Source organism: Tauraco erythrolophus, chromosome 7 (assembly GCF_009769465.1).
Source record: "Tauraco erythrolophus isolate bTauEry1 chromosome 7, bTauEry1.pri, whole genome shotgun sequence".
Classification (NCBI taxonomy): Eukaryota; Metazoa; Chordata; class Aves; order Musophagiformes; family Musophagidae; genus Tauraco; species Tauraco erythrolophus.
Window position 1 is genome coordinate 17,404,834 of NC_141471.1, and position 72,089 is coordinate 17,476,922.

General features: G+C 46.7%; 1 protein-coding gene across 1 annotated transcript; it reads right to left on the reverse strand.

Moving 5' to 3' along the window:
- Positions 1-34,723: 34,723 nt before the first annotated feature.
- Positions 34,724-44,904, reverse strand: JCAD (junctional cadherin 5 associated). The gene is given in 3 exon segments (XM_009993037.2): positions 34,724-34,845; positions 34,848-38,470; positions 44,606-44,904. Coding segments are annotated over 3 exon segments (4,044 nt in total).
- Positions 44,905-72,089: the final 27,185 nt, after the last annotated feature.

The window sequence follows — 72,089 nt, forward strand, 5'->3', positions numbered from 1 at the left end:
GGATCCCTGGGATAAAAATACAGATTTGGGACCAAACTCTGCTTCTTGCAATAGAAGAGATTGTTTTGTTTGACTTGTTTCCTACAGAGGTCAAAGAAGGGCAGCTATTTTTTCACAAATCTAAATGGGTATCAAGTGATGGTTAAAATAGGAAAATACCCCGGGACCTCTGGCCTCTCTGCATAGGTGCAAATCTGTAATTCAGCTGAATTCATTCCAGAGCTATATTAACCTGAGCGCAGGTCAGCAGATGGCAGGCAGGACACAAGGGCAGAGTGGGGCAGGAGAAGAGATTTGTTAAACCCTGAACTTGGAACCAGATCTCTGCCAGTGGCTGTTCAAAGCCTCCGGAGGGTGCAGGCAAGCCGGGGGCAGGCAGGGCTCCACGCCGGCTGAATCGGGGCCTTGTGCATTGATTTATTTTAGCAAGTCCAGGACGCAGTTACTGGACAGCCTAAATATAGCTCTATCAAAATGGAAAAACAAACTAGATTCAGCCGTGTACAATCAACAAACCGCCTCACACCTCAGGCACCCGACTCGCTGTGCAAAGGGTGAAAGTCAGCAATTTGTGGGGCAGAGGGGGAAGGAAAGTGCCAGCGGAGGGAGGACAGGCAGACCCTCTGCAGGAGCTGGGTCTCCCCTGCCAACACAGCCGCAGGTAGGTGCAAGGGGACTTCAGTCTGCAGAGCAAGCCAGCTTCTACCTGGAAGGTAGAGGAAGAAACAGCAACGTCCCAGTGGCAAAAAAAAAAAAAAAAAAAAAAAAAAAAAAAAAAAGAAATCTGCAGAGAAAGCAAATGATAATTACATGTTGATAGAGCTCTGGTTCTCCAAAAACTTACTCTGAAGCAAGATGTGGAGGAAATCTGGTTTTCACTTGTGCAAGGAGTCTTGGCCAAATGTCTCCTCTTCCCTCCCCCTTCACTACTTTGCTAGAAATCCCCTTCATTACTCACACACAAACAAAGCTGTTGCCATAGAAGTCTTCTTGACTTGGTTAAAAAGTGATTCAAGAGGATCACCCGGCGGCTGAACCGGCTTATGCTGAGAGTAAGAGCAGAACCCGTCCCTGATTCTCCCGTTGGAGCTTGCCAACCCCGACCTCTGGTTTTGCTCAGAAACTGAAGCTGAACAGGAAATTATTGTGGTGCGTGACACAGAGAGCGGTATTATGCAGAATTACAAAGATCATGTTTATGAAATGTTATTTTTCCACTTTAACAGTTAAACCTTTGGACTTGTTTTCTTAACATAATTTTCGTTTTCTGCAGTTATTTATGCTTTAGTGTTTTCCTCCTCCAGAGGACAGGGTCCCTCCTCTGGCACTAATGCGTAAACTGTGTCTCCACCGTGGCCCTGGGGCCGAGGGAAGGGAAGGTGAGTTCTGACACATGCCAAGCATGTGGGGGAAATGATCCCCACATGCCTCTTCACTACTGACCGATGCCAGCGCAGCAAGCTTGGCTCCTGGGCACATGTGTGGCTTTGGGGACACAGTGCAAGGTGCAGGGGGAGGCAAAAGGAAGGGGCTGAGTGGGCCCTTCCTCCAGTGAGTAGTGATGTGGTCTCACCTCCTTTATCTTTCAGAAACGGTCTGTAGCAAAGTGCTGGCACTGCAGGGGGCCCCGCGACCCGGAGAGTGCAGTGTAAAATAATTCGTCCATTTCCAAGAGTAAGGTTAAAATAAAATACGCACTGCTCAGCTCACTGTAAACATTAGCAACTTGCCTTGATGCCTTTCTGATGAGCCTCCTCTAGCTACCGCTGTGTGCTGGAGCAGCTCTTTGGCATCGCCGATGCAGACATGTGCCCTCCTGGGAACATTCCCCAAGTTAAGGCTCCCTCTGGCCTCAGGGAACTTGCACTTTTTGTGTTAGAGACAGAAGCTGCCAGGCTCCAGAGATGCCACAGCAGTGATCCTGCCCCTCCGCCCCTTCACCACTGCATGGCCACTGCCTCGGGCTTGTGCCACCACAGTGGCCACGCTGCTGCACTACAGTCCCTCCGTGTCCTGGCACGCGCTCCCTCCTGGGCTTCCAAATGTCCTTTGCCAACAGAGTGGTAAGGGATGGGAGGCAGCACCCTGCCTTCAGTGGGGCGGGAAGGATAGGGGGAGATCAGTGGGGTCTGCCCACAGGAAGGAAGAAGGAATGACACAGAGGCAGGAGCCAGGTCTGCTGGGGCAGGTGGGGGTGCCTGGAGAAGGCAGGAGGGCAGCCACATCCTCACCACCTGCCCTAGGCCATGGCAACTGGCTGCTGAGCTCCAGCTGCAGGGTCTGTGGTCCGACCCTGCCCCAGGCTGAGCAGGCTCCAGTACCCAAGGCACTGGGTTACCCTCTGAGGAACAGGATGAAACCAATCTCTTGATTAGCTGTTGGTTAATTAACAGCAGCCTGCTCTACCCTGTGTGAGACAGAGGTCCTACAAGAGAGGTAGCATGTACCTGTGCGACCAGAGGCTCTGCTGCTCTGTGGGACGCGACACAGGGAGACACAGGAGGGTCGCAAGCGCAAGCATGGATATCGGTCTTTCCCACCTTGGAGGCTTCATTTGGTAGTTTCAATATTTAATAGTCATGTTTTTGTGTTATTTTCTATTTTAAAACATATCCTGAATTTCAACATAAACCACTTCCACAGGCCTCAAGTGGAAACGCAAGACAGGGCTCATGCTGTATCGTGTGTGCATGTGGATCTAATTATCAGGGGAGCAGTAACAAAATAATCTCTGATGAGGCTTACTAGGGCTCCCAAGGCATCGTCTGAGAAAAGTATCTGACATCTTTAGAGTGTTATGGCTTTTTCACATTTTTGTAGAGCTAAACATGTGGCATGCATACAATATATTTTTCCATTTAATTAGCATTTTCATTGGCTAAACTGTGCCTGGCCCCAATAATTCTGATAGACACACTGATTCCACGCACCACGAGGGCTGCTGAGGAAAATAGATACGAAAAGACAGTGTAATTATGCAGTATTTTAAGCAGCTTCCACTTAGCCAGTGAATGGTGTAATATTAGTCTAAAAGCTTCAACCAGCCTCTGATGTAAAATTTAACTATTGAAAGAGAGAGGCTGAGAGAGGAAGAGGGAAAAGAGAAAATAAAAAGCCCCAAACAGACTGGAGCTGTGTAAAATCCATTGATTGAACCCTGTTTGATCAGCTGCGTACCATGGTTTGAATAGAAGAAGAGAAGAGGAGAGCTGAAACCTCCACTTGAAAGTTGTTTCCTTCCTAGATGGAAACTCAAAAGATCACCTATCCACTTGGTATTTAATTTGCAATATTGATGCTCCAAGCTGCTCCTGCACACAGTAAATCAAGGTGTAAAGAGCAGAAGATAACTGCCAGCTCATGTGGACAGTGACTTGCTTCATTTATTGCTCAGGTAAGTGTGTCCATTTTGCAAACAGAAGTGGCATTTTCCTCGCTCGGCGGCACTAAGTGCCTTATTAGGACTGTCAGGGCAAGAGACTTACTGACAGCTTGGCTTGAAAGTGCCAAGTGCCCCGTGACTCTAACTCGGCGAAAGCCAGCCTGATGCAGATGTGGCCACTCGTATCTCTTCAAAGGACACAAACACAACGCAGTGATGCCAGAAGTTCTCGGGAGTTATTTACCTGGGAAACGGTGCATCTGAAAGGGAAAATAAAAGAATTCTGACAAGTTGCCCACGCCAAATGTGAAGTGCTTTGTTGTCTGCTGGAAGCAAGCAGGGTAAGCCAGAGGAGGAACGCCTTCCCAGGCCTGCTGGGATGCAGCCGGGCTGTCAAACCCAGCCTTTGCCCCTGTTAAAACAGGCCAGAAGCTCAAGAGCTCAAGAGAAGAAAAGCAAGAGACACCTGTTCCAGCACGCACAACAGCATGTCTCCGCTAGCAGCTTTCAAACAGCTCATAGAAAAAGCAAACACAGACCGGTAAAGCACTTGAAACGCGCCGTTGCTTTTGCGCTCTCTGTCACCCATCCTCGCGTGCTGCAAAGCCCACGGTCTGCTTTTCGGGTGAGGCACTGGGAAAGCTATTGCCTGCGAAGCCGAGCAGAGCGCCACACACGACACAGCCCTGTCGCACCGCGCTGCCTTTCCCAGGCCAGAAGCTTCGCACTGAGTTTGCAAGGCCTCGGAACTGAGGCTCACGGGCTCTGCTCTGCCTGAACTCTTCTTGACCTGCTTGCCATTTTGTCGGACTTTGTTTTGCTTCATTTAGCTGTGGCAGCAAGATCGCTAAGTGACCATGTGTGCAAAGCTGATTTGTTTAACTTTTGTATGTCTTTGTACGTGACAACCATAGTTTTATAGGGATTGCAGTTACTCTGTGCAGAATGAGATGTTTATGACTAACACAATAACATAGTGTAGGGGAGGACAGGTCTGCTACAATAGCCATCGAGAAGTGGAGCAAAAAGTGCAGAGGAGCACAGGCAAGGGGTGATGAGACATGTGGCACAGGTTGGCACTGGTGATCCCGCAGCTATAAATATCTCTCCCATAGTCGGTTCAACAAAAGTGAAGCTGGACAAAACTGGGTTTAGCGTAAAAAAGAGAACAAAGAAATAGAACCCAACATATGTAAAAGGCACCACATACAGTAAACTCCAATGAAACACGGAGCTGCAGACCAGGGGAGAAAGAGAAAAGTGTAAGAAAACACGGTAGCAAACTTATGAAAATGACTCCAAGGGGATCCTAAATTGAGGAAGGAGACACCATCAACCTAAACATCATATCCCACCCGCAAAGCACTCCACATGCCCCTAACCTGCTGCAACACCCCCAGCCCCACCAGGCTGAGACCATCCACCTCAGGGCGTGGAGGAGCAGCCTGACACCAGGAAAAGGGGTAGAAATTAAGTGTGTGTGAAAGGATTCTAACTGCACAGTTATTCTTTCTTTTTCTGTAACAATTAGATCCAGACTAGCAGTGACTCTTGAGTTACTGTTAAGGTTTCAGTTAGTAAAAGGTGAGCTTCCTCCTCACCTGTAAACAGGATTTTGAACATAAAAATTGCTGGAATTAATGGAATGTAGTGACATTAAAATGATAGAGGGGCCATGGATAGGAAAGAGTCTACTGATCTTCTCTGGGTTTGCTCTGGCTGTCACAAGTCCCATGACTGAGCCGTGGTACTGGGTGACTTCTGGAGGTCAGATAAGGCATGGCCGAGAGCATAGCGCGTTCCTGGGAGAGGGACAGCTATTTTGGCAGAGACCGGCTGCCATGGCAAGCTGTCGCCCACCATGGGGAAATCGCTGCCTTTCCCTGGAAAGGGAACATGAATGGACCCCACCAAGGAAACAAGAATCCTGGCACAGATGAACTGTAACACACACTATTTATGTTGGAATACTAAAGATTGGGTCAGAATATGCTATAGCCAAATTGATTTAGAAGGGTCCAGCTGGATTCATGAGAAGGAAGCTAGCAGAGGACGGTATGTGTATAATTTGTAACTTAACCCAGGCTGCAGTGATATGGAGACACCAGCTGTCATACCCTTCGTGTATGCACAGAAAACATTTAACATGATTTAACGGGACTATTTGGATCAAGTGATGTTGAAGTTTGTTTTTCACAAGACCTTTGCTGATAGTGTTTTCTTTACAGACCTTCCCCTGCCAAACTGTTGCCAAAACTCAGCAAGATTGTCGTGGTTTTAGGCTGATCCAGCAACTAAAACTCACACAGTCTCTCCTTCTCCAATAAAGTGAAGAGGAGAAAAATATAATAAAGAGACTGAGGGATGAGACAAGAACAGAGGGAGCACCCACCAACCATGGTCCTGGGCAAAACAGACTTGACTTTCTTAAAAGCAAAACAATTTATTGATGGTTACTTAGAAGGACAAAGGGAAACAAAACTGGTTACTCGACAGGACAGAAAGAAACAAAACCAGATCTTAAAACCGACACCTCCCCCCCCCCCCCCTTTCCTTTTCCTCCTGGCTCTACCTCCTCCCCCCAGCAGCACAGGGGGCAGGGACTGGGGGAGCGCAGGTCAGTTCATTCCGTGCTGTTACTGCTGCTTCTTTCTTAGAGGAGGAGGAGTCCTTACACCCTTTTCCCCTGCTCCAGTGGATCCTCTACCTACGAGGAAAAATATACAAACTTCTCCAGCGTGAGTCCAGCCCACTGGAAACAATCCTTCCCCACAGATTGCTCCAGTGTGGGCTTTACCACAGTCTCGGATACTTAGGGAGTTGTAGCCACTCGCTCCGGCGTGGGTCGTCACGCAGACTCCAGATGCCTCTCTGCCTTGTCCTGCGTCCCAACACGACCATCCTCAGGCTCAGGCATCTTCTCCCCACGGGCTGTGAGTGGGTCTCTGCTCCACCGAGGCCGTCCTGGTTGCAGGGGGGCCGCCTGCCATCTCACCACCAGCCGCAGGGGAAACTCGGCTCCGGCACACCTCCTCCCGCTCCATCCTCACTGACTTGGTGTCGATGCAGCTGTTTCTCTCAGATCTCAGTCCTCTCCAGGTGAACTCAGCCCAGTGGGCACCCCGGGAGTGGGGTGCCCCCGAGTTCCCCAGCTGGCTCCGCCACCGCCATTCTCCATGGGCAGCGCCGGCCCAACACAGACAGACGCCCGGCCGGGAGCCAGGGAGCGGGGGCAGTGCCCTCCTCCCTTCTCTCCTCGCTCCTGGGCAAAGCACCTTTTCTGGTTCCTTTGTCCTGGCTTAAATAGGGCAATTCGCAGAGGCGCCCTATTGGCTCAACCCCGAGGGGGATGGCAGTCTGATCTGGTGGCCAGAACTAAGCCTAACCCGGTTCCAAAACCAGGAAGGTCGCAGGGAGCAAAACTCCTCTCCTGCCACCAGAACCCCCACCCCCTCCACATCAAACCATGACAAAGATACAATTTCTTTTCCATTTTTCCTGGGAAAAGAAAAGCACTGCAGTTCAGTGGAGCTAATTATACTAGCAGGTATCAAGTCTTTAACAATCTTTAATTAAGTCTTTTTTCTTTTTTTTTTTTTTTTTTTTTTCCTCACAAATCAGGGAAGGGGTATTTGCAGCTGCTTCGTTAAAGCACCTGGGAAACACCAACTGCAAAGAAACAGAGGCTTGGGAGGCCTGGGGGGCCAGTGTCCAATGTGTTACCATGAAAACTGGATCACGTAGAGCACCAACTACCAGTTCTGCAATCACAGCTTTTATGAAATCCAGGAACTGCAATGTGCTTTGAAAACCTTGTTTTCAGATGGACATACCTGGATGTCAGATCCAAGTCAGCCTAACTGGCTCAGTGGAATGAAGCTTGTGGACATTATCAAGGTTTGGACCACAAGACTCTGGCAACTCTCCAGATGGGCCAAACTTTCAAAGGTCATTGGCAATTTTGCAATACCAGATTTTTAGTCTAATGCTCAGACCCATGCCATCTGCTTTATAGATACACAGAAAAGCTGGTCTTCTCTCCAAAGACCTTACTTTCTAAACACGTGGATCCCATATAGACAAGGCTGCTGCTAGAATTAATAGTCTACTAATCATGTTGCTTTTACTTTTCATCATATGCTGATGACATATTTCTGCAGCCAAGTTATCTATAACATGACGGATAGTTTTGCCTGCTTCTAATTTTCAAATAATAGTGGGAAAATTTTAGATTTAATCAGAAGAACCTGACATTATTCTATGGTTTTGTCCTTGGCACTGCTTTCACGATTCGAAAACATTCCCAGTGCCCCACTTTCAAACTCTGAATAGAGATGGAGGTGGGTATACCCAAAATTTCCTGTCTCCATCATTATGAGTGGGACTCACTCAAGAGGTGAGCTGATTTCCTGTCACTTGCTGCAGAGCCTGGACATCCCATGTCACCAGCCCAGCATCAGGGCTACTCAGCATCCAGCCCAGCAGCCACCCTGTGCCTTGCACAGGGGACATGAGGCAGGAGAGAGGCTGCTGCTGGGGAATATCCCTCCTCAGGCCTTTCTGGAAAGAAGTCTAACCATGGGACTGCCATACTGCCTTCCACAGCAGCTGGCAGTGCGGAGGGTGGGCATGGTGGCTCTCCTGTGCTGGCGGATGGAGGGGTCAAGAGGGTGTAGTACCTGTGGCACTGCCATGGTCCTCGCCTGAGTTGGACTGTGTGCTGCCAAAGGAAAGCGCTGGGGAATGTTTTGCTGCAGTATGTTCCCTTTCCCATCCTGGCAAGATAAGCCATAGAGCACGGTGAGTTCATTATGTTCCGTGTTTGTTGATCTAAGTGAGACAGAATGAACTAAGACTGATTTTATTTGGCTGGAAAGGGCTGAACAGCAGCTAATATTAAACACCTCTCATGTGAAGCAGGGACATTGGTACTGAAAGAATTATAATGACTTAATGTGAACATTAATAAAGTGTTCATGAATAATACATTTTAAATTATTATCTAGATATTGGCTGGCTGGAGCTCCAACCTTAGCCCATATTTCTCTGGCACTATTTAACCTCATCACTAATTTAGGGAATTAGAGGCACTAGAAATCCTAGCTGTTGGATAGACTTAATAGTATAATCCTTGTCCCACTCATGCACTGTTTCCCTTTTACTCCTATAAAAGAGGATAACAGATAAAATGAAGTCTATGGATTAAGTTCATAAGATGAAGTCTATGGCCTCTCCACACAATAAGATGGGGCTTCCACCAAACCAGGCCATGCACTGTCCTTAGGAGCTCATCAGAAGTGCAGGAGTAGTTTTCCTGTGAGGCTGCAGGTGCTTCCAGTGGGTGCCTGCTAGTGCCTCATGCTGTTGGCCTGGCCAGAAACTGCATTGTGTCTGATGGAGCAGACAGCAAATTCAGTCCATCTCCTTTTGATTGCAAGAGTCAAGATTAGGATTCATTTGGAAAATTTTCCAAGCAGTGGATGGAGAAGGCAGATAACACTGTAACACATTACCTTGTAAAGTGGCACTTACGCTGGACTTCTGTCCTCTTTCCCTGTGGGCTGCCCAAGTAGCTGTATCCATCTCCACTTTCTCATTATGGTTAGACAACTTTTCACTTACCACAGGCTGTGAATGGGACCTTGCTGTGGAAAACATGATGTGATGTAAACGTACATCCCCACAGTCACTTGTTTGTATAGCTGCACCTTTAGAAATAAGAGTTGCAACCAGACTAGAGCTTGAAAAGAACCCTGCTGCTGGCCAAACAATGCTTTCAAAGGACCTTGAAACACTGCTTCATGTGGCATTTGTAAATTGTTTTGCTGTATGAATCACTGTGGCACCCGAGCCCATTTCAGCCTGAGTCTGAAGCGTGGCTTATACTTCAAAACACCATGCAGCTGTAATACAATAACAAAGCAGTTCCTCTGACTGAAATTGGCCGCAGTCCTAGGGGCTTTTCTCTTCCTTTCTCAGTCACGCCCTTCCCTTAAATCCCCTCCTGGGTCATGCAGCTGACCCCAAGTCCAGGGCCTTTAGTGGCTAGTACAAACCAGTAAAATGATTTTCCAGACCAGAACATTTAGAGTTTGATATATAGATAAAGAGTGAACTTTAGTACTGTCTCATTTTTGACTCATGAGCAATGTCTGACCTTACTGATGTGCCCCCAGCTGCTTTTCAGAAACTCAGCTATTCATCCTCAGACTCCCAAGTACTATAGATGTCACATGGATGTCACCAGAATGCCATGCTGAACACCACCCATGTGCCTCTCCTCTGCCATACCCCAAAGTGCTGTGGCCCTTCAGGAGCTTAAACATCTCCAGTCTTCCTACTGCTCTTGAGTACATACATAGGTGACAACTGTTGACTTTCTTCTAGCAGTGTGAGCACCTGGAGAAGGCAGCCAGGAAGGATCTGCACGCACAGCCAGACACGGCCACCCCTTGCCAGCCAAGCAATGCTGTGCAGGACTGTGCTTTAATTCGAGACTGGGCTAGGGCTAAGCAGAAGGGCCATTTTTTTGTCGAATGTACCTGTTTTCACCAGAATTTTTTGGAAGATTGAATTAAAGTGAGGGAATGCATAGAAATACATCTTTGCAGTAACTGAACCTCAAATTTTGAATTTTTGAACTTTTTTTTTAAAGAAAATCTCAAAATCTGCAGAGAAATATTCCCAAAATGTCTCCAAATTTTCTCCAAATTTAAACTCCTGTCCAAGCCAAGCACTTTCACAGAAGCAAAAGCAGTAACAAAGCTGGATCATTAACATTGTGTAGAAGCCCAGTTTCAGCTGACTGTGTTGGAAATGTTCATACTTTCACTATCTTTTTCTTCTTTACCAGTTCTAATAAATCACATGACTTAGGGGAAGGAGATCCTACAACACACAAAAACCTTAGTAGTTCTCCTCAGTGCTCAGTGATCGCTCTTTAGCAAGCTAGGTGTCTGCTTTTGTCATCAACCCAGACTCACCCCACCTTGCAGTCCACCTTGCAATACACAAGAGTGCCTAAGTGCTGCACTAGCTCTGCTTAGACCAGCATCCACTTTCAGTGTTGAAAGTCCACAGGACCAAGTGTCTCCAGGCCAAGCATTCCAGTAAGTGAAATTTACGGTTTTAATATTCCTTTCTCCCATTTCTCCATCAAGGGATCTTCCATCACTAAATCAACATGACTCAGCCTGCTGCAGGAAAACAGAAAACAGGACAAACGCAGGCGGTCTAAAAATAAAATGGAGCCAAAAAGCTCCTTGCGATATTGAGTTTTACTACAGCACCGAGATGGCTCAAGAGAGCTACTCTTCGAGGCCAACAGAAGAAGCAAGTAGCAAGAAAAGCTTGTAATTTGTGTCAATATTACAAGAATAGGTGAAAATCATCTTGGTCTCCACATGAAAGATGGAAATCCGAGGTCCTGCACAGAGCAGGAGCAAGCAATGGAGTCCCTCCAGCCCAGTGCCTTTATCATGACACTGGTCACAGAGGAAGGCAGCAAAGTTTGAGGGTGAGAATTTTCTTTGTGCTTTGCCCGTTCCTCTGTGCCCCGGACCACAAGGATAAGAGCATCTCCTACCTCAGTGTCCACTAGCAATTTCTCACTGCCAGAGAAGGGAAAATTTGGCTCCACAACACCCTGTCTTATGAATGGCCCAAATGTACCACTCAAGGGAGAAGACAGAAATAGCATCTTCAGCCTTCCTACATCAACTGTCTGTGTGGGAGCCACTAGACCTGCCCCTCCCCATAAGTGGCTCATCCAGCTCCTACAGGATACCTGGAAATGTTCTATCTATTGCTAATAATGCTGAAGGAGAGTAGTCTCTGATGGTGTGTAGTGCACAAAACCAGGGTAATGATATGATCCAGAGGGTTTACAATCTAATTAAAGAGTTTAATTCTTTATACACACTGTAAAACTGAAAATCCAGGGTAGGTCCATTTGAAAACAAAGCAAACCAGATAAATGTGAGCTGTTTCACACTGGGCTATGGGTATATTTATGTGGAAGACTGAACAAATAAATTAGTGGTTTCTTTTCCGATAATGTAAATACTCCCAAGAACATCGGAGATCCCAGTGAAGTCATCTGGCCGGGGATATAATTCAGTGCAGATGTGAAAGTGCTTAAAGGGAAAGAGGGAGCATCCAAGCCTTTCCCAAGACTCTCCTAACACCCTTATGACAGTGAGCTGCCTCAGTGTTGTTGTTGGCATGACTTGCCCAGCAGTCATCACAGACCAGCTTCATAATTGAAGCTACAGGCCCAATTCATTAAAAGAAGATTTACTGGTGTTAAGAGGGTGTTGTTACAGATCTTGTTTTCATAAATGGGGCTCTATAGTGCATTATGCATGTGATTTACAGAGGAAAGAAAAAACTGAGTTATGGGCAGAAGTGCATGTGAGCCAGGTCCTTGGAGTCAGAATAGTTTAGTATGGAAACAAGATACGGATCTGGGGGAGAAGGAATGCAATCTCCTCCTCTCTGCTGGTGTCCCAGGAGACAATCTCCTCCTAGGACACTGGCAGATAGGAGGAGATGTCACAGCAAGACACCATTGCACTGGGCTCATTGCAGTGCTCCCTCTGTTCATCGCTCTGCTCCTGTTACTGTCCTGTGTGCTCCGACAGCTCCAGGGGAGGTGGCAGGTAGCAGGGGGGCCCCGGCTCCCACAGCTCACTGCCTCCTAAGTGTAGCCTCTCCTGTCTTGGAGAACTGCTCAGCTAAGTGCTGAGACCCTGTAGGTGTCTTCTATACTTGGAGTGACTTTGTAGCCAGACTTGCAAGTACAGCCCAGCATGGTTAGCAGGGAGAGCTGCAGCTGTAGTGCAAGTGGCTATGGGAGCTATAGGGTAAGAGACATCTGGGTATGGCATGATAAACGATATTTAGCAAATAGAGACCTAGTTAATATGGGTAGTGGAGTCTTGGGCATGTCATGTCTCATCCTAAAATGCATGCCTAAAAACCCATGGTCCCCAATTGCCGCACTCTTTCCATTGACTACAAAGGGAGCTGGGGTGACTGGTCCTGATAGAGATGAGGTCCCTCCAGGGGTCCTGATTTAAGCCTAATTGCAACGTTCAAATCCTGGCAGAACACAAACAGTGTGGCTACCTACAGTGCTACCTATAAGGCAGGAGCAACACAATGGCTCGATCCATATACGGAAATCTGGAAGACAGACCAAAACCCTTCTAGTCCCCTTCCTCCTCCACTTAAAAGAGCCCCCTGTTAACTTTTATGTCTAGAGGGCAAAAAATTTGACTAAAATATCCTGTTCCTTTATTGAACTCTTTAGGTTTCTGGTCTTAAAAGAGCAGTTAGATGATTTTATCAAAAACTGTGGAAGCTTCCAATATTTATGGGTTTTTATCTCAAAATCCATAAAAGGCTATCTTGTTATTAACAAACCTAATGATTAACACACAGCTTAATATCTGCCTCTTTGGAGCTGCTCAAAATCCACGACAGCCAGGAGTTAATAGACTTATAGTAGTCAACAAGGGAAATTACCGTGCGCTTTGATTTATGATGCTATGTTATACTTATTTTGCTCTCGCAATATCTGATATGCTGTAGTGACCTATAAGTGACACACAGCTCTTCCAGAGGGTGTCCTGTACACAGCTAAGCAATTTCCCTGACCAGATCTTACACATACAAAACATTTTCTGGAAACATTCATTCACATCTTTACAAGTGATTCACTTACTACAGGAATATCATAAAGGCCAAAAAAAAGTTTGCAGGCATTTTAATAAAAAGGAAGTGTGAGGTGAAGCATTTACTGCCTTTAATTTAAACTGTTCGTGTTTCCCCAGCAATCAGGAGCCAGTTTCCAGAGGCCCTGCAGGTGTTCGAGTGCACATTGGATATGACAGGGTCTATTGTTTGTGCCAAGCAGTAGATTTTTATGCAACATTTGGAAATGTTCACAGAAAAGAGCAATTTTGGTCTTGTACAAGGGAAATGATCTTGCACAAAACCTGAAGCTAAGTTTCACTTGCCCCTTAGGAGAACAAGGAGCAAAACCATCCTTATAAGCCATGAATTTAGTCAACTCAATCGGTGCCCAAATAGTGTGTACTAGCTATAGGCTGCTCCCAAATTGCTTTTGACCAGGGAGTTATCCACAGAGTAGTTCTGATTAAGCGAAAATGTTCTAAATGTTCATAAACTGCTTGTGGCCAATTCACAGACACATGTGAAAAATAAACTATCCAATGCAGTCTTTATTCCAAGAAGTTTATTCTGTTCTGATCACATGGCAACAGTCAGATGTATCCAGTCACACCCCCACTGGCAAGCCACCAGCAACAGGACACCAGGAAATCAACCTTGATACTTCAAACCCATGTTTTTAATTTGTAAACCTCTAAGAACGTGGAGTGGAGGGAAAGATCCTGCTTTTCAAATGCAAGTTGGCTGACAATAAGCAATTAACTTGGACAATCTTTGCATGAGTTGTTCCAGGGACCCAGAGATGATGGCTGAAAACCATGGTTTTAGATCAATCACATCTGACAAGCCAATTCCAGGGCTGGGCTTTTTCCACGTTGGAGCTGTAAAGTTAGAAAGAGATAAAGAAGCCTGCCTAATAATTGGCATTCCAGCCTGTCAGAGTCATATTATCGCACATAAGACTTCTATTAGAAGAACAATATGAAGATTGCCAAGAAAAGTATTCAAAAGCTAGGCGCTACCAGAAATAAAGTCATTACACTCTGTTTTAGCACTGTGAACGACACAGCCATGTTATCCTTTTGTGGCAGTCACCACTGTAGTGTCTGCCCTCCATAGAAAACTATTATTATTTTCAAGGCAGTCTGTGAGATTAGCATTTCTGTGAGTGAAGATCCCATCTATACTCACCCATATAAATCATGACAGCCAGAACTTGCCAGAAAATTGATTGCTCTGTTTGAAGTGTGTCTCACCTGATTTTTCAGGATTTTTAAGCATGACACCTCATTTGCCCAAAGCACAGCTCCCACTGGCTTTCAGCGGCACTACCTATCTCTTCAAAGACTATTTGAATGACGTGCCCTGCAACACGCAGGGACAGAGGGACAGGGACAATCCAGCTCTCTGGGCGGGTGCTGTCGTTCCTATCCCCATGCTTCCTTGCTGCAATGTGTGCTCCCCTTCTGTTTGTGCTCAGGGAAGATGGACTCTGGGAGGTACTAAAATCACAGTCTGTAAGCGTACCTTGAAGACTGCTCTGGTGTTTCAAAGGCTGTTCTTCTGCTCCATGCTCTGCACTATAGCCAGTTCTTTTGCCATATTGCAAGCCCTTTCCAGAGAGTGAAAGAACTGTCAGCCATCCCACCCGTCAACTAAAAAAGAGCATTCAAGAATTTCAGGCCACGAGAAAAAAAGCACCTTTCATCCTTAACTTGAATCTTGGAAGTAGCTCAAGCTGGATGTCTGGCATGGAAAATCTCCTGCCAAAACATTTTCAAAAGTTTGGCAAAATCACAAACAAGGAAGACTGGGGCTTATAACAGGGAAAACTGCTCAACCCAAATAATAAGTATTGCTGCTAAATCTCTCCAAAACAGCACTTGATATAAAAGCCATAAGAGTTTCTCCACACAGGGTTCAAAGCTAATAAGCTAAGGACTGGTGCTTTATAAAGACCAAGAAGGACTGCAAAAAAATGCTCTGCATTTTCCTGTAGACATTCACTGAGATTAGACTGACACCAAGAGTTGTACTCAACTAAATCCACAGCCAAAAAGTGATAATGTGTCTTGGTTAATGTAAGTAGCAAATCTCTTCGGATTTGAATCACTAGATTTCTATTCTACACTAACCAGCCATAGGACTAACTAATTCATGGACAATATTTGATCACTTATTAAATCAAGGTGACAACCACTACTCATATAAATTAGCTTCTTTCTTCCTTCAGATGGCTTCTTCAAAAATGTTACTGTTCATTTGCAGAAAGCCCTGTTTGGAAGAGAAAGGAAAAGTGTCAGTTTGACACTATCTCTGTATGAGCATTGCCTCTCTTTACCTGCTTTTCACTTTTTAAGGGCCAAAATGTGAGAACTGAAACAGTGACTCAGAAAAGGTTCTGACTTAGATACCTAACGTGAGACAGATATGCTTGAATATTTATCATCTCAGATGCTGTTTCAGGTTCTCTGCTTTATGCTCATCTCTATTCTTTTGGATTTAGCTTTCACTGATACATGTTTTTGCAAAAGCCTCTTGCACTGCATGAGAGAAGAGCTCTCTGAAGCTGGTTTGTGTAGATCTTTAAAATAATACCGGCTTACACATTAAAAGACAGACACAGCTGAGTGAAGGGCACTAGGATTTTGATCTCAAAAAAAAAGAAAAACCAGAGTTTAAAGAACATTCATTTTATGAAAATAAATCTGTGCAGAAAAATAGAGTAAGAGAAACATGTGCCCTTTAGCGACCAGGGAAAGCAGCTGGCCTGGCTTGCGTGGGAGGCAGCCTGCAGGTGCTGGGAACTGGCCAGAGGGAGAGACTCTCTGCTGCTGGACTCAAACCTGGCCTTTGCTGCGGTGGGAGCAGGAGGACATGCCTGAGGAAGCGAGCTTCTCTTGTGGCTGTCTGCAGAGAGACGCTCACCCCGTCCTGGCACCAAGTGCTTGAAGGGAATTGCTTGGCTTTTTGCATCTATCAAACGTGAGTATCAGGCTGGATGCTGCGTTTGCCTTTTCTTGTGAAATAAGGCTTAGTTTGGGAAATATTTGTTCAGAGGTGGTGGCTGGCAAGCATTTCCCTGTAGGGCAGCCTGTGCTCCAACTTTGGTCAGCTCAGAAAAAAGTCAGGTAACTGCTTCTGGGGAGCTGCAGAGGAAAGCCTGACCTAATACTCGTTTGAAACAAGAGGAGTTTCTATTTGCAGGACTTAAACCATTCCTGTTAATTTCTCATTTTTTCATCCTGCCGTCATGACTATGGATTTTCTTTCTCTTTAGTGTCTTTTATATGAATACTCTGCCTTATCATAGGCAGTATTAGAAGGTGAGGGGAGAAGGGGAGACAAAAGGAGTGCAGTTGTCATGTGTCGTTTCCTACCCAGGCAGATCTGAGGTGCTTGGCCTTCATCTTCCTCCTACAGTCTGTAACGCCAAAGGGATCAGTATAGGTAAAAAATCTTACACTGTGTTGTGTGACTGGCAAAGGGCTGGTAATTCCAAGGACTGCGTGATGAGCCGAGGCTGACACAGCACAGGTAATGTGACAGCAATGCTTGCCTTTTGTGTCACCACAGAGGAGGAGATGGACCAAGGCATCATCCTATCTCCCAGCTAAGACAGTAAAGAGAAGATATGTAGAGAGCTCAAAAAAACAAACATTTTAAGAAAAACAGATGAGAAAGAATGGAAAACACACTCATAAAGATGTAGTGCTGCTACAATCTTTTCCTACCTACGAATCGCAAAATGCCTCACCATTTTATAAGATGGAATGCACACAAAGCCCATTGCCAAGTTCACCCAACCTATTTACATCAGAATCAAGGATGAAAAATCACCTTCATGCTACTGCACTCTTGAAAGGATCCTCTTTCTCTCTCCCAGCTCACCTTGTGACATGTTTCAGTATAAATGTCCCCTTCCCCACAACAGAGGTTCACTGAATTCAAAGGTTGGAGGAAACCTAAGGTAAATTTGGGATTGAGATGGATTTCAGGAAAAACGGGGTTAATTTGGCAACATCTCTTTCAAACTTTGAGAAAAATGTGTAAGCAATGGGTGAGGTTACAGAGCAGTCAGACAATTAATTGTTCAGTTTAGTGGGTGTTCCCAGCCATCCTGAGACCCAGCTCCTCATGAACGAAATGCCAAGACACAGCTTTCCTCCTCTAGCATCAAGCTAACATGCCTAATCCCTTCCCAGCTATTCCTTAGCCATCTCAACACAAACAACAATGAAAACCAAAGCCAACCTCCACAGACTTTCGTTTTACTCACTGCCCTCAAGCTATTTTCCATGCAAGTGTGAAATGTCAAATTTGCCTACACTGAGTCTGAAACCACAGAGCTATGATCAGACGATTCAGTTGTGGTATCAAACAGGACTGTGAGTTACATATTTGGGACTGGGGTACAGGATGGCTGGCATGAAAAGGGCTATGGAGCTCTGGCTGCTGGAGTTTGGCAAGTGGTTAATCTAATTTTGAAAACAGCCTCTCACTGCTTTGCCTCCATGAGAACCATCACTGAAATAAACCACAGGTCTTTTGAAATATTCATTAAAAATAAAAGATTCTCCCTCACCAGACGACTCCAGCGGCCTGGAGTATGTAAACCCAACCTCATAATCTGGGTATGCGCAAGGCAGAGCAGAGAGTCTGGCTGCCATGCATTGGCTTTTATTCTTTTTCAAGATTCTGTGCTGCGTTTCAGTCTTTCCTACTAAAAGTATCCTATTTTGTATAAATATTTTGATATTTGGTAAGAGTGGGAGAAATTGTGTCTGTAGAGACCATTTGTTGGAGTAAACCGATCGCTAATTACAGGCATCACAGTTTAGAAAAAAGATGGAACTAAAACCAGAGGGTTTTGACCAGAATGCAAAGTGTAAGTGAGAACAAGCCAGGCATGACACCAAGGGCAGGGAAGAGGGATGGCTACAGGAGGAAAGCAGGATGCTCTGAAGGGGTTTACTGAAGAGTCAAATGTTGATGACGTTATTTGGCCAAAGTGGAACTAGAGGTGTTGTGTTCAGAACCAAAAGCAGATGTCAACAAAGTAGAGACATGTTTTGAAAGGTCAGTGGTAGCTGGTAAATGTGGTGACACTGCTGAGTAATTTCACATATGTTTTGTTGATTGCTACCTAGTTCTGGAAAATCCTCTCATAGTGTATTTGTGGGTCCCCGCACCTTTGGGGAAGTTGCTAAAGCAGAACCAACATGTCTCAGGGATACCAGAAGGGCAAACTGGTTGATGATAATAGACAGGCTGGCCACCTATGAAGAGCAATGTTGAGCCAGGTGCTGTAATGGGTGCCTCTACAGACCTGAAGGGAGCTGCTGAGGTCAGGTACATGCTCTCAGGTAGGCCTATCCTAAGGAATGTCACAGTGAATGTGGTTTCAGGACAGTCATATATTGATATATGCCTCATAGGTAAATCCAAGGAAGCGTGAGCTCCAGTGGAAGGTCAAACGATGCCAAATGATGCTTCCAACAGCATATTCACAGCAGCAGCTAGAGCAGCAAGCCACCACACCTAATATACCCGGCCTCCTAACACTCATCTGCCACTGGCTCTTTCTGCCCCTTGTCCAGGCTCCAGTTTAACAAGATTCGGAGCCAACCAGCTCCCGTCTATCCTATCTGTCTGCCACGCAAACCCAACCTCTCTCTGTTGTTAAATCTCATTGCTCCATCACAGCCCATTTGTGTTATAGCTGTCTCCCAAGCCTCTTTAATCTTTGGTAGAAGGTGCCTGGCCAGCGCACAACCTCCCCTTACGCTGCACAGTAACCCCAAGGCTAGGATGCATGAGTGGAGTCGGGGTGGCAAATGCCGAGCTGCTGGGGCAGGCTGGTCACAACATGCCTGGCAGCAGCTTTGCCAGGACCACCCTGCTCCACCGCAGGGCCAGGAGCTCTCCTCCACCCGGTACCAGGTCAGCTCCCCGGGGAGCCGCAGCACTACCAGTCTTCCTGCGCCCTCTGCCTCAGCTCACCGGTGTGCTGGGGGGGGTTACCCTCGGCACTCCGACTGCGCTGTCCCCGCCTGCCCCAAGACCCTCGCTCCTCGCCGGCTGGCACCTAGTGGCACCCCGCAGGCGGTGAGCCGCTCCGGGCAGCGCCCTCACCGCGCCCCGCAGGTGGCGCTGTGGCAGCGGCTGCCGCCGGCGGCGCGGCGCCGCGGGACGGGACGGGGCGGGGCGGGGCGGGGCGGGGCGGTCGGTGCCCGCGGCGGGGCGCGGCTCCCGGGAGCCGGCGGGAGCAGCGCCGCGGGCTCCGCTGCCCGCCGCCTGTTGGGGCAGCGCGCCCGGCAGCAGCGGAGGCGGCGGAGGCAGCGGTTCTGCCCTCTGGGACTGCGGTGCGATTTTTTTCAAGGCTGCGAGGAAGGTCTGAATTTGGCAGGATTTACCCCTCTCTGGAAAAGCCCCGTGATCCTAAGGGATGCTGGAGGACCCCTGAGGCGACTGTGCAGAGCAGGGCTGCCATAGCATGGGCATTAACCTCAAAGACTTGACAAACTATGGCCTCTTCTTGTCGTGTTTTCCCTTACCTAAAAAAAAAAAAAATAATATTTTTTTTTTTTAAAAAAAAGGAGTAATTTTTCACTGATGGACTTACTTTTTTCTTCTTACTTCTGCAGAAAACAACCAACCAACTGCCCATGATGGCAAGCCCGAGGGCAGCCTTTGCCCAGATGAGAGCCCTGCAGCGCTGTGGACGCAGCGTTGGTGCAAAATGTTACCCTCAGCACAGCGGCTCTGTGTGTAGGAAATTCTGGTGTTCCCTCACAGATTTTGGCGTAGGGTCAGGGCACATCTCAGGAGGGATCGGGGAAGTGGGGCAGCCCTGTGTGGAGCAGCGGTGGCTGGAGCTCTGCGAGGCTGCAGTGGCGTTGGGCCATGTCTCCGAGGGGACTTGTGAGGAAGGGGCCACAGCGCTCCCTCATCTCCGCTTGGCTGCTCTGTGCGAGGGACAAATGGGGAAGCGAGATGTGAGTCCAGCTGCAGGGATGCTCTGAGCTGGCCGAACAGGGGGGGCAAGGGTGAGCTGACTGACGGGGCACTAAGGACCGCGAACGGTTGTTGTGCTCTGCTCTGCAAAAATGTGGTGGACTCCAAAAGAGTGAACAAGTGCTTGGCAAAGATCACCCAAAGTTAAGGGAGACACACTTCACAGCTGTGATTTTTGTCTGTTAATGTCTTCACCCTCGAGGGGTTTCACCCCTCAACATCTTCACCTTGAGGGTGAAGAGTCCTTGAGGAGGACGTTGGGGAAGGAGGTCCGCCGCTGCCTTCCCAGGGATTTCCGCTGAAGAGCACAGTCAAATCCAACTGTCAGAGCAAGAGCAGTGGTTATGAAGCACTTGTAAAAGGGACATGCAAGTCAACCACCACACTCCAGCGAGGTTTGTGGGCTGACCGGAGATCAGAGGTCAGCTGCAGCTGTTTTAAACAAGTGACTCTCCAGAAAGGAGCTTGGCTTTTTTACTGCACTGCCTGCATGTAATTGAGTTTTTTGTTTCCCTTCTCAGCTCGATCTCTTCGCTTCACTGCTCCACAGCTATTATGAACTCCTGCAACTATTTATATGGTTCAAATGTACGGACACTGCCTAACAAAAAATCCTTGAGGCAGAGTTTTAGGAAATTGGTCAGAAGTCTTAGAAACTGAGTCATTAGGGATGGGTCGAACTCTGCTTTTTATTTCTAGCTGCCTGCTGTGTGTTTATCAGACACGGATTGAACTGAGAAAGGGTCTTGGAGTTCAAACGCCTCCCCTGCTGCAGCGAGGTGGAGCGTGGCACAGGATGCAGTTTATCACAGATAACAGCTATGTGTATCAGGGGTCTCTGCTTCCCTATCCCATGCTGTTTGCTCGGCTCCCTGCCTCTCCTGCGCACTCTGTGTGGAGGGAGGCTGGGGTACGATGTGCTTTTCAGACCCATTAACAGCTCTTCAGCCAGCTCAAGTCTGTGTCACAGGGCATATCCTGCTGATTCAGCAGTAGAGGGCAGTTCCTGTCTCAGGGGGAAAGAGAATAAAAGAGATAAATCTCCTTTGCCTTAGGAGGCGTGAGTTACACCTTTCAACTCTGGTGAAATTTGGACCTATATTACAAAATTCTACTGTTTCACTCACATAGTTAAAGCAGTATAATTTCTCAGCAGTCAACAAAACTGTGCAGATATAAATGTAGACACCAACATCTACCAACTGCTGAATGACAACTGCAGCTGGAATAGACATCCTGCTCCATAGAGCTGTGCGCACACCAGGCTTCGGTGGTCATGGCATGAAAGCTTGGGAGTGGGAGAAACCTGGAGGTTTAAGCGGATTGAAAAAATGAAAAATTACTTTAGTGGGGAAAAAACAGGGTTTTCAAAGAACATTGCAGAAGGTTTGAAATGTATCCACAATTTTTTTATTATTCCCACTTCCTCCAAATCCTTTTTTAATCTATAATCAAAAACATTATCCAGGGGTTATTAAAACACCAACACCATAGCAAGCAATCATTTGACAATAAAAATGCAAAGTACACAGCAATAAAAGGCACAATGTTCTCCATTAACATCCCCTTACTACAAGAGTTGACAACATTCATGAAGTTTGATGAATAAAAACTTCTCCAGGGGAATAAAAGATGATTTTTACACAAGGAATGTTTCTGTTGAAATCTTCTGGCCCAGGAGCCCAAGTGGCCTCTGTTTGACTGTCCTGACTCACCTCCCCGCAGTGACTGTGATCCTTGGGGGCAGGGGAAAGGGTCCTGTATTTTTGGCATGGTGCTGATATCTTTCAGGAGACCTTTGGCTGAAGTGACCGAAACGTATGATGAGATCTGCTGGCAAGAAGGGTGTTGCAGGAACATGGAGGTGTGTCTGCACTGAGAGGGTGAAGGAGCTGAAAAGTAATGCAGAAGGAAAAAAGGTTTGTGGGTGCTTTTCAGCCTCGGGCACTCAAGAGGCGACTGAGAAGGGAAGGAAATAAGAAAAGCAGCGTATCACAAAGTGAAGAGAGCGGTGACGTTTTACAGCAGCCGAAGATCTCCTCCACAGTGTTTGTACTCCTTTCATGTGGTGTTACCAGAGCTCTTTCTGAGGGCTTATTATCGTGTTCTCCCAGACAGAAAGCAGACAGCTATCCTGTGACCCACATCCTGAGTTTTACAGCCCTCCTTGTCCTGTGCCATCTGGCGTATTTATAGTGTGACCCACCACTGGGAGAGCAGAGGACTTCCTTTATACTCTAAACACCATGCTACAATAATAATGAGAAATTGGGACAAAAGACAAACCTTTCTGCCCACAAAATGTCATAACCCTGCCGTTTCAAATGACGCGAGCTGGCGAGGTCACCACGCTGTTTGCTCAGCAGGGTCCAGGTTACCGGCTGTTGTTGCTACTATAGTGAAACTGAGGCTAAAGGCTGTACCTGGGACAGTCCACAGAAAGTGAGTCTACATACTCTGCAGGCTAAATGGAGTAGGGAAGGAGTAAGAGGAGAAGCTGAAGCTCCTCGATTAGGGCAACATCTATCTACCCAGCCCTTCCAAGGGACTGGCTGTTAGATCAATGGCAAAGCACGATACAGCTAGCCCTTGAAGTGCGCTGCTGCAGAGCAGTAGCATATCCCCTCAGAGAGATTTAGGGACTTTTTTCCTATTGTTTTGGCAAACATTTGCCATGATCTCAAGTACCATTACAAGAAATGTTCTTGTTCCAAGGGGTAAAAGGAAAGAGTTGGCTTCCTTCCTTTCTGTATCACCCCTCTGAGGTATGACACCTCTTTGGGCTGGTGTTAGCATCTCACTGCATAATCGGTGCAAAGAGATTCCCAGGGTGCTGTTTCTTTCCCCCAAGAAAGGGAAGATTCAAAGCAAAACAGAGAGAAAGAGATGATACAGCTTTTAGTGGACCTGGGCATGCATACCATTGTTACCCAGAAAAGGTCAAACATGCCCTAGGACTGTAAAAGGTCAGTGGGAGAGATAAAGAAGATGAGGTGTGTGTAAAGTAAGATAAGAGCTAAGGGTCTTAAATGATTAGCCAAGGGTCAGGCATGTGTGGGCTAGTATGGCAAAGGGTGAGTGAGCTTGTGACTCTCCAGCTCGTTCTGGAGAGGGGATGCAGGGAATCATAGAATCATAGAACGATTTGGGTTGGAAGCAACCTTAAAGATCATCTAGTTCCAACCGCCCTGCCATGGGCAGGGACTCCTTCCACTAGATCAGGTTGCTCAAAGCCTCATCCAGCCTGGCGTTGAACACTTCCTGGGACGGGGCAGCTACAAATTCTCTAGGCAACCTCTTCCAGTGCCTCATCACCCTCATTGTAAAAAATTTCTTTCTTATATCTAATCTAAATTTCCCCTCTTTCAGTCTAAATCCATTGCCCCTTGTCCTATCACTACACACCCTTGGAAAAAGTCCCTCTCCAGCTTTCTTGTAGGCCCCCTTCAGGTACTGAAAAAGTGCTAGAATTTCTCCCTGGAGCCTTCTCTTCTCCAGGCTGAACAACCCCTAGTTATCCTGCAGGAAGTCCTGCAGCTGGGAGGGTTTCTGGCTGACTTAGCAAGAAACCTTCTGAGTGACGACTAAGCAGCGTCTGCTCACCCTTTGCCACCCCTACATTTTCCCACTGACTTGCTTTGCAGGCCAGGGTGGGCCTGAGAGCCTACAGATTTGTCTAGAGGGAGCATAGACTATGTTGGCCAGCCCCCATCCTTGTCTGGTGGCAGACAGCAGAACATCTGCCCACCTGAAGCATGTCATGGGACTGCTGACCAGGTAACATCCAAGAGCAAAAGCTAGAGATGGCTCCCTGCTGGTGTGGGCCAGCATCAGGCTTGATGCAGCTGCCCTCCTCTTTGCAGAGAGGGTGGGTGCGAGTGGGTGGGACCAAGCATAGGAAGGTCTCTGCCCTCATGCCTTCACCTTTCCTGTTGGGCTGTGTGTGTAGGTTCCCCAACACATGGCCAGCCCCTCGCTTTGAAGCATCAAGTCTCGGGGTAACAGGACAGTTTGGTCCCTAGGCACTCTGGGGACTTCTTCCTGTTGTAGCTGATAGAAAATGGGCCAGTTCTGTTATGTGTATGGCTACTTCTGGAAAAAGTAACGAACAACATGTGTGCATTGATGCAGGCACCAAAACTAGGGTGAAGAGTAGAAAGAAAAAAAACCCACTCATCAGCAACTGGAAAGAAATGAATGCCTGCCTTCTACTAGCAGAAAAAAGTAGGAAGATTGGTCTCTAGACTCAAGTTGGGTGGAAGATGGGATTAAGCTGGACTAGAGATTTTTATACTTCAAGCAGGTGGGGAAGGAGAGGGTATAGTGAAATCAGATTGGCTGGATGATGGAAAGAAAGGAGAGCAAAACTGCCACAATGATTTCCATCTTTGGCCTCCTCAGATCTGTTGGGTCTTTCATTCCACAGGTTTGCTGGTGACGGGTAAGGAGTACCAGGATGAATCCATTGCTTCTACACAGCGATACACGTGAGCATGACGGTAAGGTCTAACCTACTTGTGAACTAGTGACAAAAGACAGAGCTGCACATCTAGCCATAAGCAGCCAACACTTTTGCCTGAAAAAAAGGGGGTTTTTATATTAACTTGATAACTTAGCTTTCTTAAAGTCCTATCAGCACCGATAGAGAGCATGCCATTCTTTACTGCAACGTAGCCAAAATAAACTATTCCAGTGCCATATCAACTTGTGCAAAGGGAGTGGAAAATACTCCCATGGAGTAGAAAATGCTCTGACACCGTAGGTTTACCCAGTGCAGATGGGTGGTTGCCAGGCAATAAAGGAGGAATCGACTCTCGCACAGAGGCAGAACATACCCTAAAGGTAGCAAACAAACAGAACACAACTTGGAAATGAGTGACCTACAGGCTGTGCTGATCTGAGAAAGTGCAGATGTGGAAAGTAATTCTTTCAAGTAAACATAATTTCTGTACCTGATGGTGTGACAGGCCAGTCACAACATCAGGTTTTGAAGTAGCAGTCCCCCAGAGAGCATTGCAGCCTTTTAACGCTTCACCAGTACATTTATCTTTCTCGAAGGCAAAGCAAACTTCAGAGCACATGCTTCATTTTGCCCCATGATAACAACAACAACAACATCACAGAGGAGTGTATCCATGCAAAATTTTTGTTCGGAGAATGTCTCCTCTTGAATAACAACACTCCTCTAGTTTACACGTAAGCCCAGAAACACAGAATTTGTGTTGTGCAGAAAAAAGTACAAAGACAATTCCTAAAACACATTCATCTTCTGGTATCATATAAATAGTATTGTAATTGTTTACTCTTATTTCGTATCTTTTTATCCCTCTAAATCTGCCTTTGGGCTAGTTAGAGCAGAAAACCATAGCAATGACATAGTATGAGTTTTGGAGACAGGGCACAGTATCTTGAAAGTCAATGTGGAGAATTATCTGCTTTGTACAAGGAAAAAGACATAGGGATACTGATATACTGTCTAGCATGCATATCTCCTTGTTTTCCTTCCAGGTTAGGAATGGCTTTTGGAATGGTTCTGATTATTGTCTCTGCTGGTCCAGAGCTCCAAAGAAGGCTGAGACTGCTGCTGTTGAGGGTGGAAAGTTCCTCCTTCACTTTACAATCTGTATGTTATTGTGGTTTCTCTTGGCTGGGAAATTCCATTTTTATTTCTAATCTCAGCCATGTGTCGGTCAATTCTGATTTAAGTTCCCTTCACCCTCTCCCTGCTGTGCAGCTCTTCAAGCCATATTGCAAACATATTTTTCAGCATGGGTGGGAGGTAGCATTGTGGTTTTGGGCTTTGCTATTGATATCAAGATTTCCCTTTTTCTTTGTTTGAAACATTTTTTTGTTTAAAAATAGAGTTGATCGTAAACAGCTTTCATTTAGTCCCAGGGGAGGTGCAGCAAACATTTTCATGCAAGTTTGAATAAGAATTAAATCACAATTTCCCAATTTTTCTAATGAATTCAATGATATAGTCGTCATCTCATGAAATCTTCAGCTTGATCCTTTACTAGGATTATGCAGAAGAAAAGAAGTTCAAACTTTGTAGACTCCACTTATAATCAAATCTTACACCAATAAATTAGAACTGCAGCATCATGGCTTATTTATTGCCAGTGGAGGGAAATTAGGGGGTCGTTTGATCCTCAAGCAAGAAAATATCAATGTCCTCCAGATGGACATCTTTACAGAAAACATTCAAAAGGCTGATGAGCTGTCAGTCCTTTCCATTCCTTTTAACAGTGTTTTGTCTCTCTTCTTTGAGCTGATGGCTCCTGCCAAGTAAAAATTCAATTCTCATATATGCTTGCCTCTATCAGATCTTAAACCTGGACAGAAGTGCCCACTTTGCAAGAACTTCTGCCATTTAAAATGCAAGAACATTGCACTTCTACTTTGGTCCCAATCACTCCACTAATTTTTCCTTTGAAAAGGGGCAGTGAAGAAAGTATCAACATTTTAACCCAAAGAGAAGGTCGAGTACTATAAAACTAATATTCAGCTGGCTGTCCATGTGGCAAAGGCAGCAGAATGTTGATGCTAGATATTAATATTGATTTATGGTATTAACAAACAAATACTTTACTAGAATCCAATATTTATATGCAAATAAGCTGATGGGACAGGTTATTTTTGAAGGGTGACAGATTAATTCTGTTCTTGACCACTCTGAGCACATGCTGTCCTTCATGTTTTTCAAGTGTTTTTGGATGTTTCAGTATACGGACTATTTGCTCCCAACATCAGGAGGTGAGTCAAGGATACTCGATGGTTTTAACAAAGGACAGTTTGCGGTAAAGACTAACCTGCCATAAAACCTGTGGTATGAAAGACAACCGTCCTTATGCCTAAGGAAGGTTTCCTGTGTCAGTAGCTGACGGGGGAGGCAGATGGCCGGACGTTCCAGTCAGCAGTGGTGGTGGGATCAAAGGGACTTCCCTCCTCTGCCTCCCCCACCACCCCGTTTAGCTGCGGCGGCAGTGGGTTTGGAGCACGTACTCAGGAGCTCTTCTCGGACCGCACTTCTGGCCACTTCAAAACGCCGCAACACGGAGGCGGGAGTGGGATCTGAGAACAGCCATTCTTCGTGGGAACAAACTTCCAGTTCGTGCTCAGGGGAACCGCACGAGGGAGCGCTTTCACCTCCCAAGCATGGCAGCTGCCGGGCAGCCGCGCCGGGCATCCCCTCCCGCCGCCCCGGGCACCCCTTCCGCCGCGCCGGGCAACCCTCCCGCCACCCTGGGTACCCCCTCCCGCCGCCCCGGGCAGCCCTCCCGCCGGCCCGGGCACCCCCTCCCGCCGGCCCGGCACCCCTTCCGCCGCGCCGGGCACCCCTCCCGCCGCCCCAGGTACCCCCTCCCGCCGCCCCGGGTACCCCCTCCCGCCGGCCCGGGCACCCCTCCCGCCGCACCCGTCGGCTGCAGCGCCCGAGGGACTCGCCTTTCCTTGTCCGCAGCGGCCAGTAAAGCCGAGCTCGGAGGGTTCAGTAGCCCCGAAGCTCACGGTGGCTTTTCTCTCTCAGACGGAAGAGAGCCTGAAACTTTGGGTTCGTGGTGTATCTTCCCGGCACCTCAGCGCTGCCACCGAGTGCTGTTCCTGTCACTCACCCCTCAGGCTGATTATCCATTCTGGATTTTGGCAGGGTACATGCAAGGAGATGGCAGGTCCTATTTAGCTATCCATCTCCTGAGAGGTCTCCCCATTAAACATTTTTTTTTAAATGTATAAACCAGGCACGAGTTTTTTGCATGAATTTCTGGGAATGCTCGTAAAGCCAGTATCTTCCCAACCAAGCCCTTTGATAACCTGTCATCCAACCCAGCTAGAATGAAACCACGAGTATTCTTAGAGGAATTCACCATTTTTAAAGCAGTACTGATTCTAGTCTTTCATCTGCTGGTCAGTCACACACTACTCCAAACCAAAGCTTACTAACTTTCTAAGGTTTAATTTCTCATTCTCCTATGAAGACAGGCTGAGAGAGTTGAGGCTGTTCATCCCGGAGAAGAGAAGGCTCTGGGGAGATCTTCTAGCAGCCTTCCGGTACCTAAAGGGGGCCTACAGGAAAGCTGGAGAGGGACTTTTTCCAAGGTCGTGTAGTGACAGGACAAGGGGCAATGGCTTCAAACTGAAAGAGGGGAGATTTCAATTAGATCTAAGGATGAAATTCTTCACTGTGAGGGTGATGAGGCACTGGAACAGGTTGCCCAGAGAAGTTGTGGCTGCCCAGTCCCTGGAAGTGTTCAAGGCCAGGCTGGATGAGGCTTTGAGCAACCTGATCTAAGGAAAGGTGCCCCTGCGCACGGCAGGGGGGTTGGAACTAGATGATCTTTAAGGTCCCTTCCAACCCAAACCATTCTATGGTTCTATGATTCTTGGCCAATAAAACCTTCCCTGCAATATTGCTGCTTCCTCTTTCTTTTTTTTTTTTTTTCTTTTTTTAACAGCTTGGCTGTTTATGTGCATTGGAAAAGTAATTACTTGACATGACTGATGAAACAGACATGTTGCAGAATTAATTAACCCCCTCCCCATCAGAAGAAAATAAAATGCACAGAAAACTCTTGTTCCACAGAGACATGAACTGGAGGTAACAGGACTGGTTATATGGGACAATATCCTTGATTTCTGGAGAACTGTAAAATTTAAAACTTTCAAGTTATTGCTAAGCATCTTGGCTTTACTAGTAAGTGGGATGATGAGAGCTGAAGCAGTTCTTCTTAAAACTGTTTTTTTTAATAGGCAGAACTGGGGAGAGGTCGGGGGTGAAACATGTTTTGTAGCTATTTACTAGCCCTCAGATGTCTAGATGGTGATGAAGAAAGGTGGATATAGTAAGAGTGGTGGGAACAGTTGTGAACAAGTATTGCTACACAGCATGCACAAGAGTTAATAAAATAAATTATACACCACATTTTCTTTTCAAACAAGCTTTAAATAGTCCATATGTAACAGAATCATGTGTTACAGACAAGAAATTCTTGCTGCCAAAACACAGGATGAGTGTTTTTCCCCATCGTTCTTTCCATATTACAGACTTTGGAAAAAATATTTCAAGAAATTAGAAGATTTTAAAAAATAAAATTATGCTAAAAACCAGAAAAGGCCAGCAGAATAGACCGGTGAAGTACATGAACAATTCCTCAGAAAAACGTTAGTACTTACAAAAACCACACAGGAGTGGACATAAAAGCTTTAAAGACACAGACGCTATGCAGGCTAATTCAGTATCAAAGAGCAGAATGCATAGGCTTTATTATAAACTCTGTAATTCATGCATTTGTGTGTGCAGATAACATATACTTAAAGCCATGTATTTAAATGCCATCAAGAAGACACCTGAACTCCTCCCAGCAACATCAGTTGACTTCAGGGAGGAATTAAACCCAGTTTTGTTTATTTTTATACACTGGCCTAACCCAAACCCATAATCTTTAGAAAGGAACAAAGTAAAAGAAAGAAACCAGGTATTTTATCTGAGCCTCTCAGAGATACTGGGACAAAGATTCAATCCCACTTTTTGGTAATCACCGTCACTGGAATGTAATGGCAGCAACACCAGCCTGGACGGTTCTCAGCTGTGTTTCAGAAAGCGGCTCCAAGAAGAACAATCCAAGGGTTGAGCAGGGAAAAGTAGAAATTAACCCTGTAGTACATACATACATACATACATACATGGCTCTTTTCAGAACAAAATAAGGTAGCACTGCTGAGTATGTGGCAATATGCAGTGTGCATTAAGATACACACAGGAAATCTGCTTGGGGCACCTTCACTCAGAGGGATAAGTCTTCTTAAAATATAATAATAATAATAATAATACTTCTTTATACTTGCCACTTGTTAGCAATTGTTTACATCGTAGAAAAATAGATAGTATTCTGTAAAAAGAAATATAGTTACTTTGTTAAAATGGGCTATTTTAAACCAGCTAATATTCTTTCATATAAAGAACTTCTAAACAGCAAAACAAAAATAGGTAATACTGAGTGCAAAACAGCCAGTGGTATACTTTGCATTGGTTTGAAACACTAGTTGCCAGCTACTATAATTACACGTTCTGTACACTGTACTACAAAAGTCTTCCATCTTTTAGAAGCTTTGGGGTTTTTGCTTTTCTTCTCTCTAGGTGGCAAGTAAGTATTTAATCCGAGCAAATTCAAACTCTGGAAGTCAAAAATAATTTCACAATCAGTCTTCGCTACCATTCTCTCGCATTCCTGCCCCCATGTAGTGCAGCAGCACTTTCTACTTATGGCCAAAAATCCCTTGAGTTAAACAAAGTTTAGACTGTAGATACTTAGAAGTTTAGCTTATAAATTCACATTCTTTTAAAAATCATTTTACTAATCTCCCACATTTACATTTACACCAAAGAGAAAGCTCAAAAGCCTCACTTCATGCATTTCATCATCCCCACTGAAGACTGAAACAGAGTTCAGCTAAAAACTCTTCACCAACAGTAGGTATTAAGTCTTAACGCTACAAAGCCCGATGGTTTCAATGTAGAAATCAGATTTTTCTGTGGTCTCCGCAATAGTTTCGGATACAAATAGCTAACTCCTAGTGGCAGTGGTAAAGGCATTATCAGTATGCCATGAACACCACAAATGGAGGCAATTTCCAAGCATAAAAAAAAAAAAAAAAACACCAAAAAGCACCCAGAAAAAAAATCAGTGAAACATTCTTAATAGAGCAGAAATCTCTCTATTCTCTTCTTCATTCACCTCACACCTTTTCAACTTTGGTGGGGTCATATGTATCTGAAAAAAAACAAGAAAACACTATTAATAATGTATTGTGAAATCTATTCAACATCACTAGCTGCAGAAATGAGACATCTTTTCCCTAGTTGTTATTAAAAAAAGAAGCTAATACTGGACTTACAGCTTTAAAGATGCACACTACATTCCTGATCTAAATTCTGTATTTACACCACTGTAATTTGGGAACAACTTGGATCAAATGCATGGAGATAGAATGTGGGAAGCCTTGGGTAGGTAGGAACAAGCACACTGAATGCTAAGTGATCACTTCCAGTTTTCAGATGCTTTGACAGGGAAAGAAAGACATAAGATTTGCCTCCCCCTTATATATTGAACAGTAAGGACAAGTAAACGCTTTAAACATCCTAGCAGGGTGTTTAAGGCTGGCTGAAGAAATGATGATTCCATCCAGTCATCAGGGTCTTTTCATTTGATTGCAAATCCTTGGTTTCACATTCATTCAAAAGAATACAGGAAAGCACGGCTGTGTTGCATCACCATGGCCAGACTGTCTCGCTTCAGCCTGCAAAACTGCAGCTCACTTTTTGAACATTATTCATAACAGCACTGCATTGGCTTACTAACATTGTTCTTCATTTTCAGCCTGCCTCTTGTCAGTTCACAGGACAGACCACACTCCTCCTTTCCCTGAATCCCCAAGGGCACTCTTCTATCAGATCTTTTTATTGGATTTATCCCAACATTGGCCATGAAGTAAGCAGATACGAGCCTTTTCCTTCACCTTTGTGACTCTGGGGTAGGATTGCAATGAAAGGGCTTTGCCTCGTGAGATCTGCCTGCCCTGTGCCATCATGCACACGTCTGACTTACCCTAGGCTCCTTGGGATGCACCGTCATGGCGTGGCGGAACCAGGACTACCTACGGAGGAGTCTACAGGCACACAGGGGCCTGGACGAACCGACACTGCAGCCTGGGCTACCACGTGCTACTTGCTGCTCTTATGCAACCCGGGTATCTATGCTAACCTCAAACGTCCCTCACGTAGGCTGTACTCCCACAGCACTCGCATTTAAACAGTTGAGCATGAACACAGTTGCACACATAAATATCACACTTTGGAGTAAAACGTTCGCCCCCAGGACTTTCATATTGATGTGAGTGAATGTCTTCATTCAAACAAGCAAAAAGATCCTCAGAGGGAAACTTTTACTCCTGTGCGTCCATCTGCAGCATCCAGACTCGCATCAAGGAGGGACTAGCTAAGAAAGAACTTCTGGATCTGGCCCCAGTGGGTGGATTCCTGGTGCAGGATCCTTTACCGCTTCTCTTGCCTACTCTCCTCAAATTGCTAGGTCAGCCAAGAAAGAAGTCTGTGCCAGCAATACCTATGTTTTCAGAACCATTTATCACTATTAAGCCTCTTCTGATATTTCCAAACTTCAAGAACAGACACCACAGGAATGCAAAAAGGTCAAGAGGAAAAAGGTTTTTAAGGGCTAGTGCATTCCAGGATAACGCCGCATCTTTCTAAGCTTACTGCACTGATGGTGTGGGAAGATGCCTCTAAAGCATTAACATTTTTCAATTGTAAATATTTTGCCATCTAAACTGCTAGAACGTACAAAAATTCTGAAGTGCTCTGTGTGAGGCTGACCTAAAAATAAAAATGGATTCACATTTCAGAAACCTGATTTTCCTAAGGCCAGACATAGTCACACTAACAGAACTCCCCACAAACAAAACTGTAGGTGCTCACAGTTTTGGGGAGAGGGGTGGGGAGAAAATCAGGCCACAAGACATGGAGCCTCTGCGTGGCTCAGTTGATTCCTCAAAAGTTTACCCACACCTTCAGCACCTAAACCCAGAACATAAAAAGGCCAGACTGCCAGGCTATGTCACACTCCTGGCAGGACAAACACGGGAGTTGTAGCACTGATACAGAAATGTTCATTCAACATTTGGTTAAGCTCATTCGAAATGCGCTCTACAGAAACTAAGCCTGGTCAGCAGCCTCGTGGAAGCAGCCTTCAAACAGCAAAGGAGAAAAGCCATCCAGTGCGTTTGGGAACATTTGGAGATGATGTTCTCCTGGCAGTATTTGCATAGTAAGATGAGCTTCTTGCACTGAGTTTCAGCAGAGCTCTTTTACTCTGAAATGACTGTCCGTATGCCAAGCTGCACTGTAGGTGTGAAAGCTGGGTTCTGCAAGGGGCTCCAAACAGAATAGCCTTTAGCAATATTTACTCTTTAAAAACAACAAATACAATGGTTTTCCAGGATTAATTCTCACTTTGACTTTCAACAGTACCAGTGAACTAGTCTGGAAGTTGGAGTGAGAGTTAACAGAGGAAAACACAACATCAGGCCTTTCTACAAACATGAATCTTCAGTCTTGCCCTGTTAAGGTAAGGTGAAGATCTGTGGCCATCAACAAATCAGGGTCTCTTTGGATGGAAAGAAGCCAGTGGAGGAGACGCCTGCCCGCCCCATGTAAGCGCGTGTTACCCTGCGGTACTGGATGTGTGCGGCAGGAAGGGACATCCCCGCTATCCCGACGTGGGGAGGGCTGTTACGTCTGCGAGGGAACTGCTGCACTGGGAACACACTGCAGAATACAAGCCTGGCATTGTCAGCAAGAGGGATAAATCTAGACCTAATTTACTGCAGAATAACTCTCCAATAAAACACACACAATCTGTTTTGATACATCCCTAAAGTCACCACAACAGTTATTTTCTTCACTCCAGCAGAAACCCCAAGGGAGGAAAGCGTCTGAAATGCATGTGGGGCGTACTAGACCTGGTGGGTACGAGAGAGCCGAATTAGCCTGTTTGGAAAATCTGGTCTAGAGAAATACAGTTCAGAGCAGAAAGAGACATAAAACTGTGGGATACAGAAAAAGACATGAAGGGAAAGGCTGCAAGACTGCAGCAGTCAGTACTTAGAACTCATACAAATATTTCTCTTCAGATGGAAATACATAAATCGACTTTAAAGTATGCTCCATCTGATTTCAGTCCCTCTGTACTGGAAAAGTGTGAACAGGATTGTATCGATGAGGTTTAATGAATAACCTGTGCAGATTTCAAGGTAGAGTGTCAGCTGTTATAGACAGGATGGAAAAATGGAGGATATTAATATTAATTTAACAACTTTCACACCATACATTTGCTCATTCCAATTAATTTAATGGACGAGACAGGTGGCCTGGGAGATTCATCTCTTTACACAGATCTATGGCAACTACAGATTTTCAGTTGTTCAACACAATGCCATATGAAAACTGTTTCAGAGAGAGAACAGCTCATGTTACTTTGGGGATACATATGGACTACACAAGTTCATACGCTTTTGAGAGATGAGGAATACCAAAAAACAAACAAAAAAAGGTGTTCACTGAAAAAGTAAACTTTCCGTTTGACCTGGGAATAACAGTTATTCTCAATATCTGATCTGGAAAATATTCATGAGAGAGAGAGAGAATTTTCCAGGCTCCTCGGTGCAGCCATTTCCCAGAGGCTTCACAAGAGAACATCGCATTTTTATTTTTAGTTTCTTCTGAAGTATGATATAGTATGTGTCTACTTAAGTATTAGAGAAGGAAAAAATGGGCGTTCAAGGAGAGGCTATGATTAAATCACCATGTGTTCCCAAACACTGGCACTAGAGTGACTATCTTTGAACTCTGCTGTTTGAAGCTGGTCGTTCCCTGAAACACTTAGATCTAAGACCTCACGGAGCGCTCCAGTCTCTGTCAATGAGTTTCAGTATCACAAGTGAGTTTTACAGTAACTTTTCCTAAAATGGGATCAGAGAACATTCATGTTATCTCTTCCACAAGGAGAGGAAAGGGGGTGGCAACCAGATGGGGGTAGTACCACCTACAGTCTGTTACTATTTGAGCAGCGTTGTGTGGGCATATGCAAACCCATCATGCCCATTACATAAGGAAACGGCACACATTTGGTTCTCCCGTAATAGGGTCTTACCTAAAGAAAATTCTCTGTCGAACTTTTCTTGTCCGTTCCGCCTAAATATCTGTTTTCACTGAGAGAGATAACACGCTTGGAAACAGCCCCTGAGCTTGCCAGTTTGCTTCCTCTCTCCTCTTGTACCCTTGACAGCTTCTCCTCATCCACCTCCTCTCCCGAGTCTGCGCTCTTAATGCTCAGACGTCTCATCCGGGACACAGAGTCAACTTCTTTCATTCGTACTAAGCGATCCATGGCAGTCCGGCTTGGTGGAGAAGCAAGCTTGCCTTGGAGCGTCTCTATCACTTTCGAGGTGCTTCTCACTCTCTTTTCTGAATGCTGATGCACAGCTGACTTGCAAACCAAGTTTTGGTGCTCACCTTGGCTGGGACTTACCCGTTGTTCAAGAACTTGCTCCGTTACTGGTGTTTTAGTGCTGGCTTCCTGGTGAATGGCCTGGCGTTGCTCAGGGTATAAAGATCGGCCTCCTGCTCTGACAAAGAGAGAGCTCTCTGTCCAGCCACACTTTCGTCTGCCTTCGTAAGAACCTTCTTTTTTTCCTTCTTTGTCACTTACTGTTGTTCCCACTGATGGCTCAAAGTCCTGGGCACCGTTTGCAGGGCTAGTACCTGGGTGGGGCCCAACGCAGTCATCCGGAAGGAGAGACTCCACTGCTATATCTATGCCTAAAATTCTTGCAGCTCTTGCCTGCAATGACTCATTCACAGGGATTTCCACTGCATTTGCATTTGAGGGGTGATCAGAATTGTCAGCACCAGGTCCTGGGGCTACATCAAGTCCCACTGCTCTCAAGTCTGGCTCAGAGCGCCCTTGGCTCCTCTTCGTTAGTGACAAGCGTACTACCGAGCCTCTCTCTAATACCGTATCATTTGTGGGAGTTGCACCTTTGCTCAGTTTAACAAAGTCCAGGTAATTTTGGTCTTTGCTTATCTCCTGCAGGACAGGGTTATTGAAAGGATTACTGTGACACGAACTGCTTGAGCTACTGGACAAAACTCTCTTGAGAGGGACCACAAGAACTGGCTGCTTGCTTGTTCTGCTCTTGGCTTCCCCCGTCCTCATTTCTGTTATCAGACTTCCATCTGCTGGCCCGACTCCTTCACTGCTCCCTCCTGGCTGCAGGGAGCCTTGAGAGCCAACGCAGCCTGGCTCGTCACCATACTCCATCCCCACGCTCCAACTTTCAGACTTACTTTTAACTCTTCCTGACTTGAATACAGGCACCTCTGGCACAGCCGTCTCCGATTTCCCACTGTGTTTTGGCTCCTGGTTCGAGTTCTCATTTCTGGACATCCTCCTCTGTGTAAGGGCACCGGCCTGCAGAGAAGCCGCAGCACTTTCCAAATCTTCTTCACTACTCGTGCTCTCCTCCTGCCCTTGCAACTCCTTGTTAAAACTTTCTAGCTCACTTATTACATCCCAGGGACGGCGACTTACGGGCTTCAACAGGAACTGCCCAAACAGCTCTTTACTGTTGCAGGGAGCGCCTGCTTCTCCCTTAACTACATCTCCCCTGGATAGAAGGCCAGTTTCCCTCTCCTGGGCAGGCACAGGCTGGCTCTGGTGGCCTTTTGGGGAGGGGGCCTGAAGGACCGAGGTGGTGGTCCTGGAAAACGCACTGTTGCTAGACTGGCTGAGGTACATCTGACCCTTCATGCCGTAAGCGCTCTGTCCGCAGCTTCTCTCGTCAGAAGGTAATTCTGTGTGTTTTGACCCTATCATGGATGCTGTACATCCTGGGAGCTTTGGAGACAGCAGTTTGTTACTATTGTGCTGCTCAGGCTTTGTACCATGGAAAAACTGCAGGCTTTTAGGTTCTTCGGTGAAACTAGTCTGTGTCTGCTGGTCTTTGTACTGATCACCTGGCCAGGAGCCAGAGTATTTGAGCTCTCTGTGTTTTGCAGGCGGAATAAATCTGAGGTCATTCATTTGTTTGAACTCTTCTGGTCTCCACAGCTCTTGTTTTTGTAACTCGTTTTTATTGGTCATGCTTCCTGTAAGCGCTTGTAACTCCAAGTCTGTTGAAGACATACTTAAGAGACTTTGTTCTTGCAAAGCCCCATTGTTATCAAACCCATTCTTATCAGGGCTCTGGGTTATGTTGTTGTTCCTATCTGTATCTGGCAGATTGGATTCTGATTTAACTGGGATAGAGACCAAACAAAATATAGTTTCATTCATTTTTTTCTTTGAACTCTTTCTACTCTGCATCCCGGTTCCAGGTTCAAACTTTTTCACTTTTGTAACAGTCTCACAGGTGCTGTCCAGATGTGAATTTCTTACAGAAATTTTGCCTTTTGTGTACTCCGCGCTGGCTTCGTTAAGGGGGCTGTGATTAGTTGTTCTACAACTGTCTCTTTGGTCCGGCAAGGCACAATTTTCCTGATCTCGGATGGATGGTGCCAACCATCTGTTGCTATGGGTGGAGCCGTCGGAAGTTCTTTCTCCCTTTGCAGAATTGGACAAATTTGATGCATCCAAAAAGGCACTGTTGTACTGTATTTCAAGATCTCTCTCTTGCAAAGCACCAGAACTGAGACTACACACATTTTCAGTGTATTTAGCGTTGTCCTGCAGACCTTCTGGTGGTGCAATTTTAATATGTCGTATCCGAGGATCATCAAAGGGAATATACTGAACAGAACGCAGGTAGTCAGCGGGGCGCCTTGCATAGCTTTGCTTCCCATGAGGAAGATGGTTGTCTTTGCAAAGGTCCACCCCTGCTTCAAAAGTATTCATGGCTGATCGTTGGCAGGGGACAACCCGCTCTGCAGGACCCTGTTGATCGCTGCTGGCGTACGTGTCGTTGTTAGGCACTTCGTTGAGGGGATGCGGGGTCACGGTTTGGTGAGGTGGGGATTTGTAAGATGGAGGAGGTACGTAGACTGGGGGCTCCAAACCAGAGTCTGGAATGCAAGCATCTTGCCTTGGCTCATTAACTTTGGCTAGGTAGGAGATGGGTTCGTCTTTCTGGTAGTGGTCCTGAAAACCCATGGTTTCTGCAGGTGCCCTGGTCTGCCGCTGCAGTTCATAGGATGGAGGCTTAAGAGGTCTCCCGTACTTGGGTTTCACCAGGGGAAGAAAATGGCCTCCCGTTTCGTGGTGCTTGGCTGGTTCCACACTCAGCCTGTTTGGGGGATAGGAGGGGGCTTTATTTACGCAGAGCGAGTTGTTGCTGTTGCTCAGGGAGGGAATTTCCACACACCTCATGCTCTCCGGTGAAAGGACCCTCGGCAACGACTGCGATTTCCCCTTGTTGCGGGTGCTCAGTACGTTGTCTCCCAGGGTCAGTGAATACAGCTCTTGAAGTAGCTTCTCCCTGTCACCCTCAGACATTTGCCTCCCCACCTTTTTTGGCTGGTTCCAGCTTTCCATTCCCAGACTTTGCCATTTGCAGTCACCGGGCACTTCACAGCTCTCCTGCAAGCCGCTTCTTCTGACGTACCCTGTGCCTGTCCCCACCTTCAGCTGACCCTCCTTGGGGTGCCGGGGAGCCCCTGGAGCTGCAGCCAAGCCTTTCATTTCCACACCGCCTTTCTGGGAATAGCCCAGGAGCACACTGAAGTCCTGTCCTCGTCTTCTCCAGTAGGCAAGGTCTTTGTCAGTCTTGGGCTGGGAAGACCATGCTAATTGAGGCCTGTCATAAACCCTGAAAGAGAAACACAGTGTCACAGGCAGTTTGCACAGATGCCCTTTCTTTCCCTTGTGGGTAAGACTGTTAAGAGGTCAAATGTTGAGTTACGCCAATGGGGCTTATGTAATCTATTCGCAACTAGATGACTTTATGATTTTAATGAGAGGATTTAAAAGTCAGTCATTAACATGAGCAAAGTAAGGGACTGATGCTCTGCTGGCATGTTGTTAGCTATGCAAAGCTGTTAAGAGAAATGAATGCACACAGTTACGTGCTGTACAAACATGCACAGCCCTCCTCAGGGGACACCAGAAACCCAGAAAGGTTGTGTTGGACTTATTCCTGCACTTTGCTACATCAAGATCTATAGACGTCAAGTGGACTACCGTGGTACGCAAGTTTAATAGGAATCCAAAGCTAAAAAGCAGAAGTAAGGAGAACATGTAGGGGGCTATTTCATAAGATATATTCTATGAGAGGCATGATTTACATCCTAGTACAAGAGCTGAAATAAAACATGTCATTTCCAGTGTTGATTTCTGTTCATCTTTCAAAGGGAACGAATTTCTTCAAAGTGCTTTGGATGAAATGATACCTGCCACAACAATGGTGAGGTATCAGCACAGTTCTGAATAAGACGGAACCAGTGTTTGAAATCTAAAATACCTCAAATGAAGTAGAACACTGTTAAATAAAAGAGGAATTAACTCCAGCAATCTATTACTGAAATATGAAATACATTAGACATTTTACTGCGGATTAAAAATTCAGAACATAGATTTACACGAATAGAATAAGTTCTTTGTGTGCCCTGAACAGATTGTAAACTATTTAATATATTACTGCTGAACAAAATTGGTACCTTTCTATACAAATAATTAATCTACTTGAACTGTGTTCTGCTATTCTTGTACCGAAAGTGTCCAACAATATAACTGCCTTTACATTATGTAGCTGCCACCAGCATAAGACTGGAAAGAAAAATCAAAATTGACAGAAATAGGACAAGTAAGTAGATAGAACCCAAGAATTTCTTTCTCTTCCCTCCACCTCAAGGTATATGAAGAGTGTAATCTAGCTCTTTTTTACTAAAAACAACGATCGATTCAAGTAGCAGTTTGTGAAAACATAATACAATTCAAAATTCAGAATGAAAACTAAGCAATCCAGATGCACAGCAATTTTCTTGTATGTATGTTAACTTCATCCTATGACTATAAAAGTTTAAAAACCAAACCGGGACAAGGAGCATCTTGTTCATATTAATTCAAATGGATCAAGACTTAACATCTGGACAAAATGTTCTGCCTCTGAAGCACCAAGTACAGTTTGATCGCTGAACCCCAGGAAGTAACAGACGTCTTCATTAATCAGTGAGATATACCAGGACACCTCCTGTATTGGAAAGTTGATTGCTGTAACAACGAACATTTCCATGCCTCTCTGCATGTGGAAACATGCAGCTGAACAAATGCTGCCTTCTCCTGAGATTGTCAAAACTACCTTTTCATCTCATCCCCATGCTGCTATGGCACCATCTGTACCTGCGTTTACAAAACGAGGTGAGAAACAAGAGTCCAGCAACAGTGAGGAGGGAATGGACAGATTGTTCTTTCTGTTTGATTTTAACCATCATCGTAAAAGGGTCTACAGAAATTGCAGGAAGTACAGAGTCATAGATTCCAAGATCAGCAGAGACCGTTACGATTATTTAGTTTGACATCTAGCTCAACACAGGCCATCAGACTTCGCCGAAATGATTCCTGCTTCAGCGGTAGCATGTCTTTTAGAAAAGCATCTAAAAGTCTTGATCTTTAAATTTCCAGAGATGTTGTTGCAAAGCTTAATTCACCATTAAAAAAAATCCAAAGTAAACCCAAATTCTCATCCACCCAAACATAAAAACATTGGGGGAAGGAGGTATGGTGGACAATAACACTGAGATTTGCAACAATTGCAGCTAAAAGCACAGGAATGGAAAGGATTTAATAGGAAATGAGGAGTAGGGAAGGAAGCGTTACCCGACTCTTTCCTAGGAAACAACTAAAACAGAAGAGTTTTGTTGAGTTTGCTTTTTAAAAAAAACCAAAACCGAAGCTCAGACAGTAAGTAAAGTAAATTAGCCCTAAGATATAACAGCTCCAGTTACAGAAAGGATGTTCCTCCATTTATTAAAAGCTGTTCAAAAGATTAAATTTATTTTTAAAGATTAAAATATTAATAACTAGGTGAGTAACAAATTTCTCAGCATGACACAAACCACTGTGACCTGTACTGCGTCACCATTGCAATGTGAACATAGAAAAGACATTTAGAAGGAGGTATTTAGAGAATTTTAAACCTGACCTTTTCTATTATCTATTCACAAGGTAGAGAATATCAGTCTCTCCAGCTTCTAGCTTCAGATGCTAGTGGTGGTTACGCAGACAGCCTGTTTCCTGGGCCCCGCAAGCCTCTGGAGGGGATGGTCCTGTGCTGTGCACTGGGAAGGGGATGCTCCGCTACAGCCTCAGCAATGCTGCATCTCTGGATGGCAAATGCCCATCATGCTGCAGTCTCTATGTCCATGACATATTATCAATGAAGAGACCGCACAGTCCCTCGTAGCAGCAGCTCATCTCTGACCGTGCCACTATGCAATTCTGTCTCACTCTGTGGTGCAGCGGTACTGATGCACAAAGAAACGCACACCTGGATACAGCGGTTTGCAGTGCTTCACAGCTGGGAGGGGTTTCAAGGACGGAGCAGTCCCATGGGACCAAGGAGGTAGATTTTAACATTATGAACTCTTTTCTAACAGGCTTGCTTCTAACAAATTTCACATTTGCTGCCATAAAGTGTTTTGAATTGATTCTATCTAAAATTAATTCAATGAAAACCATTTAAAAAAAAAAAAAACAAACTATGGCTAGCTTTCTATGAATTTTAGGCCTTTGCAAGAAACAAGGCCATCGCTCCACCCTACACCAGCTGCATGACTGCATTTCACTGAGCTGCTGCTCTCAGAGCAATGGCTTGAAGCTGCCCAGTTCCCTCAGGGCAACGCTGGACCAACAGGACCTTGCACAACCCACAGAATGGGGCTAGCAGTGAAGGAGTATGACAAAGGCAATGAAGTCAAAACCTTGCAGAATGAGGCCACTGCAGGGCTATCTAGAAATACCATGGCAGCTCCTGCCCTTGTTTCTGGCTGCCAGCATGCAGGTGGTAGGTGTTAGGCACCCAGTAGCCCAGAGTGGGTGAGCCACAGGCACCAGGACAGACTTTGTGCCCAAGAAGGAGGCACTGTTAATAAATTGCCAGGATTTGTCAGCAAGGGGGAAAAATTTTCAGAGGGCTGTTCTGGACATTGGCAGCTTCTGTTCTATTTTGAGATCCTACCCTCACATACACTTTTCCAAGACTCAACACTGGGAAACACCAGCACACTTTTCTAATTTTTCCAGCAGCTCATCTCATTAATGGTGCTATCTATTTATCTCTAAATTTGCTAGCTACTACCAACATAGATCCTCCCACACAAATAGCTAAGCAAAGTACCTCTTCTCTCCACTCAGAAGAGAAGCAGGAGGCAGTTCATCTGTGAACCCTCCTATCTCTACCCATAGGGTCAGCTTTCCCATTTTCTTTGCGTCGCCTCCTCTTCCAAACCTTTACTGTGTGGCCTCCTGATGCTCAGTTAAGCAAGGACAACCAGGACAGCCCTCCCACAATCTGCTCCCCCATGCTTTGCCTGAAGAGCAACGGGATGGAGCAAAACATTGCTTCCTCACCCTGCCGGGGCGTCAAGCAGCAGCGGCGGGTGGTGTGATGTGCCCACATGCAGTTGCTATGAAGCCTCTCTCCTCCTCCTCCTCCTTCTCCTCAGCAAGGACTGATCAGCAGTGGCAGGAGATGGCTGCAGGAAAGCTGCAATACTCAAAGAGCAGTTTCTTCATGCTGGACCTTGCTGGGTGGCTGTCCCCTCTTCAGGCCTAAATGGTCCCCAGGTCTCTGCAGTGTGCAGTTCTCTCCCGGCCTGAGAACCAGGAACCTATTACTTATGACGGCGCCGAAACCAGACAGTGAGATCAAAATCCTGGGTGGATTTCACTATGGCCCACCGCAACAGGCCAAAACACCCCAAAGTGGGCCATCACAAAAATCTTTCAGTTTTAAAACAGCTCACACTTGCATGGCAGCCCCATCCCAGGGCAGGGGAGTGGGTCTGGAGGGAGACTGTCACCTTGGAGCTCGGCAGCCGAAACACAGAAGCTGCAGACGGCTGTCCCGCGTCTGTCCCAGAGAGCTCGCTCCTCCCGCCGGCACCCACAGGACAGTGGGACAGCGGCGGCTCTGCACCGGAGGCACGCTGCACACCCAGGGTGGGCAAGAAAGGGGCGGCTGATACAACGGCTCTCCCTTCTTCACAGCTCCTAGTGCCTTGTAAGAGTTCCCAATAGGCTCACGGAGAAACAGAGCTTGGTGTAACAATAATAGTAAGAAAAGATTTATATTTTTGTGAAAGTGCGACAAAACCATTTCCAGGGCCACATTTCATACTTTATGGGGAAAAGCCACTTTTTAAAACCAGGATATAATATTTAACTACGCTATAGACTGACAGGTTTCACCACTTGCATTTTGAGCTGTTAGAAAGAGACATTTGAACCACTAGAGAGCATTAGTTTGTATGTAGCCTACACCAGCAGTCACAGATGCCTCTGCCATGTCCGAGCCATGGGCAGCGGCATGAGCCTGCCCAGACAGCCCCGGTGGAGCGGAGGCAGGGTGGCAGCAGCCCCCCATGCCGCCAGGCCCCCACGCAGGCTCTGCCACACGGGGAGCGGAGCAGCAGCACTGCGGTCACCTCCGGCCTTGCACAGCCCTATCTTCTTACACCAGTTTTTCTCCACACTGTAAACTCTGCTCCAAGGCCAACTGTCACCTTCTTTGACACCCTCTCTTGCACGCTCTCTTCTGCTGCTTCAAAACCTTTTTCCCTTTCATCCTTTTTCAGCATCACTTCTCACTTTATTGTTGTCCAGTTTACTTCACCCAAAACACACCATGAAGGATCCTTCTTATTTAAAGACCTTTAAACCTATGTCGTCCCCTTCCTTCTCCAGAAGGAATAGTTCCACCTGTGGACCTTCACCGTGGCTGCCCCGGGACTGCTTTCCGTCTCTCGCTGCCTGTTATCCTAGCTGGCAGCCAGGAGCCATTCCTGCTGCAGGCAAGCAGGCTCACAAGGGAAAGAGATATGATGGGAAAGAGCGGACGAGGCCAGCAGTCAGGGGACACGTGCCTTCGCCACGTGTCACCAAAGGCCTTCATAAGAGGACAGGCTCCCAAGGTGACAGTGTTTTGCCCTGCTTTCAGTTTCAAGCCCGTTCGGCAGGAGGAAGGGGCTTTTCCTCATAAACCATCGTCATGCTTGGGCTGGATTCCAGTCCTGCTCGAGCCCCTTTCCTCTCCTCATCTGCAGCACTCAAATAGCCACAGAACAATGGCCGAGCCGCGGCGTGTACACACAGCTCTTCCTGCCCAGCCTGCCCCAGCCCCAGCGCGCACGTACGCCGTGTTCAGCGAGCCGCCGTTGTACAAGCACGTTTTATGGAGTGACGACAAGAGCTTCCACTGGTTTGGAGCTGTTTTAAAAAGAAATGCACAGGCACCTTCTCAGATTTACTCCATGAGAGGGGCCTTAAACAACCAAGAAAGTCGTTGGTGCATGTAGGAACACCGAGAGCTGCACACGCTGAATCCACAGCAAAACCCAGGGCGTCTACGAGGCAGAATAAGCTGCGCTCAGCTTTTTTAAAACTGAAGAAAAGGAAGAGCTTTCGCCCCTTTTTTTTAACTGTACTTGGACTAAGCTTTTGTAAGCCCATCAGAAAGGCCTTTCAGATACAGACCATATTAGTAAATGAAATTTTCCCACAGTTGGCCACTTCCCATCATCCCAATATTCTCAAAGGCCTCGCTCTAGTAGAAGGTGAATGGATGTGCCGCTGCTTCGCATGGATCTCCAGTGCATGGAAATGGTCACTAGTATGGGAGCAGGAAAGGATCACAGGAAGATGGTGTCAAGGGTTAGGGTCATGCTTAGTTATCTGTCAGGACCAAAAGGAAGAGAAAGCAAAGCCATGGCATGATGCTGAAACTTACCCCCCTTCTGAAGTATGAAAAGTGGACAAACCCTGAAAGTCATGGTGGTAACCAGGACCTGCTTGCCTTCCTTGGCTCCCATGGCTACTTTCAGTGCTGCTCGAGTTCGTTTTCACCAGAGGTTTCTTGCTGTATGCCCCTACTCTCGATTCTGCCTCAAATCCGTTCAGCGTTCTCTGAGCAGATCTATTCGCCACGATTTCACGCTGGTATCCATCATATCTGTTCTCATACGAAACAGGGGGATTTTTTGACAATTTGTATCCATGAGAAATCAGGAGGTCCTCGACACTGAACATATTGTGCAGGTTTCACTCACAGCCATGCCATCAGAAAGCTCTTTCCAGCAGGACCCATCACTGGAAAACAAAACCAGAAACAAACAGAAGGCTGCTTTAAACAAGGAAAGATATCTTTGATCAGCTGGTAGGCTGCTGAAGCTAGGAGTCTCATCCCCTGGCCTCAGTCTTCCACCCTTATAATAAAAGAGATGAAGCAAAGTGCATGCAGATGCTGATGAATCATGTGCTGACCTTCCCCAGACAATACACCTCCATGCACTCAGCCAAGCAGCAGATGCGGTGCTGCTGCTGACTCAGTCCGTTTCACTGAAGAATTCACTGGTGATTGCAGCTTTCAGATTTCACTAAGTGATTTCGAAAAAATCTTTGCACCGGAGGTAAGCCCACAGTTTGAGTCAGGCATTTCCTTAAAAAACAATTCTCCCCAGTCATGGAGAGGTGTGCTCTGTATTATGTTTTAAGTTGCTACAGGAGGGGGTGGATTACAGGGCAAGATGCCTCTCCCTACAGCTCTGCATATTCCAATTAAGAAAAAATGTTCACATGAACAAGGACAAAATATGCATGAGAACAAAAACGAATTATGCAACCACATAAGAAACCCAGGTAATATCATGCCATACCCCAGTTGAACAGTCCTTTTCACAGATTACTTTATTTTTGGCCTGCATGGGCCTGCTGGAAATCAGTAATCCTCAACTAGAATAACACAAAACCTGAGATTTCAAGTATATTGCTCTATTTTTACAGCACACTATCACTGCGTAAAATGACCAGAAACAACCTGAGATGCCTGTGTCTATTGTGTCTCAATGATTTCCAAGACATGGGACAGTCAGGATTTTTGTTCCCAGTGACAGCCCTCAATTCCGCACTGACTGCAGCAAACTGAATTAGCTGGCCGGAAACAATCTCTATTGTCTATATCATTCTCTCAGCTTGTTACGGCAATTACGGAACACACATTCTTCCAGAGTTTTAAAACAAGTGGAAGGTAATGATCTATTCTGTTGGTGGTGCACAACAACGGACCCATTCTGGTACATTCCTCCTTGCTTGAACTATGTTACCAGAAGAAAGAAAAAAAAATGTGGAGAAAGAAGAAGTGAAACACAGAAATAGATTTGTTATATAAAACATAAAATGCTCAAGATTATTTTCCCTGCATGAAGAGTTCACTTAACACATCTGGTGAGTGCTGTGTGTCCTTAGTAGTAGTAGGTCTAACTGAGGGACAGGAGCTTACCATTGGCAGCTGCTCGAAAGGAGACCGTCTCTGCAAAGACCACAAAAAGCAAGTGCATTTTCTACACTGGGCTCTAATGCTCTTCCTGGGCAAGAAGAAAGGGAGAACTTTGTTCACTGCTGTTTACAATAATTTACTTCAGATGGAGCAACTACTGAGAAGGCTGCTGTGCGTTTAATAGTACTAAATCTCTCCGGCTACATATACACAGAAGTTGACGGGTTGGCTTAGAATATAAACTAGTTTCTGCGGTGCAGCTCTCCATATATTATGGCCACTTTTTGCCTATCCAGTGCCCTATCCATTTTCTGCTCCCGCCCTGTCTCCTGGGTGCTCTGCAGACTGCGGAGCCAGTCTGGCCGGCCGCTCCGGCCCAGCCTGGTGTGCAGCTCCCAGGCACGCAGGGACCTTCCGGCCGCCTCTGCCCTTCACTGCTCGCAGCGGCCACGGCACTCGCCTGAGTGGGGAAAAACTCGCACAGTTTTTATGTAGAGCCACAATTTCACTGGTAACCTGGAAGGCTGCAGAAGTGGCTTGTCAGCCTGAGAGCCTGCTGAGCACTTAAACTGGTTTGTCTCCAGAGCTTAATGAATCTCTTCCCTTTTCACACATGTAACGCTACACACCCTTTGGAAACAGAGAAATAAAGCTCTGTGCTGAAGATATTTTAGGAGTATCCCTTGCTAGAACAGGACTCCAAATTCTCAGTAAGTGCTCTGAGTAAGTGAGCCAGCAGTACAAGCAGGCAGAAAAAAGGGAGGAGCGGGACCCTTCCCTCTTGGAAGGAAGGGAAGGCTTCATTGGTTATTTTTGAATGCTGACCTAAAAGGCTGATTTTCCATCCTCCCGCTGCCCTGGACCGTGCAAGGAGCCAGGTATCAGCAGAGCAAGGGGAACAGCTGGCTGCTAGAGCTGTTCAGCCTCTAACAAGAGAAAGATCCGATGTGACTACCATAAACAGCAGAAAGCCCATCGGAGTGCTCGCAGGTGCAAGGAAGAAATGTGCTTTTCCTGCTATTATTGTCAGGCTGGCTTGGAGTGCAGCTTAACCCCCTCCCTGCCGCCCGCTGCAGTGATGGGGCCATCAGAGAGGCAAAGGCAAATGGGCAACAAACCTCCAGCCCGTGGGGTTTACTCTGATCCTCCTTTTGGCACCGGTGGTGAGGAGCAACAGGGTGGAAATGCACTGTGAGGAACTGGTGCGACCGTCTCCTCCTACTCTGCAAATTTATCACGTGCGGAAGGGAAAACTCCGCGGTGCGATGGGCAGGGGGAAGGCCTGGCTGGGAGCGGGATGCTGTCACTGCGCCCATCACAACTCTGCAATGGGAACACACAAGGCAGAGAAGCCTGCACCCCTCTGCCTGCTGTGCTGCCCTTGGCTCCAAACCCCTCGATGAGCTCTCCTCAGACACACCACATGGAGAAATGCTCTGTGCCCATGGCACGAGCTCCCAAGAGCCGGCAGCAGTGGTGGCAGGTGGCCACTAGCCAGGATGCTGTCAGACACATGCCTCGAAGGGCTGCACTGTATTGCAGGGAGGTACCATCCCCCAGCAGCAGACATGGGCAGGGGAGCCGGAGGCTCTGCCTGAGCAAAGCCTGCAGGACATCAACCGTGTCAGCACCTAACATCCACAAAGACGCTGGCCAGTTTTCCAAACTCAGCTGTGGCGCTGGGATGCTCTTCCCACCCCCCCCTTAGATAAATAAATCTAGAAAATAAAATCAAAGGAATCAGATTGGCAGGAGCAACAAAACCACTGCTGCAGCGCTGTCTTGTAAAAAGTCTGCCAGACTGGGCCAAAGAGTAAAGGCTCTGCAGAGCTTTCAGTTTGAGGGAAGATCAACAATGCTGGAAAACAGTTTGTTTTTCCAGCGCTCATTTGTTTCATTTGCCAATGACATCAGTGCTTTCTGATAGGGTTTGCTTCCTGAGGATGCCTGCTATCTTGCCAGCGTTTCCGACTTGTCCCCGTCAGCCGGTATAACTCCACGTTACACTGGAAACAGGGGCCAAGTTTTTCTCTGGAAACTTCTCAACAGCACTCTCAGATGCAAAGAAACAAGCACAGGCTGAATGGCGGAAATCGGCATCAGCAAATCCCCCGTGTATACAGACTCAGCAGGGACCCGCAGCCTCAGCGAGTGGGACACGATGGGACCACCAGACAGAAAAGTCATCAGAGCACCTCATCTCGGGGTGCTCTATCCAAGAGTGAGGATCTCATTGCTGGCCCTGAGAAAAGCCCAAAGCACTCCCAAAAGACACCCTGAGGAAATCTGGTGCTAGAGTTTCCTCTAAGCTGCTTCTGGAGCCCATTCTCGCTGGGGAAAACGCACTGGTCTCTGTTGATGGTCTGCACTTGTCTGTAGGTTTGCTCAGTGGGAAGGGTTCCCAAGCCTTATCGTTTTGGGGAGGTACTATCACCACCTGCATGATGATCAGTACCAGTCATAATGAATGCCAACACTTGCAGCAGTGGCAGAAGCAGCTCTTACCCCATGCTCTGAAATGGCTTACGAGCCGCTGAATCCTCTCTGCATGGTGTTTAGAGCAGCCCACCGGCGTGCTCCTGTGGTTAGCCCTGCTTCCAGTGACTGTCCTGGCACAGCACCCACGTTTTGAGTGGGAGACTAAAAGTGACAGAGAATTTGGCCCTGGCTGCCCTCTTTTACATCTTTCCCACGCTCTGCTACTTGAAATGAAGAAGGTGACAACCGTTTAACTGTTCGAATATGACCCCTGAAAGTCTTTCTGGCACATGATTCACCCTGCCCATCTCCGCAGAACTATTTATAGCATTTTTGTAAGCGATTCTCTATGACTTTACAGAAAATATCGACGGAACGCGATTCATATTGCAAAATGAAGCATACAAACATCAAGAATTGCCAAAATCAAGGCACCCTGCGTGGACACACGAGTTGCCCCAGTCTGTAATTACATGACTTCAGGCTACTGAAGTCCACAGGACTCCCGCCTGGGCTGATGTGCAGGCTAGGTGATGCTAGTCCTCCTGGGTTTTATCTACAGCAGCTATCCAAACACTGTTCTGAAGACAGAGTTACTCACAGGCACCTGAATTACAAAGCGTATTGTCTAGATGGGTCACATATTCAACCAGCTTATCTTCGCTCATGTCTGGGTGACATTATTCCCATTTCATATCAGACATGTGCCAGACAGAAGTATTTATGCAGACAGACTAAAGTGAAAACAACTCTCTCCATTCTAGGTGCCCAGTCTGAAGCGCCTTCAACCTGATTTTTTAAAACACTTAGCCTTAGAAGTGAACTAGGTACATTCAAAGCAACTGCTGCAAGAAACTAGTGCCTCTGCACACCACTGCAAGTGTGGCAAGTCAGCTGTCCACACAATGAAGACATGGGATAAGTCAGAAAATTGGTTGCAGTAACTTGTCTACTGTGCTTTCCTCCATCCCTCTTGCCCATCTAATCCAGCACCAACACTTTTGTCCAGGCAGCCCACATCCCTCCCACCTCTGTTAGCTCCTCACTACCATGCACTCAGCATCTTTATTTCCCATCTCCCACACCCACCTGTCCTTGCCACCCCCCAGCATCCCTTCCCTGCCTTCCCGTCTCCTGGTCCCACCAGTCTGGCTGCTCTTCCCCCACAGCCGACCACCATGCCAGCTGGCCCACTCTGCCCTTCTGCAGCCTTACAGCTTCTCCTGACCAGTCCTTGGTTTACATCCATCCTTCCCCTCCTGATGACCAGCTTCTGTTCTGTCAGAAGAAGCACCTCTGTGCCTGCTCTCTACTCTCAGGTTCGAGACTGTGTCTCACCTTTACCCGGAAAAAGCAGGAGCCATCATTCCAAGGACAATCCAGCTCCATCGCCACAGTCCTGGGCAGGGGCACCGCACCGGAGCTGCACAGGCACGCTCTGTTCACACATCCGTTGGAATGGTTAGGACACAAACGCCATCCCAGCACAGGGCTGGGTCACGAGTAGGCTGCTCAGCACCACAGGCTGGGGGGTGCTTATGGATGGGAGGAAAAAATCTTCGGAAAACAGAGCAGCTAGAAACAGAGACAAGACTGGCGAGAACATGCGCAGACGTCTCCAAGCCTTGTCACCACAGATCCTGTTCCTGAACATGATGGCACTGCAGCTCTCAATCAAACAGCTGGAGGATTTCTTCCCCCCCCCCCCCCCCCCCCCCCCCTTTTAATGTGGGCAAAACAACATTCCTTCTCTCCTCCCTCCTCCTCCATAGTTTTCCTTGGAAAATGTCGAATTGGTTTAGTTGATGATATTAAAATAAACTTAGCCTGAGAGAGAGACACAACCTGAAAGTCTCAGATCAAGTGATAAAAGCCTGACAGACTACAGGAATAGAAAACAGGTTCTTGTAGTAGAAGTTTTAATACTAGATGGTACTACTTGCTCAGTCTAAATATAACCCTGAGCTACATCCCAGGAGAATATCTACGTCTTTGGCCATTGTAATCGCTCCTGCTTTCTCAATCTGGTTTTGCTTGTGTGTGTATGAGACAGCTTATCAAATACAAACACATTAAATGAGGCTTGTACCTTGATAATTTCATCTTTTTTGGGGGGACAATAAAGTCAGACGGGACTGTAAACAGCAGGCTGCAGAGCTGCTGTGCATGCAGCCGTCCCAGCGTGCTGTGCCCCTGCCCTCTGCTGCAGAAACAATCACCACCACCTTCACTGGCTTGCAGATACACGCTCCATGGGGAAACATAAAATTCATGTGCTTGAAGAGCCTTCAACGATGATGTTCACTATGATCAAATATTAGATATTTAATGCAAAGATAGGCTAGAACATGGGAAAACGAGGTTACAGAATATTAATGTAAACTGGATATATTCAAGTCGTCAGGGCTTAATTAAGCATAGGCTAAGAGTAAGGAAGGAGTAGGGAACTAGCCAGGGCAGCCTCTGAGCCATGAGTAAATACCTCCTAGAAATTCTCAAAGGATGGGCGAAGGGCAAACATATTATCTAACTTCAAACAAAAGGGGGAAGGAGACAGATCTAAGGTATCGTAGACCAAATGGCCTGGCTTGGATATGGACTCAGACAAATTATTGTTCAACCCACTTGTAAATACTTATAACAGGTGTCAATTTATCGCGGAGCGGGAGGGACTGAGTGTGTGATCCAGGAGTAGCAGCGGTGTTTCCAGCTCCCTGCTTTCTGCCCCACTCTGCAGCTGTGTCCACTCCCACACAATGAAGTCATGAGAAAACAGAAAACACAGGCTTTTCAAGAAGAAATTAAGTCTAATCAATTTAATTTTCTTCCTTGACGGAGTTGGGAGCATAGTGACTAGGGAGGAAAAAACAGCAGAAGTCGCACATTGGAACGAGGAAAGCTTTTGATGGATGCATGTAATAGTCTTATATGCAAACCAGGTGAATACAATTTAGGTATCATTTACTCTAGGTGGGTATACAAATGTTTCAAATCTGTACTCAAGGAACAGTTAGTAAATTCAATGTTAACCTGAAAAGACACATCAGGGCTCTGCCTGGGGTCTTGCTCTATTCCATATTTCCATTAATGACTTTTAAATTAGAATAAAGATTACAATTACAAATCTGTAGAGAGTGCTGCGAGCATTTCCAGGGATTACAATTAGAATAAAATCTGAATAAATTAGAGACCCAGTCTGAAATGAATGACTGAGATTCAATACAGGCAGGTGTAAAGCACCATGTTGAAGAAGACGGATGTAACGCAAAAGTGCAAAATGGGGTGGTATGGTGAAAGAGTCTCGGGGGCTAGAGACACAAAGAGAGAAGGCATGAAGAGAAGCACAGGGCTTGGTACACACAGGCGAATACGCTTAGCAATATACTAAGAGGAGCATCACATGTCAGGCTCTTTACTCCTCTCAGCCCTATACCACTTTCGGGCCCTACCTCAAGTGAGATGCTGCTCCCTGCCACTTGCTCACAAGAATTAAAAGTTCAGGAAGTGTGACCCCTTAAGAAGAGGGTACGAGAAGTGGGCTTGTTTAGTTGAAAGAAACGGGAGAAGGAATGAGGGTGAGAGAATGAGAGACGATAACAAGTTTCAAATATGTCAGGCTGCTAAAAGGCAGGGATAATCTTGTCCTGCTCCCTGCGGATGTGGAAAACTGAAGGGACTGGCTTAGCACGCAGCAAGGGAGATTTAGGTTAGATATTAAGAGGAACTGTCTAGCCATGATGATATTTAACCACTGGTTACACTGAGAGGCTGTGAATCTCCATCAACAGAGGTTTTCAATAACAGGCTACATGAAGATCTCTCAGGAGTAGTGCAGCTGAAGCAGATCCTGCCTCAGAACCAAGGGATTTGGGATGAAAACTAAACATTTTTACTTTTCTCCTCTTTCCTCCTGCAAAAAAAGGTATTGTTTTGTTGGCATGCCCCACACCTGGAGTTTCCAGACTTCAAATATTGAGTATTTCCCACCTTGATTGCTCAGTTATAGTTTGTTGGCCTGTTTCCTCTGGGGCTGCCTGGCTTTGTATGCTCACATGAACCTCCATGTACCTCTATGGTGAGCCACATAACAGCTGAGGAGGATCAGTGTACTGCTTTTTGGGAGTTGAAGTCTTCTGGGGATGTACAAAGAAGCAGGGTCAGAAGCACAACTCCCCAAGGTAATACATCGTACATGAGACTTTGTTTACCTGCCTGATGTTCTCTCCAACAAAATCAAAACCCTTCTGCACAAGATTCCCAGTCTTATATATAGCCACTTTACCTGAATTACAACGTGGCTTTGCCCCAATACTACTGTCCAAAGGAAGGTGAACACTTTATCACAAAACATCACCCATGGCCTGCCTTGCACTCCTCCTTCCTGAGATCCTCTGCGTTTAAGGGAAGAGTGAGGAGCGCCAGGGGCAGGCAGGCCTGGCAAGGTGGCAAGTGCCACTTAGCAGGAAGAGAAACTTTGCCTCTGCTCCAGGGATGGGGAGACTGAGACACACTCACACTGAAGAATCCCGCACAGAGGAGAGGTGGTAGATGACACAGTGGAGGCACAGGAGCAGAGTCTTAACCAGACGACTTGTATCAGATCATGGACACACACCAGACAAAGCTTCAAAAAAGTTCCCATTGCAGCCAACACCGAGGTCCCTCAGACTAGCCAACACTAGGGCTAAACGCATGATCATCCCTGGAGACGTTCAAGGCCAGGTTGGACGAGGCCCTGAGCAACCTGATCTAGTTGGAGATATCCCTGTTCCTTGCAGGGGGGTTGGACTAGATAACTTTTGAAGGTCCCTTCCAGCCCTAACCATTCTATGATTCTATGATTCTATCATCTCAGCTGGCTACATGGGAAGAAGATGTGCCAAAGTCATTACCAGAATATAAGCCAACTTTTTATTGGCTCCTCGCATCTTCCCAGGCCTGCATGTCTCTCCCATTCATCTCACAGAAATTAAAAAGAAATCTGTGAATTTGGGTGTTTAACCCTCATTACCTGTGGGCAGGAGGCTTCACATTTGTTCTCTAACACAGAGATTCACAGACAGTGAAAATTATAGCTCACATCCTCTTTGCATTCTTCGAGCAAAAAGTCTTCACTGAAATCCCTAAGGAACTGTGCCAGAGAATAAATTAATGATACAACGTGTCTGCCATAAAATTAGGAAGTGGAGAGGAGAAGAGGAGCGTGTTAAAGAGTTTATTTAACTCTAAGAAGGCAGTTATTTGTGCCTCGTATCTCACCAGTGCAAATGCATCAGCAGACCCACTGCAGCATGAAAGACAGTGCAGAGCATCTCCTGGGGGAGACCTTAACGAGTGACGGCTGCTCTCCAGGGGTTGCCAGCCCCATTTGTTAGGAGGTTTTGGGTCATATTTCAAAGTTTGCCTTCTCAGATTGGCCAAGAAAAGACTGTAGAGAGCTAGATTGTTGGGTTTTTTTAAGTAATGTGGGTGTTTGAGTACTGGGTTCACACAATGCTGAAATACATGTCTGATGGTGCATGAATGGGAGTTTATATCTGAAATACGGTTGATTTTTAAATCTGCCGTGGACCAATCCAGCCCCGACTGAGCGCTGATTTGCCAGGGCTCATAAGCATCCAAATAGAAGTAAACACATAAAAGGGAGAGAGGAAACGTCCAAGCATGCACAGATCCCGCTGCTCATTTTAGCTGGTTTTCAAAATGTCAACAGTTTGCTTCCACCGATGACAGAGCAGCACATTACTCCACTGAAATTGGTCCAGATTTTTTTCAGAGAAGGAGCGATTGTTAAAGAGCGCTCACTGCTACTCTGTGCTCCAGATATATCCACTCCTTCCCCCAATTGGCAGCATATGGTCTATTTCCTCAAATGACAGCTTTTGTTTGTCACAACAGGAAAAGAAAATAGTACATTTATTAAACAAAGTGTAATTAGCCAACTCGTTCCCTCCTAAAAAGGAACTGCAGAAGAGGCTATTTTTTAGGACTCAGATGAACGTTTCCATGCTGTTTACAACACTTTTGTACGAAGCGAACCACTCTGGTGAAACAAAGCACGTGGAACCACATTTGTTGCTCACATCTGAAAATCAAGATGTTAAGGACTAACCATCTCACCTAAAATACCTATGGGCAAAGTGCTAATAAGCTACTCCCATGCTAGGACTACATGGACAATTATTATCATTTGCATTTTTTTTTTAACAGAAAAGATCTCCCTCTGTACAAACCAAAAAAAAAAAAAATCTCAATAATAACTGTATTAAATCTATCGAAGTACAGATTTTTAATAAGGGATCCATCACATAGCTGAACTTCTTTGAGGTGACGGTGACACGACTTATAGAGCCTGGGCTCTATGATCAAAAGGATTACACACATTAGCATCCTACTAATCACAGCAGGACAGGCCGGCCTGTCAGGCCAGGACTCACGGAGGAGAGATGCGTAAACAGACACTTTCTCCTGCTCCCAAATGTGGCTGGGAGCAGAGGCACTCCAAAGTTGGTGCGGTCTTCTCCTCTTTCAAAGAGATAAGGATTGTGTCTGCTGGAGTAAATAAATTCTCAGCATAGTCTTACACATCTGTTTGTTTACTCGTTTTCAGGCATTACCATCCTCTCCTGTGTTGTTATCCCTTTTATATTACCCTTGTATGTATAATCAAAAACCCTCTCTTCTGGATTGACCCTCCACTTCTTCCTGTATTATAGACGCCTTTGATCTTTCTCTCTTGCATCTGTGTGTCCTGCCTTGTAGTCTCAGCAGGATTTCCCCCCGACCCCTTACACCACCAGAAAATAAATGCCAAAGTAGCATTTGTACGCATTAGTGCAGAAAAAAATAAGCCAGACACTCATGAAGCCTACACGCAAGTGCTGCTATGCCACTGAGGCACTGCGTGTGCTGGGCAGGGCTGCCTACCAGCCAGGCAAACCCAGGCTGGTGAAGGGTGGCCCAGCTCCTGAGCATGGATGAGCCCCCTGGACCAACGAGGCAAGCAGCCATCATCATGATGGGGCAGGAGGGACCATCATAAAATTTCAGAACTGGCTGTTAATTTCCTCCCCTTCGTCACACACTCGGTGACTTGCAGGGTGCCCTCGGCACCTTCAAAAAGCAGAACTCAGCCCTTTTTCTTTTTCGACTGGCTCAGATTTCAAAACCCCTTGCCTTGCCCTGCCATTTGAGATGGTCCAAGATTGGGCTGACAAATTCCCTTAACATCCTAACTGTAATAATACACTTGAGTGACGAAGAGATTGCTGCTGATTTTTGTTCCCTGCCGGCACTGCCAATATCAGAAGAACTGAGTGTTATCTCTAGGTAGATGTGAAAAGATGCCATCAGTTCACATAGAGACCTTAGCAATCGCATCAAGACTGCCGAAAGACTGACCAGCCCCTTCCTTCAGAGCTGGAAGTGGTGAGTAAGCTTCCCCAGCAAGCCCGAGTCCACTGGCTCTTGAAACAAAGCACAATAACAAGGTTGCAGAAAGTGAGATAACCCTTTCCACTCAAGAACTGGAAAACAACATCTGTTAAAAAACAAATAAACCGGTGTAACGGCTTCAGCAAGAGACCCAGAGGATTTTAGAGATGCAGCTCGTGGCTTGGTCAACACATTGTGAACAGCAAATTACAAGAGAACAATTGTTTCATACCAAGCTCTCCCACCCCTGAACTCCCTCAAGGTTAATTAGGATGGCCTCTGGCCAAATTAATTAGAAGAGAAGATTTGGGCAGGACTTTGCTATGCACTTGTAACTAGTTCCAAGGTGACCGAGAAGTTCAGAAATGCCTCACCTTCCAAATAAAGCCTGCTTGGCAAAAACCAAGCTCACATGTGCCATGTCATTTCTCCGACAATCAGGAGAAACACTTAAAAGTAATCTTTCCCTAACTAACGGCTAAGGCAGAAGAATTTTTTTGTATCCTTCCCACCAAACAATATGCCCTTGTTTATTTTCTGTGTGCTTTTTAGGTCATAAGAGGCCAGTGAAATTATGCATCTAAAGAACAATATACTACTGTAATATGCCACTTGACACACACAGCCCGGCAGACTCTGAAAGATCCGTCTTTTCCAAGAGCTGGCAAATATATGTCGCAGCATGGAGAAATCCTGAACATCGCCATAGGAAGGGATGATGCAGAAGTGGGCCCAGCCTTCAAAACAACAGACTAATTTGGTATTTTAGTTGGTATAATATCGTGCCCTGGTGGCACAGCTTAGGAGAGCATCCTGCCCTGAGAGAGACAGCCCTGCCTAGCTTCTCTGCCCCGTGGCAGCAACCTGCCTTGACCTCCTCTGGGCTCCTGCTGCCCTCAGCATCCTTGGCAAAGGGGACAGCTGGCAGGAACACACTTTTTTCCTCCAACTGGAACCACGGTGAGTGGTAGAACTGCAAGAGCGTAGCGGGGCAGGGCAGATCTAGTCTCTCTGATTACAAACTAAGCGCTGGCACAAATTGAGGGTCTTGCAGTTGCCGCATCTCTGAGCTGCAAAGCTCTTCTCTGTCATTACTCTGATATTCTTTACTTAGAAGCTAGAAGGTTGCTATTTTCCATGTGTCTGTTACCCATGAACAGCAATAACATTTCTAGGCAGAATCAGAACTTTTAAAGTAACAAAGAGAAAATGCTTCAGCTCATGCAAAGAAGTATAGCTGAATACTTTTTGGAGGGACACAATTCAGATCGTCACTAGCCAAGATTTAATGTCTTAACTGTGTGGACCAGCGACTACTTAGAACAGTTACATCGTATTTTCACTTACAGGCATGGGCTGGAGTAACTTAACATGTAGAGTCCATGCCACAAAAAAGCCATTATTCTCAACTCTTGACAAAAAAGAAAGGAGAAAAAAAAACCACAAAACCCTTAATAGATGCAAGAGTCCTTTGGCACAGACCCAGAGGCAGACTAAGTCCATAATTTGTAATTCTGAGGCAATTATGAAATGACATAACAGTACAGATCTCCTCCTGACATAGCAGCTTCTTTTTTTCCCCCATCGCCTTTGCAACACTACACAGTTCCAAACAGCCACCAGAAAACAAAACAAAACAAAACAAAACAAACAACCCCAAATCAAGAAATAACCCCAAAGATCTATTTGACTGCTGTCGCAGAGGGGCGGCAGTTGGTGCTTCAGACCCTGGTGCTACATTGATTTCAGCGCCAGCCGGTGTCACCGAGAGCCGGCACCGAGTCGCTGCCGGTGCCCAGGTCCCGGGCGCGGGGGACGGCGGCGACCGGCGATAAAATCAAGGCGGGCGGCTGCGGCGAGCGGCACCGACGAACTTCCCTGGGACTCCCGCTCGGGGCGAGCTCCCCAGGAGAGCCGGGCCCTACGCAGGGCTCGGGACACCGGCAGAGAGAACCCCTCGAGAGACGGGGGGGCGATGGAGGGGAAGAGAACAACGAGCAGGTGCAAAGCAGCCGGAGCGGGGCTGGGAACCTGAGGGACGTGTCCCCCGTTACCGCGCATCGCCGCCCGCCTTGGGACACCTCTGAGCCCCGCCGTCTTTCCGCACCCCGACACCCACTCCACGACCTGCCAGGACTCACCTCTCCGGGGATGAGAGGAGAGGGCCGCCGTTCAGACCCTCCGGTGGCGCCTGGAGCCGCCGCGCTCAGCGGCCGCGGCAGCCGGGAGGCGCCGAGCCCGCGGGCGGGGCGGGGCGGCACGGGGCGGGGGGGGGGCGGGCGGGGCGGTCTCGCCCCGCCCGCCCCGTCCCGCCCCCCGCTGCACCCACCCGTAGGACCACGCTTACGAGCTGGAAAAATGTTTCTTTGGCCTTAAGCAGCCCTTGGAGGCGTTACGCGTTGCCTTCCTAGCCCGGGAGGCAGCGATGACGACACCAAGTTGTGTGGTAGGGTCGAGACGCTGGAGGGAAGGGATGTCATCCAGAGGGATCTGGACAGGCTTGAGAGGTGGGTCCGTGTGAAGCTCGTGAAGTTCAACAAGGCCAAGTGCAAGGTCTTGCACATGAGTCGAGGCAATCCCAAGCACAAGTACAGGCTGTGTGGAGAATGGATTGAGAGCAGCCCTGAGGAGAAGGACTTGGGGTGTTGGTTGATGAGAAGCTCAACATGAGCCGGCAATGTGCACTGGCAGCCCAGAAAGCCAACTGTATCCTAGGCTACATCCAAAGAAGCGTGGCCAGCAGGCCAAGGGAGGTGATTCTGCCCCTCTACTCCGCTCTCCTGAGACTCCACCTGGAGTTCTCCGTTCAGCTCTGGGGTCCCCGACATAAGAAGGACATGGAGCTGTTGGAGCAAGTTCGAAGGAGGGCCACAAAAATGATCTGAGGGCTGGAGCACCTCTCCTATGAAGACAGGGTGAGAGAGATGGGGTTGTACAGCCTGGAGAAGAGAAGGCAGCCTTCCAGTACCTAAAGGGGGCCTACAAGGAAGCTGGAGAGGGGCTTTATAGTGATGGGACAAGGGGCAATGGATTTAAACTGAAAGAGAGGAGATTTCTATTAGATATAAGAAAGAAATTTTTTTACTATGAGGATGATGAAACACTGGAACAGGTTGCCCCGGGGGAATTGTGGCTGCCCCGTCCCTGGAAGTGCTCAAGGCCAGGCTGGATGGGGCTTTGAACAACCTGGTCTAGGGGAAGGTGAGCCTGCCCATGGAAGGGAGGTTGGAACTAGATGATCTTTGAGGTCCCTTCCAACCCAAACCATTCTATGATTCTATGAGTCTCTGTCCTGGTTTTAGCTGGGACAGTTAGCTCTTCTTTTTAACAGCTAGAAGAGCTCCGTGTTTTGGTTTTACTCAGAGGCTCGCTCTGAGAAGAATGCTGATAGCAAGTTGATGTTTGTGGTTGGACGTGAGAGTCCAAGGACTTTTCAGTGTGCCGGAGTGCAGAAGCACGGCAGGATAAGGGGGGAGCATAGCTGGGACAAGGGGGACATGATTCCCCTTGTGATTTGTGGTGGAACTTAAGATTGAGGGCCAAACCGGCCAATTAGTATTCCATATCATGCAGCGTCATGCCCAGTATAAAAGTGAGGGGCAGCCGGACAGAAGGGCTTTTGCGCTTTGGCTCTTTCGCCGCTTTTGCTCTTTTGCGCTTGCTGCACTTTTGCTCTATTGCCTTTTTTTTCTCTCTCTCCCAGTACTCCCACTCTCGGAGTACTCTCTCTCTCTCTCTGCCCCTCTCTATTTCGGGGCCTCGCGTTCGTCCGGGATTGCAGCTTCGGGATGAGACAGGCTGCGGATAAGAGGGGGTGGTGAGCATCTACACTGTGTATTACTTATCTGTATTAAATTGTTCTTATCTCAACCCACGGGATTCCTGTTTCTCCTTTAATTCTCTCCCTCATTCCTGGGGGTGGGGGAGGGTGAGTGACCTGCTGTGTGGGGGGTTCGGTTTCTGGAGCAGCCTAACCCACGACAGTCTCCTTTAAACCATCCCTGTAAGCATATTTCTTTGTGCAGTGGGGAGCTGATGTCCTGCACCAGTGGTGAAACATGCATGAGGCACTTGCAAGCTAAAAAAGCCAAGCCCTGGAAGGGCTGGTTTAGCTTCAAGCACCACAGCCCACCCGTCACAGGCCTGTTCCCCAGGTGCGTAACTGTGAAGTTGAGTCGGGTACGTGTCCGACTGCAGTGCATCCTTCCAGAGAGATAACCCAGGAGGGCCTGACCCAGGAGCCTGCCCCAGCAGCAGCAGCCCTGCCTGGAACACACTCTTACATGGGGTGGGGTGTTTTCTCCAAAAAGTTGAACAGGCATCTCCTATCCCCTCCCTCCACAGCTGAACTCAGACCATGGCTCAGCTGAGAAGAAAGGCATCACCTTTCTCAGCACGAGGAAAATCTGCAGAAGGGAAGAGTGGGGTCCATCAAGGATGGAGAGGGACCAGAGGAAACCCTTTCAAAGCTGGCTGTGCCTGCTGGCACCCAGCCATGTGCCCAAAGGGCTCATCCTCACTGTGGTTTTCACTGTAACATCTGCAAGCGGTTTTGAAGTGTTGCTGGTTGCCTGCTTCCCCACCCCTCCTCTCCCCATCAGTTATCCAGTCTCTAGATACAGGTGAATAATTTGTAAATCTGTTTTGGTGTAACGATACCCTTGAAAGAATATGTTTGTGAAACATGTACTTCAGCAATTGCTTGGGCCCATCAACGGCTCCCAATATCTCCACTGACTTTTACCCTAGGCTATGAAAGTGCTTTACACATGTTCATACATTGAGTCCTATTCAATACGTGCTCTAGTTAAGAGCAGGAAAACAAGGGCAATGATGTTATGTGACGAGTCCAAGGTCACAGGAGAAGTTTGCAGGAGAAAGGAGAACCAAGTACATGTTTCCCAGTGCCCCGGTTTTGTAGGGTGCTGGGAGTAATCGTCATTGACCTGCTTTTCTATGGACATCTCCTTTTGTCTTCCAGCAGTGATACTATGAGCCTGCGGTTGCTGTGACACATGGAGCGTCCACCAAGGGCAATGCCACCAGTGGCAGTAGGACCTCCAGCAGGACCCTGCACAGGCTTCTTACACCCCACCCCTGCAAGGTACCTGAGGAGCTCTCTGTGACTTTGCTGATTGGGAAACCTCCGTATTTTCCCATGGTAAAGCCTTGTAGCTGACATAGTGAATCAGTATAAAGTTTACATTTTGCACAAAGCAGCTTCTTGTGGGTGTGACAATAGCACGGGTTTCCATCAAAGAAGCCGCTGGCACAAGTTATGGTTTATTATTTAAATATCTTGCCTCTGACAGGCAAATTGGGACTTGTGGGTTTTTTTAAATACCTGTCTCTACTGTCTTGTATGAAAAAAATTCCAGGATGATTTTCTCATCTGCATGGCTGCAGCTCAGAGCTCTTCCCTCTCCTTGGTTGTAGGAGACAGTCCTGTTTACATCCCTCCTTCCCGAGCCAAAAAGCTTTTGCTCCCTGTTGGGTAGTCCTGACACACCGCACAGAGCAGGTCCTCACTGCCGGAGCTCTCGGCTCTCCATTGGGAAAGCTGCTGCAACACTGGCTTTAGGGGATGCGAAGAGGAGGGCACAGGCTGGAGCTGCCACTCCGGCAAAGGAAATATGGACCTTTTACTTAAAAATATCAAGGTGAAGGGAAGGGACATCTTTTTGTCTTCAGGAGGTCACAGCCTGTGGAGAATATGATAAAAGCGCAGAGGACAGCACACCTCAGAGCTGCATCTCTGCGCTTGGGGTAGGTTTTGTTACACTTCTTCTGAGAGCACTTCGTGGGCTGCAAAGGGAGGCGCAGCCCTTGGAAGGAGGCACTTCTGCAGATCTGTTTGGAGTCCTGTGGTCACTGAAGATTTCTCTTGAGACAAGTTCAAGGGCCTTGAGTTGAGAAACGGAGCTTTCCTCATAAATAAAGAAAACAGCCGCCCGTGCTTCTAGCTCACCTGTTACAGAGAAAAGCCTGAAAACCTGAGCTGAATGAAGCTCCACGGACAGATACCAGAAAGCAAATTGCACGGGTTTTGAGACAATCTGAGGGGTCTCTGGGGCTGGATTCACAACTGAAGATCGATGATGGCTGACTGTCCCAAGTCGTGTCAAAGTGGGATTGCCCAGAGGGCTGGTGTAACTCTTGAAGCCATTAGCCTGCGGTTTGGGAGGTCTGAGTGCTGAGTGCTGTGCTCCTCAGTGGCAGCGCGGCTTTCAGGGACTCCCTTTGCTCCTGCCGCATCTTGCCCTCTGCCTGTTAGAGAGCAAACTCTTGGAGCAGATGTTCCTTCTGGTTTTGCCTTAGCTCAGTGCCCAGATCAATGGCGTTGTGGTCTCGGGTGGCTACTGCAATGCATGCCACGACTGCCAGGAGAAGGGCAAAGAAGAAGAAAAGCAGAGGAGGCAGGAAAACAGTTCTGCTTTTTGGTGGTCAGAGTAAACGTGTACGACTGATGCTGCATTGCTCCCCTGCAAAGCCCATGGTCCTGCAGCCACCTGGGGAGATCTCCCTCTCCTGGCTCTTTCCAGAGAAGGAGAATACAGTCTGACATTCCTCAGTTCAGACTTTCAGCCTTGAAAAGGCCACAAGAACTAAACATGGCTGCGACAGAGCGTACAAATGGGGTTTGTGGAAGCAAAAAGAGTGCTAAAGCCTCTGCCCTGCCACTGAGGACTCCTGAGATGGGTCAAAATCAGTGTGATGGAGCAGGGTGACATGATGAGGCAACAGATCACCAATACTGCCCCTCTGCTTCACATGGCTTGCAGGAGGCAAGGAGAAGGTCAAAGAAACCATGAAACAAACGCCAGCAGTGGCTGTGTGCAGCAAAGGCGGGTGTCACGACAGGAGCACAGAGGGGCTGAATGCACCCAGCAAGAGTTAAAGCCATCTCCTGTGTCACCGTGGTCAGGTTCAGATCAGTGTCCCGCAGGACATGGAAGGGCAGGTCCGCATGCCTGGGTGAGCCAGGAACGCCAGGGCTCGGCAACTGGGAGACGAAGAGCAGTGCCTGCAAGTCTGAGTGAGTGGCCGGTATGGACAGAAATCGTGGAAAACAGAAACACACAAACATGAGAGAGACAGGCCAGATGGGGGAAATACAGATGAATTAATGCACAGGGAAGAGAAAAGGAAAAACACAGAGGCATGCTGCATGCCAGCCAGCGCTTCAGCAACAGCACTGCTGCATGCCATTGCTGCGTGATGAGTGAAAGGGAAGTCCTGCTCTGCTTGGTGCAAGTTATTGCTGCTTTATGCCTTTATAATTCTCTCTGGCCTCAAAACCTGCCTGATCAGGAGTCCTCTGTTTATGTTTTATGCCCCATCATCAGCGTTGCTGCTCAGGGCCAGAGCTTTCCTGCCATTCCTACCGAGCTTGTTGCAAGCTTGGAGCCTCATTTCTGGAGGTCATCCTGCATTAGTGTTTTTTACATTGAAGTCAAGCAGATTTCTTCGTAATTTGGTGTGGGTGGAAGTGACTAGGTGAATTAATTATTCCCCGAAATGCTGTAATAGTTTTTGTCTTAGGTCCAGTTGCCAGGAATGTATTTAGGAACATACGCTGAAATCACCACATACCTGAAGTTTACCATAACTAACTAGTCACAGATGTGCTATTAAACCCGTGCTTATTTTCTCCTCTGTCAGTCCTATATGGCATGTTACAGTCATGATATATTAAACTCTCTTAGAACAGATGCTAGTCATAAACAAAACAGCTATTACCCTTTTGCAAGAAAACATGTCATGTTACCCATCTCGCCAGTAATCACCTGTTTTATAGAATTGGCACCTCTTTTTTGTTTGAAATAGAGGAGCTTCAGATGTTTTGCAGCTACATCAAGAGAAACGCTAAGCATTGCCATGGAGAGGGGATGTTTTCATTTGCCGGTTCTTTGGTGCTTCTTTAGCTGTATTTTGGCCTGGTATTCGGGGATTCCTTGAACTACTTTATCACATCTTAAGCATCTCAAAGAACCAGATGGAGTGGGTGCGGGTGTGTATCGAATAGAGGGAAACAGTTCACGATGCCGGGTGGTGACCATTCTGCAAGGACAATTTAATACACAGCAATCGGTGTCTGTGCAAGGTGTTGGACCACAAGCTGCTGGAGAAGAGTAATAGTTCAGTGTGCTAATGGGGTGTATTTTGCTTTAGATGTAAAGACTCAGCTATCGTATCTGTTAGATATACCTAAAAATCCTGAAGTATGACATGAACATGTGCTGGAGGGAGGCAAAAATGGGGGGAAAAAAGCTGAAAAATCAAAGAATAGTTAACACAGAGGAAGTATACACACATACTGTGTGTAGGAAGACACCTGAACGTTGTGAAAACTGCCAAAAAGGCTAAGAGGTGTGGCACACAAATTACCCTTCAGAACATAGCTGGTTTACATTTGGAAAAAAATTAGGTAGTACTTCCAAAACTTTTGAAGTGCTAAATATTATTAGAAGAATCCTTACAGCTCTTTCGTTCAAGGACTTGGCTCAAGGTACTTGGCAAATATTAATGAGTTTCTCATCATAACACCCAGGAGAGATGGGAAGTTATCACAATAATTACCCGTGTCGCCCAGCTGAGGGACAGAACAGTTAGGCCTCATTTTTCAGGAAAGTTTCCTGACCAAAATATTTATACAGTCGTTCAGCTGAAAAGCTCTCGAGAAGGGTGAGGAGCTCCAGCTGGCCTCCCAGCAAGGTGTCGAGACTGAGGAGGGAGAGGGTCATCCCCAAAGGTAGGGGAAGATGAAAGGGGGATAGTTATGCAGTAGCAAAGTGTATTGGTGCTGGATCTGTCTTATTTTTCCTAATGGCAGGGGAGTTGGAACCAGATGATCTTTAAGGTCCCTTCCAACCCAAACCATTCTATGATTCTAATTTAAAATTTGAATGCTTACTACTCTAGAGAAGGCTAATCCCTGCATCCGCTTAATTAAGTAACATAGATTTGATGCACTACGTACAAGAGTATATGGACAGTACAATACAGATGTTATTGCAGCGCCTTTGATCTCCATGAAGGTACATACGGAGGCCAAGCTGTGAAGGCCACATCGTCATTTCTGCTAGTGGTATGAGCTTCACTAGTTAAGGAGTGAAGTCACACAGACACTGGCAAGTGAGTGAAGCGGGGAAGGGGTTTTTTTCCAAGCACAGGCAAGGTTTTAGATTGATTTCTCTAGGCAAAAAGAAGGGATTAGCAAGAGCTGTGGATCCCATTAACATCGCTATGTAGACAGCGTGTACTGAGCAGCAATTTATCTGGGAGAATAGAGCCTGAAATGGCAGGTCCTGTGAGAGAGGAGATGCACAAGAGACAGGGTAATAAAGGTATGTGATGTAATGTAGAAAAAAGAGAGGTGGTTTGGGAATGTCTCCTCCCTTCCTGAACGTATATGTGTAAACAATTACCTTGAAAATGGCAAATATAGTACTGACAGAAGGATTCTTATTTATTTTCACCGATATAGTTAGACAGTGAAAATCACTGCTGGGAGATACAACTGAAGCCCCAAGGTTTATAAGGAACCAATAAAAATACATACCAACAGCAAAACAATCTATAGTTACAGCACTAAATAGAAAGAAAGGCTTCAGAGGAGTCACAGTCTTCAAAGCTTTGACCAGGCTGTAATTCCTGGCAAAATAAAGGAAACCTGCCCTGGAGCACGTTACCCCCTTCCCCCAGCCCCAGTCACTGCCATTTAGAGAGGCATGGAGGTGCTGAGGGACCTGTGCGCAGCTGGGCAGGGTCATGCAGCGGGATGGGGAGTCGGGCTGGTGGCTCTAGGCTGTGGGCCAGCTGTTGGCATGATAGTCCTCCTGCTTGCCCCCAGAAGACAGGAGATAAATGTCCTTTCCACAGCGCTTGCAGAGCTTTGGGTGGCGTGGCTCTGGGCACTGCTGGCACTGAGCCTCTGCAGCAAGCCCTTCCCGGGGAGCGCAGGTTCACACTGGGCAGTGGGGAGCGTCACTGAAGTGGTGTGGTTTAGTACAAAACCACAGCACACAACGAGAAGGCTCTTTTTACAAATGCTATGTGGCATAGTTTCTGTTAGCTCCATAAGGACTTAAATAATAGCTATGTAAGTTTAACTCACCGATTTCAGCTTTTAGCTGCGGTAAGATTAAATTTTAAATCATATGTCTCAAAGGGCAGCACCATCTTTTCTGAAATGCTGCCTCCTGCCTGTAGATCTACATGAGCTGGTTTTAAGAGATCGAGGGGAGAAAACTATCTATAGTTGGTTGTTTGGCTGTTTTGGAAGAGAAGGTGAGCATGGTAGCAAGGGCAGAGCATGAAGAAAGGCTTGTCTGTAACAGGAGTACTCAAAAAGTTCAACAAGAGTTTGCGAGACCCCTTCATGCCAGTGCATTCCCACAAAAAGCCTCACCCAAAAAGCTGAAATTACAATCCTTTTCCATTAAAGAGAAAAAAATGTGAGAATGGCTTCTAATTTTTGAACTAGAAAAGCTATGTTTATCTTCCAAAGAACAGCCCCTTGAAGATGTGACTGTCATCCAGGGTTAAAGAGCAGGCAGAAAGCCTGCAGAGGGACAGGCCCTCAGAGGCTCAACACCCAGCACCAGGCATCTGTCTCCTCGGGCGGGGGGATGCTCCTGTTATCTAGCTGATATATACCAGAGTGTCGTGGCTTTCCATATCCAAACACATTTTGACACGGGAGATTACACAGATCCCAGAGCTCTGGAGTGAGGCTAGGGATGTGCCCCCGCCCTGGAGCAGCTCACCGCCACGGGAGCAGGGAGAGGCAGCGTGGAGAATCGTTATCAGAGAGCAACGACATGTCACGGCCATCTCGAATGGGCCAGGAGGTCAAAGGATTATGCCTCAAATCCATTCTTCATAGAAAAAATATCTTTTCCAAATGCCTGACTTAAAGCTATGAAATCACACAGGGACTGTGCTGTTATCTGTGAGGGCGGTACAGACCCACCTATGCTTCAAGTGGGAATCCAAAAAAAGAAAAATATAGCTGCACAGAGCATCCCTGTTGCACAGTCATGCTCGTCAAGCTGCTCTCCTTCCCCCTCACACCCGCTGGTGGACAGGTTTAGAGGAGTGGGGATGTGTCTTTAGGCCCACAGTAATAAACTTGCCTTGAATGCCTGTATTTTAGTCTTGAATTTAACTCTTATTTGCTTTCATACTATTTTACAGCAGGGTATGCACTTCTGCAGATACTGCTGGCATCTCCATTTCTTACCTGCTCTTCACTAGATTTGCTTTTGAAGGGCCTGGAGAGGAGACTTTTTTTTTGGAAAAGTACTTTTGCCAAGAACTTAACGGAGCAGCATTATGGAAGACATAGTTTTGCTCAATAACCTTTAAGTTACAGCGATTGTGCAAAGCGCCAATGACAGAACGTCTGCCTGCACCATAAAGGTTGGCAAGTCTGCAGGGATTGTATTTGGGTTCGAAAGTCACTGAAATGTATTAATTGTCTTGTAGAAGCTGATACTAATATTACAAAGAAATCTTGCTTGCAAGGTAGAGAAATCCAAACTCTTATACCTAAATGCATTCCTTGTCAAGCTGAATTCTTCCATTTCCCTCCTTCTATACAGAACCAGAGGGAAAATGGAACCAAGCACCAAAAAATAGGTGATTTTTATTAGGCAAAGTCTCATTCAGATTAATCAGAAGGTATCTGTGTGCATTTTACTAGTTTAATTTGGTCCGAGGCCATCTTCTGTACAATTCATGCAGCTCCCTGATTCACTAGAGGGCTTTCAGAGTCATCAGTGGAAATTACACCTCTACTTACACCGCATTTTCTGTATTTTGGATCAGAAACAGCCACCATGGAAGCCTTAATTTGTCACATCCTTTCTTTCACTGGCTCAAGCTTCACCCCCGATATTTGGCCATATTGCAGTGCTGTGATACAAAAGTGTCTGCAGGCTCTCGTTAGCAGGCAGGCTGTTTAAAGACTGGGGTGCTGCAGGACATTTATGTCACTCACACTCTTTAATCTCATTGCCACCCTGCCCAAACGCAGTCATCCCCACAGACAAGTCCTTATTCTGCAGGGTCGCACATCCCCCTGGCTCAGACTGGGCAGGACCTCCCAAGATCTCCCTTCACCTCACCAAGACCTGAACCTAGAAGTAGATCCTTCGTTCAGGCTGTTTTGGAGCACCTTGTCTGTCCTCAAGAAGGCTGTGGGAGAAAAGTAGCCACCAGCCTCTGAATGAACGGCTGTTTGAAAGGAGATTAAACCTCCCCCTGCACATGCAACTTACAGTCAGGCAGATGACGTCAGAGAAGCCGAGCTGCATCCACTCCAAGGAGAAAGTTAAAATAGAAATGAGTCTTTTTACTTCAGCTCTGCCTTTTGTTGTGCCCTGCAGGCAGAGTGCACCTGCGACCGTGTGTCCTCCAAAGTCAGAGTACGCTTGTCCAAAGTGAAAAACAGCACATGCAGCCTTACATTTAATTCCCATCATCTCTAGGAGAGCTTCTGTTCTACTTCTATAGAACATGAACTTAGTGGTCATGAGCAGCACCACAAACCTCGTAAGTACTTGAAACATCTCAGAAGGGAGAGGAAGAGTGAGTTGCGAAGCTCAGAGCATAGCTCAGGTCCTTAGAAGTGGCCACTCCATATTTAAGGAAAGAAGCAAACAATCATTACAGAAATAACAATACAACTGGAAGATGCTGTCCTCCTCTACATGCCAGGATCCACCCTTCCTCCCTGACAGAGTCAGAGGCAAGGATGGTGGGAGCTGCAAATCTATTTCAACATCATCAGTGGCACTAGCCTGACTAGTTTTCTGGAGTGCACTAGGCTGATGGTTTTGCAGTGAAGCCAGTGAGGAAAGCTCTTCTGAGGGGTATTTCCTTGTAGAAATGATGAAAGAAACAGCTTGGGGCAATGACACCATAACCCAGTACAGCTGTTTCTGCAGTGATCATTTGTTCACATCCTAGGATGCATTTAAAGAGCAGCTTGGAGCATTTCTGTTGCTGCAAATCCTCTGACTGGGCTGTTGTTAATGCAACGCTCACTCAATGAAGTGTTTGGGATGACGTCCAAAAAAGCACTTAGGTGCCTAAATCCAAGATAGCAATTCACAGCTGCCTAAGGACTTAGGTTCCCTCTTTTGTACACCCCTTCCCAGAACCTCTTTAAAAACTCACACTTCTGCAATAGGGGTGACTCTAGGTGCTGCCATCTTAGCTGGGCTTGGCCGCTGGAGACTGCCTTCTGCCTTCCTGCCATCCAGCCCCACAGATGAGGTGGCTGTGTTCAGAGTCAGTCAGACGCTCTGCAGCTGAGACATGGCCTCTGAATTCAGCAGCTGGAGCTGCTCTTGCTCGAACCATGGCTGGTGCTGCTCTTCCCCATTGGTATAGCTACCATGGCAGGGTGGTGAGGGCTGGCTCTTTGCAGCTGGAGAGTCATGACGAGTGTGGCACAAGGGTGACAAGGGAGGAGGCTGCCATTAGGCTGGCTTGGGTAAGTCTTGTCTCATGTAGCACTCCACTTCTCACACTCCCTAAGAAAGAAGGGTGTAGGATAGAAGTGATGAAGATACCCATCGCAGAAAACAGATATTCCCTCTTCCATTGCCCTTGCTACTGATGGCCTGACAGGGAATGGTGGAGACAGGTGGACTCTGCAGTCTGGCAGCTGCTGCGTGTGTGGAAGCTGGATGGGTCATGGGACGCCAGGCTCAAAGTCGCTCATACTGCCACTCGTCAATAACGCTGTACAAGAACAGCTTAAAGTCATTCCTGACACGGTACAAAATTCCTCCATTAAGAAACTCTTCTACTACACTGCTGAGTATGTCTGTCCATGTGCCTTCTTCCTCAAGAAAGAGCTCAAAATAGTTACAGAAATCTGGTTATCAAACTCCTGTGACTCACAAGGAGCAAGAGAGAGCGTAGTTGCTCTTCTGCTACAGCTTATTCACCCGGCTCCTGAAAAAGCCGGTTACCTCCCAAGAAGATCTCTGGGTAGACGATGAGCTGAGGCGCGTGTGCTGGGAACGCCTTAGTTGGGTTGGCAGCACCCCTTCCCACAGCCTGACTATCTGTTTGGGTGATCTGACAGACATCTTTCAATCGCGTTCACATGTCTTGCCGTGAGATCGTTAAGCTTTGCCGGGTTTCTCCTCTCGTCTGATAAACTGTTAGGGGTCCATGTAACAGACACTTGCACTTTTCAAAGATATGTCTCAGGTAGGGCTCTACGTGCACAGGCTGGTTTTCTCATTAAGCCCTTCAGTTACTGCACTTTACCTAAATCCGTGCTGGACTGTAAAAGGCTTAATCGATGTAACACATTCACTCTTGATGATGTCAGGGTGCCACTATACCACTCTAACAGACGAGCTGATCTGATAGCCAGTAAATTTGGGATGAGAAGCAAGGTTTAATATGTTAAACTACATGCCATCAGCACCCTTCAGTCCTGCAAAAATGCTCAAGTTCTTCATGAAGCTACTACTGAGACACGTAAGGAAAACATGAGATCTGAGCTCCTTCCTGCTCCACCCTTCTGCCACTGGCTCCTCTTCCTACAATCAGGAGAAGAGCCTGATGTGGAGGCATGTTTCTGAAATGATTTCAAAGATCAGATTTGATGTCTTCTCTGCCTACATGTGTCCTCAGCAGGAAAACTGCAGAGCAGCAGAAGAGGGAGGATAAGGGATACTGTGGAACAGAAAGTGAATTGCCTGTAGGTCTGTCCGTGCATGTGTATCTGGCTGGGCCCTGTACTCCAGCCATGTTTCGATCTGTATTTCAAAGAGATCATCATTCCTTCTCAAATTACTGGTGCTGGCAGAGCAGTAGAGCTGGCAAGTGAGCTTTTGAGAATGTCTTTATCCTTCAGAATCCATATGAAATAGGTCCAAATAGTAAAATTCTTGGAGAGCCAGATACACAGATTTTGCAGAGGTTGGGAGCAGCAAAGCACACTATTAACAAAACAGTCACAATGCTCTTGGTTTTGTTCTGATTGTGATAATTATAAGCAGAAGTTTTCTTTTGTCTAGATCAAAGTCTCTGTTGCTTCAAGTTTGGAGCTGTCAGAAGCAGCTGAGTGAGAGGGCTTCGGTCAGTGGACAGCAGTATCTGACCCAGCACGTGTGAGCAGTCTGCTTTGGTAAGCTCAGTGGAAGAGCGAGGAGGAGAGCTCATCTGAGGACCCACTCTCTCATCCACTGTTAACGCTATTGCAGCTCAGAGTAGCTTACCAAAGGTGTCTTGGCTTAGAGAAAAAAAAGGTAAAAGCTAGTATTGCATTGATTGTTGTATTTATTATTCTATTAATGCTGGCTTATTTTGATGGGGTACCTTCAACAGAGGAAAATAAAGGATATATTCTCAAAATACTGAGAACCAGATACAAAAAAGAAGTTGCTTATATGCGTCTTTTGACACTTGACACTCAGCCAAATGTTATGAAACAAAGTTGGTGCTTTCTGCCGGTACGAGCCTGCTTAGGAGGGGAGGGTTCGTTCTGATAGCAGAGAAATTTTCCCTACACATTTTCAAGAGGTAAGTCTCACTCACTACCATTAAGAATCAAAGTCTTTGTTCTTCAGCGGCCGAAGCATCCACCATTTCACCTGATTTTCAATTTAACAGGTTTATCATTTACGCTATGGTGTCTGTTCTGAAGGAAATCCCAGTGGAATTAACCAGTACTAGATTTCGTGTGCAGCAGGGAAAGGTGCAGTGAAGCACATTTATGCTAGAGACAGACCTTTCTGCCTGGGTACACTGCAGCGGATATTGCTGGAAAGGGCAGCTTTTCTGCAAAGTTCTGTTAGATCCTCTCAGCAGGAAACAATTATCTGTAATACCAATTTCCCGCGGAATTTTGTAAATCCTTCCCTACAGGGATTTCACCTTTCATTGTTTCCCCTACACAGGATGGAAAATCCAACTGCGGTGGTACAAAATCAGATCTGAGTCATAATTTTTTTAGCCTCTGGCAGCTGGAGGGAATAATCTCATCTTTGACTAG